The 72,089-nt window shown below is 28.9% G+C and overlaps 3 protein-coding genes and 1 pseudogene across 3 annotated transcripts; 3 read left to right on the forward strand and 1 right to left on the reverse strand.

Moving 5' to 3' along the window:
* Window positions 1-5,721: 5,721 nt before the first annotated feature.
* Window positions 5,722-6,822, forward strand: LOC124834049 (EG45-like domain containing protein). The gene is made up of 3 exons (XM_047308639.2): window positions 5,722-5,883; window positions 5,980-6,280; window positions 6,458-6,822. The coding sequence occupies exons 1-3, from the start codon at window positions 5,769-5,771 to the stop codon at window positions 6,462-6,464; spliced, it is 423 nt and encodes a 140-aa protein (XP_047164595.1). The 5' UTR covers window positions 5,722-5,768; the 3' UTR covers window positions 6,465-6,822.
* Window positions 6,823-15,442: 8,620 nt separating this feature from the next.
* LOC124834039 (RING/FYVE/PHD zinc finger superfamily protein) lies at window positions 15,443-28,037 on the forward strand. The gene is made up of 7 exons (XM_088105154.1): window positions 15,443-15,676; window positions 15,769-16,027; window positions 17,081-17,166; window positions 17,273-17,419; window positions 26,383-26,506; window positions 27,123-27,409; window positions 27,541-28,037. Exons 2-7 carry the CDS (start codon window positions 15,838-15,840, stop codon window positions 27,631-27,633), a joined length of 927 nt encoding a protein of 308 aa, XP_087961280.1. The 5' UTR covers window positions 15,443-15,676; window positions 15,769-15,837; the 3' UTR covers window positions 27,634-28,037.
* A 275-nt stretch (window positions 28,038-28,312) lies between these two features.
* Window positions 28,313-34,727, reverse strand: LOC124834038 (K+ transporter 1). Its single transcript, XM_088105153.1, has 11 exons — window positions 34,416-34,727; window positions 33,009-33,374; window positions 32,855-32,912; window positions 32,439-32,756; window positions 32,114-32,359; window positions 31,917-32,015; window positions 31,750-31,782; window positions 31,478-31,663; window positions 31,038-31,232; window positions 30,862-30,937; window positions 28,313-29,359 (listed from the first exon to the last, which is right to left on the reverse strand). The coding sequence occupies exons 1-11, from the start codon at window positions 34,565-34,567 to the stop codon at window positions 28,449-28,451; spliced, it is 2,640 nt and encodes an 879-aa protein (XP_087961279.1). The 5' UTR covers window positions 34,568-34,727; the 3' UTR covers window positions 28,313-28,448.
* Window positions 34,728-68,266: 33,539 nt separating this feature from the next.
* On the forward strand, window positions 68,267-70,394 carry LOC148206966 (uncharacterized; annotated as a pseudogene).
* The last annotated feature ends 1,695 nt before the right edge of the window (window positions 70,395-72,089 follow it).

Consider the following 72,089-nt stretch of genomic DNA (forward strand, 5'->3'; position numbering starts at 1 on the left):
TCGAGAATCGGTACAAATTTTCTTGTTTAAAACTATTTTGGAACTAGTTGGCTAAGAAAGGAATATCATTTTGATCAGTTGAATAAATATAAGCTCTTTTAAAAACACAAAATGCAAGTTATGATAGTTGTAGAATGTTGAGCGGTGGCAGGCTAGCATTAAGCACCAATTTATTATACAAGTTTGAGAGCATTTTAATTTTAGATCATTGGATGTTAGTTTTGTACGGTTAAGTGCCAATATTTGTGAATGGTTTGACACTAAACAATGCTAGAAGCGTCATCTTTGTACTACATGTTTGAAGTATTAGAGCATTGAATGTTAGAAAGTGTTGTTAAGTGTAATTGTTTGTGAAAAGAATGACATTAAGCACCATGGCTGGTGTTAAAAACCACCTTTTGCGAGAAGTTTGACACTGAGTGCCACCTTCTACAATAAGTTTGGGGTTGTGTGCCACCTTTGAGGGTCAGTGTATGTGTGGATGTATTTGCTTCTTTGACTGTTCAAGATAGATTTAAAATGAATTTTATGTATGTTTATCAATATTATGATGATTTATTAAGATGATAATGATATTTTATGGATATGTATGGTGACAGTGTTGAGAGAATTTAAAGGAGAAATTTTGTGGTTATGATCTTTAGTGTAATCCTTGACATTTGAGATTCCGTGAGAGGGTATCTTGATGTTTTAATAATCCTTCATACTCAAATAGAGCAAAATGGGTTATATTAGTATAGGAGATTCTAATTTATGATCAGAGTTTGGTCTTAGAGCGAAGGAGATTAACCTTATGGGTGATAACCCCTTGGCTAAGTTCTGCATAACCTAAAAACCACACAGGTACTTACCTCCAAATGAGTTTTGATATCAAGAACATGTATCTCGATAATTAAATCTAAAAGGAGTTTTTATGTGATATGGATGTTTTATGAATGAGTGATAGATGATATAGTATACATGTTTGTTTTATGAAAGTTTTTTTGCACATTAGCTTATGATGTTGTTTCTCTTGATGTTCTCTTGTTTTTTTTTTGCGATAATCACTTTATTGGTATGAACCAATGAGAGGTAAGTGTTGAAACATTTTTTGTGAATGATGGTGATGTTGCAGGATATTTTTTTCCCATTTGTTTTGTATATATTTTATTATTATTATTTTTTTAAACATATGTATTACTACCATATTTATATATATAAGTCAGTCGATTTTGTTTATATTAAATTGTGGGTATTACACGAATTTGATTAATCTAATAGTATATTTTTAAATTAAGTATATTTTTATAAAATATTTTTGAAAATTATAAAAATTAAAATAGCATGTATAAAACAGAGTTAAACACTATTAAGTTAGTATCTAATTAATGCGTTATTTATATAAATATATTAATATTTTTATAGAATAATTTTTATTTATTTATTACATATATACAATTAAAGAATTTATTAAACTTAACTTCTATGGATAATACTCACATTTCTTAAGAAAAAACCGAACACCTTATTTAACACGGAATTTAATATCTGTTTCTTCTTTTTTTGTTTTAGAATTTTAATTTTAGTTTCTAAATAAAAAAAGTTCCGTGTGTAAGACGTCGGATTATTTTATCGTATCACTCTTTTTCTAGAATTAAACAATGACATTAACTTATTTATAATATAATATATAATAATATTATTGGAGTAATTATTCAAATTTGTTGTCCTTATACTGATAGAATATTGATACAAAAAAATTGGAAATGAGCTTTTGAAAAATTTATTTGTTATTATGAATTAAAATGAAAAGAAGGTTCTGTTCACTTAATTATTAGATGTCAAATTCGTTAAGATAATAGTGTTAGAATAAATTACTGTATTTGTCTATTTTCAAATTTGAAATTTTATTATATAAATCTTTACTTCAGGTTTTCTTTATAATTATTTTTCCATTCTTCCAGTTAAGTGCTAATGAAATGAGAATTCAATTTTGAAAAAACTTTTTTCATTTTAATGAGAAATGTGGATTTGTCTTTTAAATCCTTCCAATTAAAGCTTACGATATATTCATTTTTTAAACTACTTTTCTATTCCCTTGATATATGTTTAGTTTTTGTTGGGGAATGAAAAATTGTTCTATGAATTCTCATTCCCTTTAAATATCGATTAAGAAGCTTGTTATAAATAATAGTTTGATATAGTTCAAAAATAAGGTCAATGCCATCTTAAATTTACCTTTTCGTTAACAAATTAATTTAAAATATAATTTTTTAAATTAACTTGTAAAATGAAAATTGCATATATTAATAATTGATTTCATCATAACGCGAGACTTTCAATACTTTCTCCTCAATTCCTCTAAACGAATTCTAAGCTAAAAAATCCTAATTTTAACCAACTTTAGATCGGAAAAATTGTCAATATAAAATATCATATAATGATATTTTAGAAGCACAGAGAATGTTATTCACTGGGTTTGATGATTTGTCTCGTCATTTAATATTAAAACTATGATAAGAAGTATACTTTGAATTGTATTTTAGTATTAGTCTAACGTGACCCACTGAAATAAAGACAGGAGACATGTGGGTGCCAATACATTAAATTGTTTTGGTCAAATTTCTGGTAAATGTGGGTCTTTTGATAATGATAATAACTTTAATTCACCAATAAACTTTTAAACTTTTGTAGATTGCACGTATGGACTTCCTTAAGTCACGTTACTTAGATGCATCCCACCAGGTTTCAAAACGCTTAGATTTTGGGTCAACATGATATTACACAAATTTCAAAAGATTAAACTACAAAATGAACCAAGAGGAATATTCGTATTTTTATTGGAAAAAAGTTATTATTGTGAGATATTTGAGTTGGGTTTCTCTAAATTTGGATTTTTTTTTGGAAGAGATTTATTCATCGTGGTAGTAAGTATACGAGCTTTGTAAAATAGAAAATATATTAGAATATTAAATAATAAGTCAATGCTTTTTCTGAAAATTAATGAGTTTTTATAGAGTATTTTGGTCTTTGATAGATAACCTAAATATGAAATAAGAAAAAAAAAAACACTGGGTTTCTTATCATCTTATAATATATTTTATTGGTGATAATTTATTAAAATATTTTAATTATATATGCTCAATTAATACTTAAGCAACCTATAATTGATATCAGAGTCGATAGTTCAAGTTTGGTAACTGACTTAAACGAGTATGTCTCTTTATGATAAAGTAAAGCTTAGTAGAATACAAACAAAAGTCTCACATAAAATAAAACAAAAAATCGACATGAATTTATATATATATATATATATATATATATATATATATATATATATATATATATATATATATATATATATATATAAAATACCTTTATTAATAAAAAACTTTTTAAAGTAAAATTAAAAACAAATTCGTTAGAACTTCACTCAAAACGACAATATCTTACTAGAAAATCCACATGTCTATTAATTCAAAGTTTTGAGAATAAATATTCTTCTTAATAAGCCAAACATATATATATATATAAAAGTTTTTTAAATTCAAAGTTTGAGGACAAATGAATAATTATTATTATTATTTTATTTTCCAGGACGAATGAGTTAAAAAGTCAGCTTAAACTGAATATTTTTATCCTATGTTTAATTATTTACTTGAATGAATTAGTTAAATGTGTCATGATATTTAATTGTTTGCTTTGAACATATTTAAATAAATATTATAATGTTTAGTTTCTTTAAACTATTTTAATTGAGTATACTGAATAACTTTAATTTGGTGTCTTAGTTGTCTAGTTTGAACCATTGATTTGATATGATGTTTTAGTACGACTATGTTATAAATACAGAACAACTTTTATTTAACGTTGTCGGATATCATTGATTCAATATGGTAACTTGAAGATATTTTTGAAAGAAATGTACCTTTTTTAAGTATATCCCCTATTAAAACCTTTTTAGGAAAGAAAAAAACACAAAGCTAAAAGAAGAGTACACCATTTCATTACAATCATTGGAATTAATTGTAGTAATTTTTGTATTCCATCTTATTGGTATAAAGGTCCGTTAATTCTTCAAGCTTGTATGTTTCATTTTGTAGAAGTTCATCCTAATTGGATGTAAATTCTTTTTCATATCTATGGCATCAAATTTCTACGAGCTTTCGCCATATTTCTTTTTTTGTTGAAGGTCTCTTTGACATGTGTATTATAGTGTGTCAGACATTCTACTTTTGAAAATATTTTTTTAATCCTAATTTCTTATATTATTTCATGAAATATGTCTAGTTCTATTCCAAGTTTTTATTATTACTATTTTCATCCAAATTTTATGTTTGTTAATATGTTTCTCAAGCTCAACTGGAATCATGGAGTTCGACCTATACGTAAGTCGGACAATAAGATTCCTTCACAGATGAGTAATGAGTATAATGAAAATATGTTGAATTTTTCTTCATGTAATTGATCTTTCACAAAATCACATTATAATATTTAAATCAGATAATTTAAATATATTTCTTCACGTAATTTTTAAGATGATTTTAAAAAACAAAACCATGACAAATTTATTAAGATTTGAATAAGATAATATTTCAAATGTAATAAATGACTCTAACAATATTTTATTTTAATAAAATTGAGGTAGAAATATTGACGTGTTTGTAAGGATAATAAATCTTTATTCTTCTTAACTCTTAAGGAGTTTGTTTTGATATATTTAGTACTATTTAATAACATTATTTTGATATATTTGAAGTTGAACCGTTAATATGTTTTTGTGAAAAAAATAAAAGAGGTTTCTAAAATGAAATCTCTTGGGAAACTTACGTGATAGCGTCACCTAATTCAATAACAATGTATAAAAAACAATATAAATATCTTCTTCTCTTAAACTTTTAGGTTTTGTTCTTAAATGAGTTCGAGGAAGAGTAACGAGAATTTAAAGGTAAATTTTTTTTTATTTGAGTGGATTTGGAGGTAGGTGAGAGTATATTTGGAAGTAAAATTTGTGAGAATTAATGTAAGATTTGATTGATCTGACAAATTAAAAAAATTTAGTTTCAAATTCACTTTTATTTACCTCCAAATCCACTCAAATAAACAATAAAAAACTTTATCTTTAAATTCTCTCAAATCCATTCAATCATTCTCCCTCCAAATTTATTTAAGTGAACAAAATATTAATCATTGTTTAAGGACAACCAAGATGAATTCACATAGCTTTACTTTCAATAGTCTCATGTCAAGTAATAGTAAAAAAACAAGAAACTCCAAAACAATATCTTAAAAGCATCAATTTACTCTAACAATATTACGAAGATTTGAGAGGATTTGAAGATAAATTTTTTTATCGTTTATTTGAGTGAATTTAGAGATAAATGAGAGTGAATTTAGAAATAAAATTTGTAAGAATTAGTATAGAATTGTATTGACGTGATAAATTAAAAAAATTATTTCCAAATTCACTTTCATTTATCTCTAAGTTCACTCAAATAAACGACAAAAAAATTTATCTTCAAATCCTTTTAAATCCCTTCAAATTCACTCAAAATAACAGGGCTAATGAAATTGTGATCATTTAAGTTAGGTTGGAGTTATTTGTCATTCCGGAAGTCTATCAACCATGTGCAGAAGGGTCCAGCAAATTAATAAATGAGTGTGAACGCGAGAAAACAAAGTTTTTATGCAGTTACTTTCTAAATAATATTAAGAAGTACCTTTAGCCATCTATTATATAATTCCGACGTCTTAATATCTTATCCTCGCGCACCTTCATCTCTCCGATCATGTCACCAACAACACTTCACTATTTTTCTTCTTTCTTCCTTCTTTTCATAATTCTCTCGCACCACTCCAACGCTGACGTTGGCACCTCTTCCCGTTACTCCCCTCCATATTTACGTAAGTACCTTCATCACCAAAAATATATATATGTAAATACCTCAAACTATAAACTAACCAATTAATTCTTAATTATATATCTATCATATTATATAGCCTCGGGGTGTTACGGCAACGAAGCCACGCAGTTTCCGTCGAGTAATCTTTTTGCGGCGGCCGGAGATGGAATCTGGGACAATGGAGCGGCGTGTGGGAGGCAGTACCTTGTGAGATGTATAAGTGCAGAGGAACCTATGACTTGCATTCCCGACCAGAGTGTTCAGATTAAGATTGTTGATTACGCCGCATCTGCGGTGTCGCCGCCCTCCACCGCCGGCACAACCATGGTTCTCTCCGATAAGGCTTTCGGGAGTATCGCCAATTCATCTGCCGCCTTGATCAATATAGAGTTCCAACAGTAAATTCCAAACTGCTCTTTCTTTTTCTGTGTAAAGAATTAATCAATTAACTAGTATGCTTCTAAGTCAGCACAACCAACAAACACGAAAGTTTAATTAATTGATTTCTATTTATTTACGTAGCGAAGTTTAATAAAAGGAAGCTTATTGGCACATCATTACATCTTTGCTTGCAGGGTATAACATGTATATGCAAATAATTGGTGGTACGTGCTTGATCGGGGGACTAAAGTTGCATCAGGAAGTTTGCCTTCAATATGATCGGTGAATGATTTGATTTTGTGTTTGGAGTTGGGATTCAATTGTTGTTACGACATTATCATTTTGGGAAATCGTGTTACCATATTTGGGTAATTTTGTGGTAGGCTCCAGTTTTTGGGTTTTTTTCTGTAATTGAATGAAGAGAGTGTTCTAGGAAATTTCGTTGACGCAGACTCGGTTTGAATGATTCCATGAGTGGGAGGCATTTATGTTGTGCAGTTTCAGAGTGATTGTAATTATTGGTTAGTCAAAGAAATAGCATTTTTCCTCCGCTTTGCTATCTCCGCTTTGCTATCTCCGCTTTTGAATTATGAAATATTATACTTCAACGTTACTTTGGAACCGTTGAAATGTCGCTTAAAACTATTGATGCTCAACAACTTTCATACACAAATAACTCATAATAAGTTTTAAAATAATAACTAACGCTAAACAATAAATAATATTATTTCTATCCCAAGTCCATCAATATTATTAAAATCAATTACCATATATAATTTATTTTAGAGTTTTATTCATTACGATTTTGTCTTTAAAAATATTTAAACAAAAAATTAAATTTTTAAACAAAAAATTAAATCGATTTAGACCCGATCCTTAATCGTATTAATCGTATTATGTTTGATAGAAACATATTTCTTCTCACAAATTTAAGACAAATGTTTTAATATATCTCTCGCAAGACAAATGGTATCTTTTATTCTGTATTTGAAAAATTAAAAATATGGTTTTTTAGAAAAAATATAATTAAAAATAAAATTGAAGTTATAAATGTAAGACTTTCTTTTAATGTTCAGTATAGATAATCTTAAAAGTGCTAAAGCTTAACATTTTAAATTATATTTAATATTTAATAATAATTTTAACTACTTAGTTTTATTTTATAAACATCTATATTTTTAAATATTTTTTTTCTCACGTTTTTTCCAAATTTTTGACTCTATTTTTTTAGCTTTTCCTCTGTCCAAAGATACTTTGAAGAAGACAACAAAATAAACAGAAAATATAATCTTATGAGATTTTCATTTAGAAAAAAAGTATTATTTTTTTCCTTTGATCTAAAAATTTATGTGTTTTCCTTTTGAGTCTGCATGCTGGGGTTTTAAGACTTACATGTGAGATCTGAGCTCCTTTCGATGAGTCTATATGTTAATCTAAGTTGATAGTGATTTTTTATGTTTATGAACCAAAACTTTTGAAAATATGTTAGTATTTTTATAGCTTGACTTGACTTTTATATTTCCTTAAGGAACTCATCATCGAAGGCAATAGAAGTTTAAATGCTTGTCTTTTCAGTAAAATTTTTTGAAGTTAAAATATCATAAGTTAATAGATATTATTTTATGAGTCATTAACTCAAAAACAGAAAAAATAGTATCATTTTACATATATATAATTTTGTAAAAATAATATTGAATAATATGCAGCCAGTATTATATTATAAATTTTAAGATAATAATGTATAAAGTCTTGTTATCCTATTAGTACAATTATAATTTTAGAAACATTACATTAAATGTTTGTTAATATAATTGTACTATATAAAATATACCGATTGACAATTATCAGGTATTAATAGGTCAGATTGCCTTACGCTTCACAAATGTACGATATTAATAATTGATTATTGGGTTTGATTGTCTAATAATATATATTGCACTAATGGTTAATGAATGGACTTAGCTGTCACAAGTCCTATAAATATACAATAGATGTAATCATCATTTTCTATCCTTTTCTTATAGACCTCTTTATGAAACATATATGACTTGAGCGTCGGAGTGTCTTTCTGCAGGTCAACAACTCATCAAAGTGGATTGCATTCTCGAAGAGGATTGAAGTTCAAAAGAGAGCAAGGAAGGACGACCGACCCTCGGACCAATTCAACCGAAACATTTTGGCGACCATCGTGGGGCCGAGCGAACCAGAAGTGACATGTAGATGTGCGCTCGGCCTCGACATTGAGGAAAGTTCAGTCCTACTTTCAACTTTGACAGATTCCACTTTTCATTATAATTTATAAATTATAATATATTTGTTTAACTCATATTTTTGTGAGTAAAAATATCCTGCAGAGTAAAAATATTCTGCACAAGAAGGTTCAGTCCTACGTTCAACCTTGACAGGTTCCACTTTTTATTATAATTTATAAATTATAATATATTTGTTTAACTCATATTTTTGTGAGTAAAAATATCCTGCAGAGTAAAAATATTATGCATGTTCAGTCCTACGTTCAACCTCCACTTTTGATTATAATTTATAAATTATAATATATTTGTTTAACTCATATTTTTGTGACTAAAAATATCCTGCACAGGATGGTTCAATCATACGTTCAACCTTGACAGATTCCACTTTTCATTATAATTTATAAATTATAATATATTTATTTAACTCATATCTTTGTGAGTAAAAGGAAAGTTCAGTTCTACGTTCAACCTTGACAGGTTCTACTTTTCATTATAATTTATAAATTATAATATTTTTTTTAAGTCATATTTTTACGAGTAAAAATATCTCGCAGATGAAGGTTCACTCCTACGTTCAACCTTATCAGGTTCTAATGTTATCTCATTATAAAATAAAATGTTGTATATTTTATTTAAGGCTTATTTTTGTGAGTAAAAATATCTCGCACACGAAGGTTCACACAAACGTTCAATCTTATCAGGTTCCGATGCCGTCTCGTTATAAGAATAAAATATTGAATATTTTTGCTTTAACGCGTGCTTTTTGTGAGTAAAAATATTTTGCACAAGAAGATTCAATCCTCTACAACACGTTCACTGTTTGGGGGAAGTCCGAAAAAGGGCTTCAGAAATCCCCGCTCAACGCAGGAAGTTCGAAAAAGAACTATCAGTCGACTACTCAAGAGGTTCAACTTTGTCAGGTTTCAATGCCTTTTCATTATAAACGCACCGCTCGAAACAGGGAGCAATGAAGACTTAAAGCGCATCGAAGATAGACTCTCTAAATACAACATGAACTACCTCTTTTAAAGCTCATAATAATCCCTATGCACCTTTTTCAACAAAGAGCTCGCTTGGGCTTTGGGGGCTTATGTACTATATAAAATATACTGATCGGAGTTAATGGTCATTATGGGCAATTATCAGGTATTAGTAGGTCAGATTGCCTTACGCTTTACAAATATACGATATTAATATGTACAATCATCATTTTCTATCCTTTTCTTATAGATTTCTTTATGAAACATATATGACTTGAGCGTCGGAGTGTCTTCTGCAAGTCAACAATTCATCAAAGTGGATTGCATTCTCGGAGAGGATTGAAGATCAAAAGAGAACAAGGAAGGACGACCGACCCTCGAACCAATTCAACCGAAACAATAATCATATTTGTGTTATATGAAGTGTACCGGTTGGAGTCATAGTGAATTGTCTCATGAATAAGAGTCGATCAATCAAGGTAACCTATCGACTATATCAAATATAGGTAGTTGACACGTATATTAACAGACATTAATTACTAATTAATAGATTTGATTGTCATATCAAATATGAATATACAGTATTAATGATTAATGAATGAGCTTGATTGCTATAAGACATCTTTTAGAAATCTATCTGACTGCGTCAAAGTGTCTTGAAACATATTTGACTTGAACGTCGGAGTGTCTTCTCCATATCAATAACTGTTTGGCGTGAATTTGTTCTTAAAGAGGATTGAACAATGATAGCATACTGCAAAGCTAGAAAAGATGACTTCAATCCCTTTCAACGAAAACAATAGTAAAGTTAAAAGACATAAAGATTGAATAGAAGTAGTTTAAAAATAAGTTTATCTTATAAAAGTTAAGTAAATTAGTTTCTACATTGAGATAATTATTTTTTAATCTTTCAAAAAATTTAGACAATGAGTATTTTTTTTATAAATTTAATAAAAAATCTGTATAAATTATTCCTCCCTAAAATTATTTTGTAATTATCATAACGCGTTAGTTGATGAAGCTTTTTCCGCATATGGCCAAACTTGGCAAAGGGGTCAAACTTTTCTCAACCAATTATCCCGTCCAATGGTCATCTTTCTAATTTTATATTATGCATGTAAAATATATATTTTTTTAAATTTAAGATGTAAAAGAATATAATTTTTTAAAATTATTTTTCTGAAAGATACTTAAAAATAAAATTTCAATTATGTTTTTCTAAATTAGGTTTTACAATTTTTTTATTCTAGAGTTTATTTGCTCCGTACCCATTTCTAATGAACTAAAGGCGAGAGAAAATATCTCATTTTGTCACTTAATTTATTTTTCACAAAAAACTGCAAAATACGTAATTTAGTATTGGTGCAAGTACAAGACAAGAAATCTTGAAAGTGACAGACGAGAGACTTTTTGTAGGTAGCCAATGGTACAAATGATTGAATCGGTTTTATTTTAAAGAAAGTATATTTTTTTTACTAAAAAGTAGTTAGTATTAGAATAATCACCATAATTTGTTTTTTTATTATAAAATGTGAGATAATTTTATGGGTTAAGTATATTTTAATTCCTGTATTTATACGCGAAATTTAAATTAATATTTTCTCAATTATATATTTTAGATATTTAGATTTTAAAAGTAAATAAATAAATAAAATTTAATTTAATAATTATAAATTTTTTGTTTGTTAATTTAAATTGTTATATTTATTATTTTTAAATTTTATTAAAGATAGAGTATATTAAAATTTGAGGCAAAAACAAATTTTAAATTCGTGGAGAGACTAAAGTTATATTTAATTATGTTTTTATCAATGCATCCAAATGCATACTCGTATCGTATTATTTCTATTAAATGCATAAATACACAATTTCAATCAGATTTAATAAATACATAATTTTAATCTCATTATAAATTTCATATATGACTTATTTAATGAATACATTTTTTAAATAAGATTGGAATATACGAAGATTATTTCAAAATCCTTAAAAACACAATTTAATTAGTTAAACCGTTAAATATTTAAATATGTTTTCAGTTTCCTAAATTTTGTAGGTTTTTATTGTTGTCCTTCAAACTTGTTACTTACGTAATTTTCCTCTAATTTTACAATCTCATTATCAGAAACCCTGTCACGTGTTTTTGTTTAAACTTTTCGTATCATTGCCTTTTAGACAAAGGATATCTGCCAAAGGTTCTAGATCATCCATCTTTCACATTAAATACTGAAAATACCAGTTTTAAATTTGAAATATTAAAAAATTCAAAATTTCAAATACTGTGATGAATTTTAAATCCTTTCCTTATCCGATCAGACAAAACATATTGTCTTGGTGATGCAAGAAGATTAAGTTAACAGTAAAATATTTAAACTGGGATTTAAAAACTAATTTAATAATTTGTTTTTTCAGCTAAAACTCAAGAAGAATCTATAAAGTTGAGTTTCATGCAAAAGTATGAGTCTTACAACCCCGATGTTTAAGTTTTACTGGTGCAGATTAATTTAAATCTGTTCAGAACAAAACAAACTTACAAAATGTTTGGTGTCAATTTAGTAAATGAAAGTTAATTATTAAAGTTTTAGTTGACTAAGAAATATGAATAAATATATTGTTTAATCGAGTAATTTTTTAAGAACGATTTCACTTTCACTTACTAAATATAAAAAAAAAAATCATTTATCAACCTTTTCACTCCTAAATCTAGCCTTAACCACAAACAACATCCATTCTCTGATAACAAGATTCTTTCGACGACAACAACGTTCTTTCGGCAAACCCAACCGATACAGTGAACTAATTTCTTTATAACTGAAAGGTGTAAGTATTCTGTTTTAAATAATAGGTTTTCTTAGGAAAGTGAAATAGTGGGTGGCCGGAGTACATGTAAAATATAAGTATTATATAAAATGGAATTGGAAAGGTATACTACACCATGGAATGCTTAGAGACATTGTAGGTTGAACATTGTCTATTTGCTTCTTTACTTACGCAAATGATATAGTTCCCCTTCAAAGTGTTTCTACACTTTTATCTCCATAAACCCTATGTGCACTTCATAAAAATATGGCTCAAAACAAAGTCTGAGAATGTAAAGGGAAAAAGATGTTTCGGTTAGACCGTCTTGTTTTAAGTGGATTTGAGGGGATTTGAAGATAAATTTTTTTTGTCGTTTATTTGAGTGAATTTGGAGGTAAATGAGAGTGAATTTGAAAATAAAATTTGTGAGAATTAGTATAGAATTGTATTGACAGTGATAAATTAAAAAATTTTATTTCCAAATTCACTCTCATTTACCTCCAAATACACTCAAATAAACGACAAAAAAATTTATCTTCAAATCCTCTCAAATCCACTCAAAAGAACAAGGCCTTAGTAATGGGCCAAGTCTAAATCTACTTAAATAGTTCATAAAGATCAAATTATAACTGAACGAAGCAAATCATGTGTAAAATGGTACATGGATTAAAATATATAAAATTAATCATAACAATAGTGGAAAAGAAAAATCGATACATTCCATTCTAAAAGAAAAAGAAAAAGCAGGATAAAGAAAAGAAAAACAATTAATTTATTATTAATTGTTATATGAGTAAAGTAAAAAATAGTTGAATTTAGTGCCTATAATTTTTCTTTAGATTTCTTAGTACTTTTGATAAGACAATTAGAAATATTGTAGTGTGCTATCGGTTATCCATGTACATACAACAAAAAGTTTAAGTTAGACTTTCTCTAGACTACAAATTTTAAGTTAGACATCTTATTGTTTATTTTGATTTTGGAACTCTTTATTGAACTATATTCTGTTATGAAAAAGTGGTTGTATTTCAAGTTTTGGTTTAGTGATTAAACAAATAAAATTTTTTAAAAATAAAAAATTTAAGTCTATTCACAATAAACTTAAATTCATTGTCATTTTTATTTATAATTGTAGGGAAATCTAAGTTTGTTGGTCAACAATAAATTTAAAATTTAAGTTTTCCGAATCTAAGTTTGTTGTAAAATAGACTCAAAAAACCCAAAATAACATATTTAAAAGCTTGTTTTGTGGTAATATTTTATTTTGAAGATTTACCAGATTTGATGTATTTTAATTTTTTTTCAAGTTGTATGTTCGAATATTTTGTTAAGACAAAATTATTTAAAAAACAAGATCCTTTAATGTTTCTTGTTTTGAAGTTTAGCAAATTTCGTTGAATGAAATAAATGTTTATCAATACAAAATGTCTATTAAACATCGTTTTGTGAAAAAAAACAATGTTTCCTAACATGTATCATCTAATAGATAATATTTAACAAATACCGTCTAACAAAAAGAAACATTTAAGTGTATGCTTAACAAAATTTTAAGTTTAAAATTTTATATCTAAACAATGTTAAACATTTAAGTGTTAAAAAAAAAGAATCACCTAAGAAAAACTCGCTAAATAATGTAATAAAACTTACAAATAGTTTTATAAAATAAGTGTTTAACGTTTATATCGTCTAAAGATCATACATTAAACACTTTGTTTCCTAAAGGATATTTCTATCAACGAGTTGACATGTGCCAAAATGTTTAAACATGCAATATGCCTAAACGTTTACCAATGTTTAAAACATTTATTTGATGTACGAAAAATACATCTTTGCTTGTATGCTCTGTTCTCTTTATGTATAAACAATGAAAGTATAATTACTCAAATCCTTGCACAAGATCGATAAAAACATTGAGATAGGAAGACATTTCAGGAATGTTTCTTTAAAGGTCCAAGCTCTGCAGAATCGTACAAGCTACATTTGTCAAAGTTTTGATAAAGCATGGTAGTTCTGCAACAAGTGAGTGTGACTACCTACTTAAAAAGACTATTAAGTTTATGTGAAAGTCAACTCTCAGTCTAACAGATCTTGCATATAAACAAGTTTGCTGTTATACTATCTCTCTTTCTCTACATCATTTAACACTTTCGTTTAAAGATAAAATCTTTACAAGTCTTTCAAATTTGCTTTATATTGAAAACTTATTCTCTCAATTAGAGTTGTCAAATTTGTATCTTCATTTGAAAAAAACTTTTTAGTTGTCTTTTAAATTCAAATGTGAATTAAAACAATTAGTATTTAGTTCAGTTGAGTTAAACAATCTAGTAAGTTAATTAGTTTTGAGTGATAATCATTATAAACTAGGAGTGGTGAAACTCGTGTAATCTTTATTAAAGATTAGTAAAACTCCTTAAGAGTTCTTAGGGAATAGTTAGATGTAACTCAAGTTCAAAGAAACTAATATACAAATGTGTATTGTTGTTTTGTTTTATAGACGTTTTTCTAACCTCTCTTTCAAATATACCAAGTCTAACAAGTATTGCAAAGAGTTTAACTCCTACAAAAAGTCATTAAATATTGTTTTACAAAAAAAAAAGTTTTAAAATATTATTTAAACTCTCAATTTTCAATGCTTTTCCGGTGGTGAGAGTATAGATTCAAGACTAACTTTCATATTTTATGAACTAAAACAAAATAATCAATAAAAATATTTTATGTATACACGTTTTAATTTTAATATTAAACATATAAAAGCTAACTTATCTTTTATTTTATTTTTTTGTGCAGGATAGTCTTATAAAGTTATACTACCCTTGCATGAAATTTGGTGAATACAAAGCTTTGTGAATTAGATGACGACAAAGTTGACGGTAATTTAAATGTAATGTTGTTTTTCGAACTGTGGTGGTTAAATTAGTGAAGCTTCTGGAAATATTCAATATATTTTTGAAATCTTAAAATTTAAGTTGGAAAAAAATGTATGTAATAAAACGTTAAAAAATGTTCAAAATATATTTTTTGTCAAAGAAAATTTTATAAAAGCAATTAATTGATGGGTCTTAAGGGCGTGTTTATTGAATACACTGTTCAAATCTATATAAATAAATTACACAGACTAATTTTATTGGGTCGTCACATTACAAAGTTTTTTTCCTTTAAAACAAAAAATCAAAGTCAAACGTGAAGACAAGAATTAGGTTTGTGATTAGAATGAGTCCTGTATTTTGCTGGTGAAATTGAAGAATCAACAGAAAAAGAAATAAAAAACAGTTCATTGAACCTGATTTTTTTATCATCACTGGGGATAGCATTACATTACGCCTGTATTTTTATCATCAACATTCTTAAGCAGTGATTCACCAAGGACCCCTCTGAATTTCAGGTACCTTGTTTGAAATTAATTCAATTCACTCTTTTTGTTTTCAATCTTTTTCCCCACCGTCAAGGAGCTGAATCTTATGATCGCCGTGATAGGTTCGGCGATATCGTGTTGCGTTAGGGTTTTCAATCCTCAAAACTTGCTTGATTGAACAGTAAGCATCAATGAAGGGGGAAGTACAGCTTCAGCCTCCACCGGTCATGCAAAACCCTAGTGATTCGGACCCTTTGCTCCTTAATCAGGAGGAGGAGGAGTCACCGGGAAGCTCCGGTGAGATCAAAGATGACGAAGAAGACGTTGAGGCAGGCTTACTCCCCTGTTGTCGAATTTGCCTCGAAAGCGATTCTGATCCAGGTGAAAATTCCTGCAAAAGCATTCAAATTTATGCCGAATTTTGTCATTTTCGGTTGGAATTGTTAATTTGTGAAATATGGGCATTTCCCTGTAAATAAAATAGAGTCTTCATAAGTGGCTTCGGAGAGTGCAGTCAAAGTCCTCAGAATAGGAACCAGTGTATCGTCGTCATTATCAAAATTGGTGACATTGTGATCAAATACGATATTTGTGGTCTTCAGTTTTTCCCGTTCCATTGTGAATTGTATTTGTAGAATTGTAGTGTCTGAAATTGGTCCTTGTTGAAACTTTTGTTCTTTCTAAACATGCTATGATTTTGTTTTTACTGTACAATCGAAAACTAATGTCATGTTATTTCACCTTCAACTTAATTTTTCGTACCGTCAAACTAGAAGTTTGTATTTTGACATTTCTTGTTCTACACGCCTTGGCAGTGGAGGCTGACATTAGAAAATTTAGGTGTTCTAGTTCTGTATGATGATACTTGGAATTATTTTCACTTTAATGCTTGAAATAATCTTCTTTTTAATTTATTTTGGTTGATGAAATGGGATTCGATAAAATAAACTTGGCTATGGAAATCTGAAAACTATTGTCATTTATTTAAAATGTTTGCTGTTGAATTCATGCACGAACTTGTGCCCCATTCCCAAATGCTATACGCAGTGCTTAAATTTAATAAACAACAGCAAAAAAACTCTGTGCTGCACTTTCTCATTTTTTGTCAATGTTGTTAAATGGCTGTGCCATGGCCACCTTGGCAGAATGATGTGGTGGTTGTTTGCCATCTGCCATTGATAATGATTTCTGCACTGAATAATGTGATTAAAAGTTACAAGAAGACCAATGATCTTATTTGTCAAGCAAAGATTTGGTAGATAAAATGATGATTGGGCTTTTTATTATTGAAACTTGGGCATTTCCTGTACCTTGACTCCAAACCTGCGCAACTCATCAGATTAGTGCTACATGATGTTAGCAAACAACAATATGAATGTTATTGTTTGGGTGGTTGTATTCTGCACAAAGCTAATTCTGGGTTTGATTTTGTAGAGGATGAATTAATATCTCCATGCATGTGCAAAGGTACTCAACAGTTTGTTCATCGCTCGTGTCTTGATCATTGGCGCTCTGTAAAGGTGTATAATTTGATGCTTGTCTTCACGTGTAATTTAAACTGCTAGTATTAACTTGTTGAGAGATCATATAATAATTTGGAAAACTTTTATTTTTGTTGCCTTGTAGGAAGGATTTGCCTTCTCACACTGCACCACCTGCAAAGCCCAATTTCATCTTAGAGTTGAATTGTTTGAGGACAACTCTTGGCGTAAAATAAAGTTCAGACTTTTTGTAGCAAGGGATGTTTTCCTTGTTTTTCTGGCTGTACAGACTGTGAGCATTCTTAGCTCTTCCTTATCTTTCATATTTATGATTATGTTTTCCTTGTTTTTATTAAGCTATCTCAAGGCAGATGTTCTTTGTTTAGAATATCTCATTTTCAAGTCACTCTTACATATGTTACCATGATGAAATTTTATTAGGTATATCTTGTAAAGACTCGTTTTTTAGAAAGAAGATTGTGCCTATACCGTAGGATAGTTAAACTGGACTTTCGTATTGTTAGTTACTACACATAAATTTTTATTTGCATTGGCGTAGCAACAATAGATATGTAACGAATACTAGTGGAAAGACAGGCTTTTGGTCTACATTTTTTAATGTTTTGAATTGGTATAGTTTACAGAGAGAAAAGTAACTGAAGTGGGAGGTTGGAATATAACAGTGAGGTGGTTTCTCTGGTATCAGTTGAATGTGCAAAGAAGTCCAAAAAAACGTGGAATCCAAAAGAGGATATCACGGATTATAATTGTTTTGTATAATTGTGGTAATGAGCAAGTCTACATAACCTTGTGAAACTTTCATATACTTGACTTTTAGATTTAACTCATAAATTTGTAAGAGTTTACCTAATATAAAAAAATATTAATGATGTATAACATAGTACTCATAGTACAACAATAGTTCAATATTTCCACTTCATAAGGAAGAAAAGTAGCAAATCCCAACAATAAAGTATGATAGTACAATAGTGCTAAATAAGATTAAAATACATAGATGATTAAATCGTATATAAATTCATAAAAGCATAAGTTCTTAATGTGAAAATAATTCAAAAAAGGAGTTATTTTCTTCAAAAAATTTGAGTTATAATGAAACATTGTCATTATGGCTTAAAAGCCAAGCCAAAAACATTTGATTTTAAACTCTTTGATTCACTTCTTGACTCGAGAGTTTATGCGAGTTCAAAGAGTTTAGTTAAAAAAGGGTTTGATAATGAATTAGTTCATTTTTTTCTAAGATCTTAATCTTCTAAAAGTTTAAATGTTAATTCACGATTTTGACAACCTTGAAGAGCCCAGTTTATATGAGATGACAGTATTTTAGTTTCAAGAGTCTTTTATTTACTAGGAATTTTTGTAGAGATGAATTTTTGTAGTTCATAGTTATTGTTGTCAAATGCTCAAGTTAAGTTGTATACTCTTGTAAACCTGCATACACTCCCAAGTTAAGAACAGTGTTATCATATGGTGGTTGTGGCGGTGCCTGTCAAGGAATGGCATGGCGGTTTTGCTAGTCACCACCATTTGCTATTCTGAAGGATATGGCATCTTTCGCCATTTCCATTGTGGTAACTGCTACAGACATGGTGACTATGGCGGATTATCTGCTTTTTCGTTTTATGTTTGTTTATTAAAGACAAGATTTTGGGCTTGGCCCATTCTAAAATAACCCCTTGTTTTAACATGGGAGAGAATGAGCCCTCTTTCAAAATACCCTTCTCCGTCCTTGAGTCTCCATCGAGAAGTCTATGGCAATAACTTACTTTGGTGACTTGAACTGCAGCGAACACTAAGCTCTGATGACCTAAACCTTGAAACTAAGTTTTTCTTTTCTATTTTTTCACGTACCCTCCATTTGTTTTATTTTTCTTTTCCTTCTCATTTATTTCTGTTAGGGTATAGGATGATAGGATAGATTGGGTTTAGAAGTTAAGGAACACTAATAGTAGGTAGACACAGTAATGGAATAATGGGTTTCTCTATTATTCACTGCAAAAGAATCTTCTTTACAAAGAATGGGTTGGGAGCATAACCTCCCTGGTTGAGAGCATAACCTCTCTCTACAGGCTAAAGACCTGACTTTACACAAAATATACTTGATACCCTCTACAGAGTTACAAGAGCTCTATTTATAGCAGCTCTGACCCGCTCCCCCTTTTACAACCGACACCCCCATACCCTTAACTTCTAAACCCAATCTACCCTGTCATCCTATATCCTAACATTACATCCCGCTGCAGAATAACCTTTTCCTCATGGTTGGAACCGAAAAGCTTGATCTCTTGGCTCCTCTTCATCATCTTGTTATCATATGAAGGGAACCCATTGCCTACTGCCCACCAATTTAGGTCTGGAGGCTTGGGTGGTGGTCAAAATAAGAGACAATTTATGGGACCATCTTCGCGTCTTCAATATTTCCTTGAAGGTGAGGAGCTTCCTATTCTTCCCTGTAAAATAACTTCTTTTACCGCTCGGCTCACATTTCCATGCCTTTCTACCGTTCGGTTCCTTCCCCCTGCCTTCAACCGTTCGGTTCGTGTTGGTTTTCTTCCTCTGCTCATCCCCCAAGCTCACTTGGTACGGTTGGGTATCCTCCATGGGTAAACCCAGTTCCTCTACCAGTCCCTTGCCTATGAAATTGTGGCTCCATGGGTAAACCCAGTCCCTTGCCTATCAAGATCAAACCCGTGCGGCCCCCTATCAAACCGTGCGGCTTCATCGTTTGTGGTTGAGTGATCCCTCCAGCTGAGAAAGTGGACATCTCCATCTGCTTCCGGTTTAATTCTGTCTCAGCTCCCGCAGTCTCCACCTCTTCATCCTCCTCGGCCTTCATTCTAATTGTAAGCCCGTTCGGCCAATTACTGAGAGATTGTTTGGACTGTAAGACCGTTCGGCCTTTGATTGTAACTGTAAGACCGTTCGACAAATGACTAGGAGACCGTTTGAGTGTAAAACCGTTCGGCCTTTGACTGTAAGTGTAAGACCGTTTGGTTCCTGTCGTCCTCTTGCGTTCGAGTCTGGCAGTCCTCTACCGTACGGTTCTAGCAGTCCTCTACTGTATGGTTTAGGCAGTCCTCTCACGTTCACTTCCGGACGTCCTCTCCCGTTCGGTTCCTTCAGTACTCTCGGGTTCGCAGCTTGTAGTGCTAGCTTGTTCGGTTCCGGCCGTCCTGTCACGTTCGGCTTCGTCAGTCGTCTCCCGTTGGGTTCTGGCAGTTCTCTACCGTACTGTTTGGACAATTCTCTCACGTTCGCTTCCGGACGTCCTCTCCCGTTCGATTCTGGCTAAAGACCTGACTTTACACAAAATATACTTGATACCCTCTACAGAGTTACAAGAGCTCTATATATAGCAGCTCTGACCCGCTCCCCCTTCTACAACTGACAACCCCATACCCTTAACTTCTAAACCCAATCTATCCTATCATCCTATATCCTAACAATTTCTCTCTTCTTTTCTCTTCTTCTCGTCTTTTCACATGTTTGTCTTCATCTAGATGTTGTCTGTTTTATAGTTTTCTTTTCTTTTTTCAAAATTTCAGAACCAGTTATTTACTTGTGGCCATTATGCTTGCTTGTAAAACATTGTTCCCAATTATTCTCCATTTATAGGATAATGTCAAGCGGTGTGTTTTTGTTATTTGGGCTTAGTCTATTCTGTATTAGGGCATTGGCCCATATCTTACAATATAAATAAACTACCCTATGTGTATGCTAAACACACAAGGGATATTTTCTCCCAATCTTCTCTATTTCTCATATGGTATCTAGAGCACAGGAATAGTTCCAGTCAACTCCACGGTCTCCGGCACCTATCACTGTCGCCGTCGTCACCGCCGCCGCCGTCGCAGCCGCCGTCGCCGCCGTCGCCGCCGCCGCCGCCGCCGCCGTCGCCGCCGCCGGAGTTCCAGAATCGACCGGCGACCACACCATCGGGATCGTCTCGGCCGGGCGACCACCGTCGCACGAAGATCGCGGCGATCGGAGAACCCACGCGCCGCCACGCGCCGCCGCAAGATTCGCCGCTGCCGCCGCTGCCGCCGCGCGTGCCGGCGCGTCGCCGGAGCTTTCCGCCGCCGATCAGCACCGCCGTGATCGCCTCCTCGCCCTCTTTCCGGATCTGTGGTCGTTGCGTCAATCGGAGCACTTTGAATTTTTAGGGTTTCTCCCTCTCTATGGCGTCTTCCTCGTCTACAAACACCTCTGTTGGTGGCTCATCTTCTGATCCCTCAATATATACCAATTATGTGAATGTACACTTGTCCATTGACAAGTTAGATGGCACAAATTATGCAACATGGGCGTCCGACATCAAACTTTGGTTGAAGAGTCAGGGGTACTTAGATCATCTTACTCAAAATGTGACTATTGCTCCCATAGATGACACTTCCCGCTGGATGAAAATTGATGCTCAGTTATGTATTGTTATAAAGTCCACCATTCACTCCTCACTGAAACAAATGTTTCGATCCTATGAAACATGTTCAGAAGTATGGGCACAAGCGAAGTTGTTATACACCAATGACACTCAGCGTCTTTATGGTGTTTGTCAGGACCTATTAACTGTTATTGGTCCGCGCAATCCTGGTCCCATGGCAGATTATTTGGGTAAAATTCATGCCCTTCTTCATGACTTTAATGATATATTACCTCCTGCTTCCACTCCTGCTGAAGAATTGGAACAACGATCAAAGTTCTTCATGTTGTTGGCATTATACGGACTCTCTGATGATGTTTCTCATGTCCGTGATCAGATTTTGGGTTCTCCTGTCATACCCAACTTTACTTCTACTTGTTCTGCTCTTTTGCGTATACCGAGCAAACCCGTCACTGAGACATCCTCCCATACTGATGATTCCTCTGTTATGGCTGCTCAACGTGATGATCGAAGTCGGTCTCGCAAGCCAAGTAAAGGACGTCCAAAATGTGACCATTGTGGCAAGTTAGGCCACAAGATTGATAATGTTATGCTCTCCATGGACGTCCTCCTCGACTGTAGCAATGGCAAATTCTGATCCACCTCCCCGATCACCGTCTGCAGACCATCCTACTTCATCTAATACCATAGACAAACCTGCACTCTTCAACGAATTTCTCAGATGGTATGAGGATCATCAGCACTCTGGTTCCACTACATCTGCATCTGTTGCACGTACAGGTACACCTTTTGTTGGTCTAACTCACTCTCTGGACCTTGGGTCCTTGACTCAGGCGCCACTGATCACATCACCGGTAACAAGTCTTTGTTTTCTTCCTTGTCATGTCCGATAATTTACCCTTGTAACAATGGCTGATGGGTCTAGAGTCTCATCTCATGGTATTGGTACTGTTAATATTTTTCCATCCATATCCATTGATCATGTACTTTATGTCCCTGGGTCTCCCTTCAACTTACTGTCCATTAGTCGTTTAACTCGCACTCTTAATTGTGTTATTTCATTTACTAAAGATTCTGTTTGGTTGCAGGACCGGAGTTCGAAACACATGATTGGCACAGGATGTGAGTCTCATGGCCTTTATCATCTCGTCCTTCTCCACATGTTGGCGTAGTCATGGAGTCACCATCCCTTCTTCATGCTCAGTTCGGTCATCCTAGTCTTGCCAAACTACAACAACTTGTCCCGAGGTTGTCCACATTATCAAGTTTGTCGTGTGAGTCTTGTCAGTTAGGGAAGCATACTCGTAGTTCCTTTCCTCGTAGTGTCTCACAACGGGCGTCGTCTCCCTTTTCATTGGTTCATTCTGACATTTGGGGACCTAGTCGTGTTAAGTCCATTTTAGGTTTTCAGTATTTTGTTACTTTATTGATGACTATTCCAGATGTACTTGGTTGTTTTTAATGAAGAATCGTTCTGAGTTGTTTTCTATTTTCCAATCTTTTTTCAATGAAATAAAAACACAGTTTGGGGTTTCTATTCGACATTTACGTAGTGATAATGGCCGTGAATACCTTTCTCAACAGTTTAAACAGTTTATGGCTTCTCATGGCATTCTTCACCAAACCTCATGTGCTTATACCCCTCAACAAAATGGGGTGGCTGAGCGCAAGAATAGACACCTTATTGAAACAACTCGTACACTTCTGATACACGGTCAAGTACCCTCACGCTTTTGGGGTGATGCAGTTCTCACAGCATGTTATCTTATCAACCGCATGCCATCTTCCGTCCTAGATAACAAAATCCCTCATTCTATCTTATTTCCTCAAGACCCTCTGCATCCATTACCTCTTCGAGTTTTTGGGTCTACATGTTTTGTTCATGATTTTAGTCCTGGTCTTGATAAGTTGTCTCCTAGATCTCACAAATGTGTCTTCTTAGGATTTCCCGGTCACAAAAGGGCTATAAGTGTTTTTCCCCATCTCTCAATCGTCATTTTATCTCTGCTGATGTCACTTTTGATGAGTCTTCTTTTTACTTTTCACATCTATCTTCTAGTTCTGTACCTCTCCCTGTTACTGTTGATATTCCTCTTGTCTGTGATCCTCCTGGTGATACTCCACCCCTTTTGTCTTCTCCTTCTTTAGACTCTCATTCACCACAGGCTCATCCTTCACCTCCACCACTTCAGGTTTATAGTCGCCGTAATTGCCTACCTCATGACTCACTTCCGGTGCCGCCTCATGTGTCTCCTCCGGCTCCAGCAACTGAGTCTGACTTGCCTATTGCCCTCCGTAAAGGTATACGCTCTACCCGTAACCCTTCCCCCCATTATACTGTTCTTAATTACCACAGATTATCTCCATCTTTTATACTTGTCTCTCATCCATTTCTTCTGTGTCAATTCCCAAATCTGTGGGTGATGCCTTAACTCATCCTGGTTGGCGTCAAGCTATGATGGATGAATTAAGTGCTTACAGGAAAGTGGAACTTGGGAGCTTGTCCAATTACCATCTGGAAAGTCTGTTGTTGGTTGCAGGTGGGTGTATGCTATCAAGGTTGGTCCTGATGGTACAATTGATCGTCTGAAAGCTCGACTGGTTGCCAAAGGCTACACACAGATTTTTGGTTTGGATTATGGTGATACTTTTTCTCCAGTGGCAAAGATGACCTCTGTTCGCCTATTCATTGCCATGGCCGCTCTTCGACAATGGCCTCTTTACCAACTTGATGTCAAAAATGCTTTCTCAATGGTGATTTGCATGAAGAAATTTATATGGAGCAACCGCCTGGCTTTGTTGCTCAGGGGGAGTCATCTGGATTGGTATGTCGTCTTCGCAAATCCTTATATGGCCTAAAACAGTCTCCTCGGGCCTGGTTTGGTAAATTCAGTTGTGTTGTTCAACAATTTGGTATGTCTCGCAGTGAAGCGGATCATTCAGTGTTCTATCGCCACTCGAGTGCTGGATGTATCTACTTAATAGTGTATGTCGATGATATTGTTCTCACAGGAAGCGACTATCTTGGCATCTCTCAGATGAAACAACACCTTTGTCATCATTTTCAAACCAAAGATCTTGGCAAACTTCGGTATTTTTGGGTATTGAAGTAGCACAATCCAGTGATGGTATTGTCATATCTCAGAGGAAGTATGCGTTAGACATCTTGGAGGAAACAGGGTTAATGAACTGTAAATCTGTTGAGACACCTATGGACCCTAACATCAAACTCCTACCAAATCAGGGGGAGCCTTTCTCAGATCCTGAACGGTACAGAAGACTAGTTGGTAAATTAAACTATCTTACTGTTACGCGTCCTGACATTTCCTTCGCAGTTAGTGTGGTGAGTCAATTTCTAAACTCCCCATGTGAAGACCATTGGGATGCAGTTGTTCGCATACTGAAGTATATTAAAAGATCACCTGGAAAGGTTTGCTATATGGCCCTAACAACGATACAAAAATCGTTTGTTATTCAGATGCTGATTGGGCTGGTTCCCCTTCTGATAGGAGGTCTACTTCTGGATATTGTGTCTCTATTGGTGCAACCTGATATCTTGGAAAAGTAAGAAGCAAAGTGTTGTGGCAAGGTCCAGTGCAGAAGCAGAATATAGAGCTATGGCATCAGCTACTTGCGAGCTTGTGTGGCTTAAACAATTGTTGAGTGAATTGAAATTTGGAGATGTCACTCACATGATACTTATATGTGATAATCAAGCTGCTCTCCATATTAGCTCTAATCCTGTCTTCCATGAGAGAACCAAACACATTGAAGTTGATTGCCATTTCATTCGAGAAAAAATCATATCCGGAGATATCAAGACTGAGTTTGTTAATTCAAGCAACCAGTTGGCAGACATATTCACTAAGTCCTTACGAGGACCTAGAATTGATTATCTTTGTAACAAGCTTGGAACATATGATTTATATGCTCCAGCTTGAGGGGGAGTGTTAGATATTAAGATGTGTGTTTTTGTTATTTGGGCTTAGTCTATTCTGTATTAGGGCATTGGCCCATATCTTACAATATAAATAAACTACCCTATGTGTATGCTAAACACACAAGGGATATTTTCTCCCAATCTTCTCTATTTCTCATATAAAACATTGTTCCCAATTATTCTCCATTTATAGGATAATGTCAAGCTCCCAAAACCTAAGCAATGCATCCTAAATATTAAGTGTTTTTTTTAGTTATGGTTAGGACTTTATGTGATGACAATCATGAGAATTTTGTAAATGTTATGAAATTAGTTTGTCATTATGATTTTCTTAACATATTCGTCATTTATATTCAGTGTGTGTGTAACACATTCGTCATTTATATTTATACTTAAGCAACTTGTGTTTTTATGAATTTGTGCATGATTTGGTCATTATTTAGTTTGATCTTGTTTAGTACTACTAATGTACTATCTTACTTTATTACTGTTGTTACTACTTTCCTATATAATGGAGTTGAAATGTTGAGTTATTGTTGTGTTAAAGTATCATGTTATGCATCATTGCTAGGTATTTCGATATTATCTTTTTATATTGGGTAAACTCTTTCCAAGTTTGCAAGTCAAGTCTATGGATGCTTAACAAGTTTATTGTGAAAACTTTCTAGTTTAACAATCTTGTCATAGCTGATAAACGAACTGGCTGTCACTGTCAATGTCGATATTCTTACAATTTTTTCCCATGGTGGTGTCAATATTGATAGATAATTAAGGGCTTGTAAATTAACTTTTTTTATACTTTTAGTTTTGTTTTGAAAATTGGTTGATGTACCTTTATTTGTATGGAACATATTGTCATATTTTGTAATGCTTACTTGCATGTTTTGTCTTAAGCTATGTTCTATTTATTTGCTAGGTGATTGCAGCTATTGGTGGCTTTGCGTACATCATGGACAAAGATGGTTCCTTCAGGAACTCATTTGATGATGGCTGGGATAGGATACTGTCAAAGCATCCTATTCCATTTTATTATTGTATTGGTAAGGTTTTTTGGTCATCTAAGTTATTTGTTGTTAACCAATGGACAAAATTCCTCTATATGTCTTTTTTATGCTGTCAGCTTTTGTGAAATTAAGTAATCATATTTCTCCATATCGTCATGTAATCCGCTTTGATATTTGCCTCATCCTTAATGTTTAATGTTAATCTCAAAAGAGTTGCTACGAGATTATTGTTCATACTGTATTTGAGTGGAATTTGGATCCATTCATGTTACACTGTAGTCATGTCCGAGAGACAGACACATAACCAGACCAGTTAAGTTTGATTTGAATTAAACTACATGTCAAATAACACGGGAGGATCCAAGCCTATCAAAGTCATTAAATAGTATACTCCATCCCTGTTTAATGGCTTTCTGGAGGGGGAAAAGGAGGAACACCATGATAGAAAGTTAGTTTTAACGTGTATAACATTTTAACTGGGCTATTTTGTTTGCATGTTCCTTAAACAGTTCAAATAGTAATACCTAAACAAATTTCATTCAGTGGACCTATTTTCACATTTAGTTAATTAACCGTTGGTAGTAATAATTGTTTGGAAGCTCTAGCTTTTGCTTCCTGTTCATCTCTCTGATGGTTAATGTTTGTATGTCAGGAGTGCTGGCCTTTTTTGTACTGATTGGGTTTTTTGGTCTCATACTGCATTGCTCCTCCCTCAACACCAATGACCCCAGAATGGCTGGTTGTCAGAACTGTTGTTATGGATGGGGCATCCTGGATTGCTTTCCCGCTTCAATGGAGGCATGCTTTGCCCTTGTGGTTGTTTTCGTTGTCATCTTTGCAATTCTTGGTATAGCGTATGGTTTTCTTGCTGCCACCATGGCCATTCAAAGAATTTGGCAGAGGCACTACCATATCCTCACCAAGAGGGAACTTACAAAGGTAGTAATACCCTACTGATATATTGAATGTCCATGTTGTATCTTTTAAATAAAATCAGCTGCCCAAAATTATTTTGACATTTATTCCATTTGATACTTTTTTCTTACATTTATTGTTGTAAATATTTACAGGAATACATAGTAGAGGATCTTCGTGGCTGTTATTTCCCACCAAAGTTGGACCCAGAACATGAAGGCCGCTTGAAAATGCTCAAGCTTTTGTGATTATAAAGTACTTATCTGTAAAAATGTTTTTGAATGATTACAGTATCAAGTTGTTGCTTTCCCTGACATTTACAGTCTCATCGTTCTCATATCTTTCAAAAAAAGAATCTAGATCTTGCCAGATTCTGTATACTTCAAATCTGACTTGAAAAATGATAAAAGTATATGCAGATATTTGTCCATGCCTAGGATGAAGCTAAGTAATGATTAGTGGACCTCTCCAAATACCTTATTCATTCATATCGCTCTGTCTACATTTCTTTGTATCACATCAGATATGCCCTCCTTTTCAATCGAAAGGCTTCTTGGTATCAACAGATGATTTTTGTTGTTATGTAAGGATGGAGGGCCAAGGCAATTTTACATGCTTACCCAGAATAAATATAGTGTGTTGTTGTGATGAATCGCTTTATCCGTTTTTATGTTGAGGTGGGGGAGAACATGGCTAGTTGCTGCAAGAATGCTCTGATAACTGATGTACATCTCTAACCCAATTCATAATAGTGCACTGAAAGTTTTTAACGCAATTGATAACGGCGCCGTATGTTTTGTTTCCTGATGTTTTTGTCTACACCATTTAGAAACCCGCCTTATGACAAGGTCCCTCTTCACAGTAATCGCAACTTCCAAAAATGTAAAGCTTTGTATAAAGTAATTCGAAGACCATTTCCAGCGGAAAGAAACCGAAGGGGAAAATATTTTATTTCACATTAGTAAAATTGATATGGCTAAAAGATTTACAGTTGAGATCGGGAAAAAATTACAATGATAGTAAAGACGTTCCTTGTAGGCATACTCTACATATGCATGGCATCCTAAAGTGGTGCTGGAGTTGGACACTTGGATTCTACAACCCCACCAGCACAGACAAAGACCAGATGGTCACCATCTCTAATAACCTCTAAATCTTCAATTTGACCTCCATCTTTGCATAAAACCTTGGCAGGATAGACACCAAATTTTTTGGCTCCAATCTCAAGCAGCTCTTGAAAGCTTCCAGGTAGTAAAACAAGCTTCCCCACAACCTCACCCTTTTCAGGGCAACTAATAATCACTCTAGCTGGACTACCTGCATTACTACTCTTCATGACATTGCTTGCCTTGTTATTCATGTCAAGAGTCAAAAGCAGGTCCTTTTCCCCATTATGTGCTGCTGCCATCATCCCTAAGAGTGAATTATGATAATTGCTGCTCCTACGCCTTGGACGGTTCTGGCTCTGGCTCCAAGAGGCATCCGTTCCATGAAATGAGCCGTCAAGGGGTGAAGGCATGGTTGGCTCACTAGTAAACCTTCCAAGGAACCTGAACCCACTCTGCTTCTCGGGAATGGTAACGAAAGACTGAACCTGGTCCCCAATGGAGTCAAAAATGGCTTTTATTTCTGTATGAGATTGCTGATCTGCCAGACCTCTAGCGGTCCAGCCGTGCTTGTCCGGCTTGTCAATGCTTGCCCCGTGATCCAAAAGGTATTTCACAATTTCAACGTTCCCCTCCGACACTGCAACGTGCAAGGCTGTGGTCCCACTGTTGATGCTTGGAAGGGTGATATCTCCTCCGTAGCGCCTTATTTCCTTCAGCAACTTCAAACTGTTCTGCTCAACAGCGGTACATGCAAACTGGCCCACATCCCCACCTTGCAAGTTAGCTCCATTTTCTGCCAACACCTTCCTCACTGACTCATGTCCTCCCACCATAGCCTCCCATAGTGCCACATTACCGTCCAAATCTGCACGTACAATAACCTTGAGTTTTTTTTTCTTATAAGTAGAATCACTAAAAGAAAGAAACCGAGGAAAAATGTTTTAAATGATTTAGAGCAACTTGTTGGTCTAATTCTTTTTTCACACAGCACTCCATGCACATGCATGTGATTGATAATGACTTCTTGATAAGTTTAGATATTATTGTGTCATGAGGGGAGTGGGTGTTACAAGGTCCACCTACAGCTTGTTTGATTTACATCGATAATTAATTACTTTAATAATGACGTTCTATATTCTAGTACGAAATTCGTGATAGAATTTTAATTACTAAAATCCATAATAAATAGAGATACAATCGACGAATGGGCTCTGAATTTTGTGCGACTTGGGAATAAGATAACAATGAAAATGCCATCTCTCTATTTTTAATTTAAGGAAGACTTCTGCATACTTCTATTTTCAACGAAAAAAGAAAAAAAAAATTCAAGTACAGACGAACACCACGAAATAACAAAAGTTTTATTATTTTTTGGAAGCCAAAAGAGGCGTCGATCATTCCGCTTTGGTGACCGTACGGCTCTTCGATTTCTCATAATAGTATGTTGATTTATAATTAGTTGGTTACCGACCATGAGAGACTTCAGTTTTCTAATAGGAGACATGCATAATGGACTCTCTTTCCTATTATTAACAAATTAATAAGATAGATAATTTTCTATTATTAGTTATTACATTGCAAGGACCTATTTCCCACTTCAACCTCACATTGTTTTCTGAGGACCACTAGAGTGTTGACAAAGATTAAATATCACAAAATGAGGACACAGAATATGCAAGGATGGATAATTTAAGTATATTAATCCTACACGAAATATGAGATGCAAATTAATAAATACCTTTCTTGAAAGCAAATCAAGAGGCACATGGATGTAGAAAATTCAAAGATATTAAAATTTATGAGTATGGTGACCTCATCGGGCACAACTTGATTGGTTTAGTTGTAATTGTTAAATAAGTTGCAAAATCCAAATACAGGAAATCTGTGCTACGTTTACAAGAAAAGAAATAATCACACACTGATGACTAACAAAGATAGGCATGTGAGCCATAGGTTATTTATTTAAATGGTGTAACATCATGCTGATGCTAGAGACATGAAAGTTTTGGAAAATAAAAGAAATTATAAACCAAGTGTTTGTTTTTAATTTAGTAAATGTTTCATTATTCGATGAAAACCTTCTATTTTTATACATATAATAGTTTAAAAAAATCTTCATTTAAATAATCACTCATTCCGAGTCCTGGGCAGTGGGACAAACGTCTAATGTGGCAGACTTAAAATAATACGCAAGAATACAAATGCTTATTAATTAACTTTGAAATCCTGACTTTGTAGATATTGTCATGCATAGAAGTCTTCATTTTCCACAGTTCTTCAAAATCTTAGCACGTATTCGTATCAAAGTAATTTTCTATCGTAAGCGTGTAAGCAATAGAATTTAAGGAAGTTGTAAGAAATATCGACCTGTAATGTTGGGATCCGCCCCATAATCTAACAGAAGCAGAACACAGTTTTCTTTCCCTTGAGATGCTGCTATATGCTGATTTAGCAAGCACAAATAAGCACTATAGATTAGAAGAAATAGAAAATAAAAACCATGTAAAGAAGGTAACAAAAAAATTATAAAACTATTCACCCACCAAAGCTGTCCTTCGATTGTTGTCGGATTCGTTTGGATCCATTCCTCGTTTCAGCAACTGATGTAACAACAAGTCATCACCTCTTGCTGCCGCAAAGCACACACTCACTGGTAGGTCCATTCTACCACGAGCTAGCATGTTCTCAATCTCCACCAAAACTCCCTCCATGATTGGATCGTTGAGCTCTTTCAAATGCTGCTTACCATAATAAGTCCACATTCATAAAATTACTCATTGCTCTGTTGAATATGATACTTAATATCTCTTTAAGAAAAACAAGTTTTTTACATTCGATTATCATATTTGAACAAACCTATGTACAATATATATATATATATATATATATATATAGCAGGGCCTAGTTTTGCATTAACTAAATCATAAAAATGTGCAACTTCTCATTGTCAATATGCAGTGAATGCTCATGATGTTATGCATACCTGAAGCAGATTATTCATGATAATGGTTCCGTCCCCCACGTTGGCCTGAACAATATTCAGGAAAGTAGTACGATTTAGCCTCAGCAACTGGCTTAGTCGCTTCGTTCGAACAGTGAAAAGCTGTGGCTTGTAACAGAGCACACCTATCTCACCACAAAGATCACCAGTTTTGGCCTCTCCAACAACCTGAAATCAGTTACTCACATTAAGATTTAGTGTCATACTATATATTCCATCACTCTTTCTCATCATGTATTAGTAAGTGAACTTGCCTGTTCAACCCCATTTTTAAGAACTACCAGTTCCTGTCAAACAATTAAGGCATTAGAAACCCTTTTTTGTAAGATTGCTTCAGAGGAAGAAAAATCTCATATTATGTTACAATAAATAAATTTTGAAATGTGGATACACTATTCAAATAAATAAGTTGGACAATTACCACGGCACCAGTGACCAGTATATAAAAGTCAGTGGGGGCTTCGTTTTGCAAGATAACATCTTCTTTGGGTGGAAAATATTCAGCTTTCATCTCTGACACCTTTTATAGTGAGTCAAAAATAGGGCCCTCAGTACTAATTGAAGATTAAAATTAATATTTGTATCAATTGTGAGCAGGGACAAAAAAATTGCATTTACCAATTGAAAGAGCAAGTCATTCGAAACCTCCTTAAACAAGTAGACCTTATCAATCAGAGAATTGAAAAGATAATGTGAAATGCTGGATCTGATGGCCTTAGGAAGAGAATCAAGTGTCTCTTGCTGCTGCAACCCTTCCGAGTCTGTTCTATACTTCAAACATAAGTGGGCAAGCATTTGGTCTTGCAACCGATGAGGCAATTGATTCCTTTGGGCAAAATTTGAGGCAGCTTGGATGGTATCTCTCTGATAATTGAGAAAAGTGATATCATTTTTACATTTTCGTGATCTTAAAATCACTAAGGGACTATATCTGTATACTTACAAATTTTCTGGTTCGACTTGTGCCGTGGACAACCAAGTTGGTCATATTACCAATCAAATACGCTGTTAACCCCAGATTAAAGAGCATATAGAAAATGTCAAAGGTCATCTCCCTTGAATTCACTGGATGCAAATCTCCATAACCGACAGTTGTTAAGGTAGTAATAGACCAGTAAATAGACATCACGTATCTTGACCACAAACTATGTTCAAGGAAATTATCCATCGTTGAACCAATCCACGTCTTTTTTGGATCATGATAACGTGCAGCAATAAGATAATAGAAACACCCAGCACAATGAACAGCGAAGAGAGTAACCTATAAAAATCACTCAGACAATCAGTGCACTGTTGAACATGTCAAATTCATCTTCCTTTTTAATAAAGATTATAAATATAATAAGTTTCGAAACTTACAGAAATAAGCTTGGCACACCGAACCCAAAAATAGTTATAGTTTCTGTCCTTCTCAAGCCTACTCAAAAATGTATTATTCACATTCACAGTTACAAGCCAAATAAATGAGAAAAAAAATAAAAACGTTGCTTCATCGGAAAACAGTCAATATTACCGAGAAAACAAAGCACTGACTCTCCGAAGACGCCATAGGCGAAGCATATTGAATAAACCGTAAGATTGAAGAGGAGAAGGTGATAACTTTTGTATAAGCTCTGAAGGAATGATGGAGACAACATCGAAGGCCAGCCAAGTCCTTGCATATTTCCAAGCAATCTGTTTCCGATCATCCACGATCAAATAGGTGGTTTTGTCAATGTAAGCCACAAAGAAGGTCAGAACTATATCCACGAAAAAAAATCCATTCACAATATTGTCCGAAATGGAAAGCGGTGGTTCTGGCTTCTTCAAGAATCCGAATTCGAAGGGAGAAACCCAGGCAGTATAAAATACCAGAATAATAAGGAAAGTTTCCCATATCCTGCAAAATCCAACAAATTTTATTTACCTAATAGTAGTGTTACTCATCTGCGTTGGAAAACACAGAAAAGAAAAATATTTTTATACACGAAATTCCAGTTTTAGTTACAGAGTCAACAACAAAACATATTTATAAGAAATTTTAAATTATTCCTTGACACTTGTTTTCGGTGGAATCCAATGCGGACTCTTCCATTGCATGCACAACAACCACCATACTCTAGTTGTTTCAAATCCAGGGAAACAAAGTCAAACTTCCCAGTTTGACTACTGCCAGATGGAAGCTCGTGCCTCTGCCTTTGAAAACTCAAGTTCAACAAAGTAAACCAAAACCGAAAACATAGTTTTTTTTATATAGATTGATAACGTTAGTCAGAATGTGATTTATGTAGCCGACCTCAATGGGATAAGGCAGTTGCAATTGGTATATGGTTTTTAATTAATTCAATAATAGATCTCAATGGAACTATTATTAAAAAAAGATGAAACGTAAAAGAAAATGGAAAGAGCGAAATTGCTCTTTCGGTAATCAGCAGGGATCACAAGGAAGAGATCTAGTGCCGTCAATTCAGGTTATGAACAACACGGAAAACGACACAGTAATAAAGACACAGAAACCCGTAAAAGAAAACAGACAGATATTACCATTCAGCAATTAGCAAAATTATAGAATCAAGAAGAGGCCACAAAATTGAAAAAAAGAAAAGAAAAAGAACGTGAATACTCGACATTGGCAAGGAAGGAACGGCCAGAATGCTATCAAAAGGAAGGATTTAAGAATGGAATAGAACAAAAAGTTAGCATCTAACGAAAAACAATTTAAAAGTGCAACAAAACCACTCAACAAGCTTCGTTCCGGGAAAAACAAAGAAACAGAAGCAATAAGCATGAACGCCATGAGTCCTTGTTTTGTTTCCCCTTCTCTCTCGAAAAGAAAAAGAAAATATAAAATACATCGAAACGAAGCAGAAATAAAATCTGTTAATACAGCATTCAAACAAAGAAAGCGCAATAAACATTGAAAAAAAAATTAAATAAAAACCTGTAACGGCGGCCGTAGGGCGATAGAATAAAGCGGCGCAGCTTGATTCTACGGTTGCTTTTGGCCCCGAGAGACGGAAGTATTCCGGTGGAGAGACTGTAGTGGCTGCCATCCCGTGACAGTTCAATCTCTTCTTGGCCGCAGCCCAACATTTTTGTTTATTTCTGTTTAGTTGAGTTTGGTGGTGACCGTGTTGAGACCGTGTGTGACTTTTTACTGAAATGTTAGTGCAAGAGAGTATTATTGGTCGGCATGCTGTTGTGGAAGCGGTTATGAACGTGCTTTTGTTCGGAAGCGATTCTCGGTTGGAGAATGGTGGCAAATGGCAATGAACCACAGCGTCTCGTGTCCTTTATATATACACACCAACCCAACACAAATACGCAGCTCCTTCGTGGATATTTTTTTTAACAATATTTATTCAAATTAAATATATTTGTAGTAATTATTTTAAACAATTAGAGGGCACGTTTTATTTCGAAAGATAAATTTATTACATTTTTACACTTTTATGTAATAAATACTTTATTTTTATATGAAAAAAGTTATTAATATGAATGCTAAGTATAAATTTTAGTTAAGAGTTTAATTAAAGAGATTGTATCTATCATTTCCACCAAATGAAGTATGGTAATTGATCTTGTAAACGGTTTTGGTAGGATCAAGAAACACACATTTACATGTTCACTTCTTTATGTTTGTCTTATGCATCCCTAGTTCAAAACCGATTGTCTTATTCGTCCCTAGTTTAAAATCAATTGTTTTATTCGTCTCTAATTCAAAACCGAGCGATGGATACATGCTAAAAGTAATTAAGTATGTCAATTCAATCAATCTCATTTTACCTTTTTAATTTACCTCCGTATTTATATGTTTTTGTTATAAACTTTTAGTTAGAATTGATTCAACTGCGATCCAATTATAGCCCAATATTATTTAAGTCCATTTTTATCAATTTAATCCTTAAATTAGAAAAATACACCGAATGGTTTCCAAATTATCTCAGTCAACATAATACACTCTTCCTTAGAATTACTCTATCAAATAACATACCGATCGGATCATACCGTACATATACCTTTTTTTCTTATTTTATTGAATACACATTGTTATTCAGACTTTCTTCATAAGATTATGCCTTTTAGGATTATTTTTCTAAAATTCTACTTTATTAATTATTATTTTAGAAACTTTTATTAGAATGGAAAAGGATGAATAAATGAATTATTATTATCATATTTATTTATTTATTATTATTATTATGAATAATTATTTTAATTTGATTCTTAAATTAATAAAGCATGGTAAATTTACTTTCCAATGAGAAAAAAATCTATAATTATGTCATTATATTAAATTTTACGGAACTATTTTATTATTCAAATATAACTTAAAAATTTAACAATAAATTAGTACTATTTTATCATTAAACTATACCAATTTGACTTTTTTACACATTCAAAATTATATCATTTTTTCCGTTAAATTGATAGAGTCTCACGTATGTAATGACTAAATTGATTATTTATCTTTAATAAAATCATTATATTCATGTAAATATCGTGAAAGGTGACTGTCTCGGATTATATGACTCTGATTATTATTTTTTATAAAATTGGAAAATTATCTGTGTGTATGGAAGTCATTTATAAGTATTTAATATTTGATATGTAAATACATTTTCCTACAAAATGGCTTATATGTAAACAGATGAATTTTCAAGAACTCCTTTATATAATATTAATCAAACACTTACCGGTTAACACGTTTATCTTTCCTATACCAATTTAAATTTTATATTTTGTAAACATTAACTTAATGGGAAACAACTAAAAAAAGAAAATATGACAAATTATAAATTAGCTAGTTAAAGAAGAAACATATATACAATAACTTATAATAGATAGCTTAAAAAGCAATTACAAATTTGGATTATTTAATAAATATTTTTAGTTTGAGTTTAGGAGGAAAATATGTATATTCTAAAAGAATTTTTACCAAAACTTTTATGTTGATTGAATGGGGATATTTAAGGTTTGTGTTTTTTTAATATGTTAGAGAAAAATAAACTGAAAGTAATAATTAAAATTATTTTATATTAAGTTTTAATTTAATTAATTAGGTATTCAAATGTTTATGTGAAAAATGGTAACTATGAGAAAATGTGAAGGAAGTATTAAAATATTCTCTTAGTTTATATTGATTGGTTGATCTGTGAATTAATCTGTCTCACTTCTTGTTAAGTAAAAAAATTTATAATTCAGCTCGATTATCATGAGTTGGCAACTTAGTTGAATTGATCCATTTAAGTATGTTTTGTTCTATATATTTATTTTATATATTTATTTCATTATAGGACAATTAAAGTGAATTAATTTGATTTGTATACTTATATCATTACAATCAAACCAATAAATAAAAATCAAAGTGACAACCAGTATAATTAGATAAATAAATAATTTAAACCTTCAAACCATTTAAATATTATTGAACAACATTATGATATTTAAAACGATCAAAGTGTGAACCTACATAATTAGAATCAGTAGTAATTATAATAAAAAAATAATGAAACATTGACAAAAAAAAATCATAAAAGATTATTGTTAATGATTTAAATTCAAACCACCGTCACATTTATCCAAACTTATTTGACTTGTAAATTAAATTAATCAAGTTTAGTTTGATCAACATCTAAAAAAATTAATTTTTTTCAACTTAATCCAACTCATGATGACCCATTTAAAAATCTTTAGGTATGAACTTTAATTTTAGGTTGAAACAAATATAAACACATAAGGAGAAAATTTAATAAGAGTAATTGTACAAATATAAATTGGAAAAAAAATTCCTTCCTTTTACTTGTTAATTTAAACTCTTTTTCTTTTTCAATCTTGCTCGTTTTTTTGCACTAATACAAAAAACAACTTTTCATGTCATTAATTTTTTGTTAAAGTTTTGACTCATGTATGATTAATGGGTTAAATATTGAGATTGTGAAATCAAATGAAACTATAAAGATAAGAAAATTTAGTAAGTTCAACTTAAATGCAAAGAATTTTATAAATATTGAGAAATTCTTGTAAATTTTTCTTTTTATCTTTAGATTGTTAAATGGAATTCTACTTTGGTTAATGTTAATTTGCATAATGATTATTTTATTCAATACTTAGGTATTTATATAGTCTTGGGTTGAATTATAGTAAGGTGACATGAAGTTTATTTATTATTAGTTTTGTTGAATTTTGAAGTTCAAGATTTTTTAGATTTGAATATGTGACTTATATAATAAGGTTAATGTGACTCATTACAATCAAATAATATTAGGGAGACTCTTACTAAAAATTCCAATCAAGTAATATTTTTTCGATTAAACTATATTTTGATAGAGATAAAGGAAGTTTATATTTTAAAAAAATCTAAGTAAGGAAGTATAGTTAAATGATATTCCTTTATTCTAAAGGAAGTGCTTTATTTATTTTTCATACGCTAATTTTAAGAGTTTTAAAATCTGTGTTATACATTTTGTTACACTATTTAACATTGATAAGTACAATTTTGGAAAGATACAACTGCATAATGTTGATGAACTGATGTTTATAATTGCATGTAGTTAAATTATGTATGTTGTTAAATTATAATGCAATCATGTTAGAAGTGATGGTTGTTAAGAAGTTGACTTTTAAGTCTAACTTAATCCTACAAAATCAGTATGTAAGGTGAGGTTTCCATCCACATATATACTATAAATTGACCTTATCTCTAATCAATATGACACTTTCAACATAAGGCCAATTTATAGTATGTAAGTGGATGCAAACCTCACCTTACATGCCGATTTTGTGAAGTTGAGTTAGGCTTAAAAGTTTACTTTTTAACATAGTATCAGGGCCAAGTTAAAGCCTATCTTAATGATGTTTGTTGGACATATTGTTTCACCCGCTATCGGATCAGCTATTATTGTCTATTCTCACGCTCGAGACGTATATACCTTGGCGTGAGGGTGGTGTGTTGGAAGTCTCACGTTGATTAGAGATAAGGTCAATTTATAGTATATAAGTGGGTGCAAACCTCACTTTACATGCATGTTTTGTAGGGTTGAGTTAGGATTAAAAATTTACTTCTTAATAATGGTTAGTTAGGAGAATAATATGATATCAAATTAATGCAATATATGAAATGAAACATTGAAGGTGAAGAATCATCAAGACTTGATTATTGTGTAATAAGCTACTTTAAGGTTGGTTGCCACAAATGTTGAATTGGCACTAGATGATAAATGAATTTTCATATGAATAATTTAATAATCACATGGTTAAAAATACGAAACATAATGAATGTTGAGTCTTATAAATATTTTTAAAAATCACATATTTGGTTAAAAATACGATACATATTTTTAAATTCTCAAATATTCAAACTCAATAGAGCATTTTGAATGTTGAGTCTTATAAATATTTTTATGATTCTTTCATTCCTTTGGTCGAAGATGCTTTTGTACGAGTTTTGTTGTTAAACAAATTGTTTTTTTTAATATTCAATGTATTGTAAATTATTTTATTTGCTTCTTTTATTGTTTATTGTTACTTATGTTCTAATACAGGAACATATGATTGACAATTACTTGTTATAAGTAATATTTATGGATAAATATATCAGTGTATCTTTTATTATAGCTTTTGAAAGAAGGGAGTGAGAGTGTCATATCTATTAGAAGTTTTTTTTTTTTATTATTTTCTCTTTTTAATTTTTTTATATGATGATAAATAATTGATAAATTTTAAAATATTAATTCAATGTCAAATTTCATAATAATATCTAATATTATCTTATTTAGAAAGTTATAAAATGTACATATTTTATCATAATTACATATAATGTACATAAAAAAACACTAACTAATTAAATAACGTGTAACATGTTCATTTACGAATTTAGTTATCATACCTTCTAATAGATATTCTTGCAAGTTTAATATATTTTTTAACAATCACTTGTCAACAAATATTACAAATATTTATAAATATTGATTCCTCATATATTTAATAAATATTCCTCCATCATGCTAAGAAATTAATCCATTAAGATATATTTCTACGATCTCATTATATATTTTAAATTTAATCATATTCTATCCTAACAATCATTTTCTATATTTCTTGATAAGATTTAAAGTTATAATTACTTTATTATATTATAATCCAAACATTAAAAATAGAACAAATGAATATATTTAAACACATTTCTACTAGTTCGATATACTGAAATAATTTTATCATAAAAAGTTAATACTTAAATTTATATATATATATATATATATATATATATATATATATATATATATATATATTTCAAATTTACTTAAAATTAACATTAATAAGGAGTGCTAAAAGATAAAGGAGAACTACAAAGGTATTCTTTCTACATGAATAAATGTTCATAATAGATTATTAAAAACTTAATATGAAGGAAGTATAAAATTGCATTGTCATGTAATATCTTAGTTATCATTATAATTAATTTTAGAAACAATATATATTTGATTTGTGTTCTGTTTTTCAAATTTGTCTTTTATTCTTTTGTACTTTGAAATTGACGAATTCCGTACATCAACCTTTTCAAATTTGATTTTAATATTTTTTAATACCTCAGTTTAACATTTAATAATAATTTTTTATTGTTACAAAGTTAACAGATGATTGAACTCACATCATATGTGATTTTTTATTGTTACAAAGTTCCTTCTACATCAAAGTATAGATAAAAGGACTAAATTCAACTATTTTTTAAATTCGAGGATTAGTTGACGAAAAGTTCAAATTACTGGGACCAGAATCAAATTTGTCGAAAAAGTACAAGTGCCAAAATATATGATCCTTAATTTGTTTTAAAAATTATTTTGAAAATTAAACTATTATATTCAATAATTTTATCTGTGACAATGATTTAATATAATTTTATGGGTTACTTTAACTATAGATTTCAGAATATATTATTGAGAGTATATTTAGAAAAATTAAGTATTAAGTAATTCATTTTTGTAAAAGATATCGTTATAATAAAATGTAAAAATGATTTAGAGCACTAAATTTAACTTGATTATAAATCTTTTTATTATATGATATAAAATTTTGATTATTTATAAATTTGATTGAGATTTTAGGTCGAGTCCTATGAACTATTATTTGATTTAAGATTTTGGATTGGACGTGGTATAAATCTCTTATATGAGTTCAACTTAGGTTTCATTTTTTATGTTGTATCTTTGGTGAATATCCTCTTTAGCATACTCATTCATGATATCAAAGAGATAATTATGTTTGATAATGCTTCCATTCGAGAGGAAGTGTACCAATGTGAAAGGATCAACCCTTGTGAGGGAGATGGTTAAAAGTGGAAGTGTAAGTTTAAGTTTCATATTAGATAAAAATGGATAAGTTGAGCATCATATATAAGGATAAAAACTTATAACTTTATTGTCATAAGGTTTTGAATTGAAGATAGTGTTAATTCTCGTATAGGTTTGACTAAGGTCTCATTTGTGGTGTTATCTTCATAGCAAATCTCTTCCCTTAATAGACCCATCATAATTTTATAGTAAATTTTCATTGAATAAATCTTGAAATAGATGTAAGTGAGAAAATGATAAAAATTAAGCTAAGTACTGATTGCATCTTAAATATAAGTTGGAATTTTTTTTATGTGATCATATTTTTTTTAATATTTTAAGTTTCCTCGTTTTAAATGTATTAACTTATCCTTACATTCGTTTCTTATGTATTTGTTTTGTTTTTTCCTTATAGAATGATTATATATTAATATGTGAGAAAAAAAAAAACATAAATGATTGTAGTAATATAGGAGTTATAGAAGGTTACTGAAGACTTAGGAGTTATGGAAAGTCAATGAAAACTTAGGAGTAATTAAATCCAGTAATGAAATATATCATATTTTGGAAAATGTATAAATTTTGTTTTTCTTTTTAAAATACTCTCTATTACACTTAAATGGTATTTTGAATAATTGTAATGGACAACAATAACTATACATACATACACATATATATATATTAACTTGTCATAATTCATTTCTATATTTTTTTCATGTCATTTTTTACAGTGATTCAACTTTATGCATGGAGTAACATATGTAACTGGAGATTCAGAAGACAATAACTTTTCTGATATAGTTTTGTATGTGTATATTATTATGTAGACTTTTTAAGACATTTTGAGCATTATTTTCTTTTGTTATAAGTAATAAACACTCACGCATGTTTTGATATATAATAAATAATAGGAACGAAGGGTGTTGTCATATATTCGGAATCACAGTCAACACTTTATGCACATTTAGTTTTAAAATTATTTTCTAAGTTTTAGGTGTGTTGTTCTTTATTTTTTTACTCCTTATCAAAGTCATTCGCATAAATATTTATTAAAAGTATTTTGATGTTAAGTTAATAATATAATAAAATCTTAAATTTAAAATAATATAATCACTAAGTGTTTTGACGTGTGTATAGCAGAATATAATCATCTGAGTAAACGCTCAGCGTATCATATACCTCCAAATTCAATCCACGATGTGAATTCAGTATCACCACTTGATGCTTTTTATACTTTTTTATTAAAATTAAATAGTAAAAAACTGATGCACATTTAATACCTTATCGACTCTTGTCAGAATAGTTTACTTTTTCTTTTTTATTTAAATTAAACCTCCGTGGTTGACTTTAAATTTTTTTCGTTTATTGTGAGGCACTGATATCTTGCGTCCCAACTTTCGAAACATTCAAGATAGTAGATAGAATCATAGAAATTAGCGCAATTTACTACTGCCTTCCCATTCTTTTAAATATAACTGCATTGTTTTCAGGTTGAAGAAAATCATATATTATTTATATATTTATTATTTGTCTGACTTTTATTTCTGTTTTATTTTAAATATCAGTCAAGGTGGTGTACAACAAATCAAAATACAATTATTTTTAATTAAATATTTATAAAATTTTATATTTAATTTTCCGTTCTTTATAATTATCAGTTTTTTTTAGTGCAAAACGTTTTTATTCATATTTTATTTATTAAATTTCAACATAATATATATATATATATATATATATATATAATACGTTTAATTTAATTAATATAAAAGATAAAAATAGTTATAATAGAAAAGAATAAAATGTAATATGACATAAATATATATTCAATTAAAAAAACTGAAACAGATATAATAACTAATTAATTTAAATTTGTAAAATATTTAAAGTATTCTCTTTATTTAGGTGGGAAAAAAAATCTTAAAGGACTAATATAAAAGAATGGAATGAATACCATTTTCATTTCACCATCATAATAAATATATACATCAAAATAATAGGCGTGAACTGATAATGAGTTAATTGTAAAACTAATAAAAAGCTAATTGTAAAGGTATATATAATATAAAATTAATTCACGTTATTCTAAATTATGAAAAAAAAACGATTAAATTAAAAATACATTTCAAAGATAATACACACGAAAAATAATAATTGAGGAACTAATGAATTTATTATATATATATAATGGATTCAAAGTTTTAATGTTAATGATATTTTAATAATTTTTATTATCAAAACTAAAAAGAACCTCCATACCTTGCTTATCTGTCTCGTTTCTCTCAATCCCAATTGGAAAAGAATAAAAAACACTCGTATAACCCTAATTTACCTTTCTCACTTATCCAATTTGTTTATGTGATTTGTAAAGCTAAAGGTTTTATTTAGCATTATATTCTTCTGACTTAATTTTTAATTAGCTAAACTTAGTTTGATTTTGATCGTGGTTTATTGATGATGGTGTGTCTGTAAAGAGGGTGTTGGTAACACAACAAAATTCTAAAATTTAAAAACGAAATTTAATAATAACCAGAAGGGAAAATATATAACACAACTCTCCAATTAAAAATCAACACCATCAATTATTTTGTTATTAAACTGATAAACAAATGAACGAACAGAGTAAAAGCAACAAATTGCGGTGTGACAGATTATTGTGTATGGGTGAGGAAAGGAAAGGTATGGAGATGAGAGAGAAACAAATTTGATAAGTGAGGAAGGTAGATTAGGGTTAGGAGAGTGTTTCTGATTTTTTCAATTGGAACTAGCGTATGGATGACAAAGAAAATGTTAGATGATAAAGATGAAAGAGAAAAGGTTGAGAGGAACCAGGGAGGTCAGCAAGAGTTTGGGGTTTTTTTTTAGTTTTGATAATGAAAATTATTAAAATACCATTGACCTTAAAACTTAGAATTCATCATATATTATGGTATTTTTGTCTACTAAAACTCGATACACATTGCTAAAATGTACCAACTAAAAAACAGGCATACCGTGTACACAAGTTAGCAAACTCATATATATATATATATATATATATATATATATATATATATATATATATATATATATATATATATATATATATATATATATATTTCATTATGATACAAAATGAAAAGAGCAAAATATTAAATCTTAGAAATAAAAGGAAGTGGAGAAAATAAGTAATAGATATTTTTTACTAAATTAAGTTGACATATGATAAAAATTATAATAACAATATATTAACAACAACCTATTTAGTTAGTAAGAAGCGTATTGAATAAATAATTAAAAATAAAAAATAATAAAACTTTTGTTAATAAAATCAGATGGAATTTCAATAATACTATACCCCTGTTTTAATTATAAGTTTATATAATTAATTTATTAGATAAGTTCAATACTAAAGAATAGTTTAATTTTAAATATAATCAAATTTAAAATATCTCATAGATTTAAATATTTTAATTAAAATTTATTAAAAATTATTTTTTATTTAAAATATATTTTATTTTTGTTTAAATAGTTTAATAAAGAATAATTTAACTGTTACATTATTTTTATTTTTATTTTTATTTTACTTTTTTCTTACATAGTCAAAGTTTAATAAAATAATAAAATAATATATTAATAGTATAAAGTGATAAGAATAAGAAAAAAAGAGATAAAAACATCATCCAATCTTTCCTTTCTCGTCATAGTTCTCTTTTTTTGTTATCTTAATTTATTCTTCTAATCACATTTATTTCATAAATTAATAATACTATAATGAATAGATGAAGTAAAAATAAATATTTTGAATAGATCAAATTTAAAAATAAAGTAAGTTTTTATTTACTCTATTAAATTTTCTTTCTTGGACTTTTATAGTATTTTAGTTATTAATCTCAATAATAATTGAGAAGAATGATCCTCTCAATTAAATTTATTATATATATTAAATTTTGGTTTTATTTACACATTTAGGTATACGTTATTATTGAAGATAACTCCATTTCTTAAACTTAGCAAATTGTTTAAGAATAAGTTGTTTTGAAATAAGAGAAACTAGCAAAAATATTTTAAAATATAATTGTTTTAAGATTTTGATAACATTGAAATGTATCTTATAAATACCTTTGAAGTTTGTTTGATTGGTTAGTTTTTTTATTTTAGATGTTGTTTTTTATTTATTCATACTAGAATAAATTATTTGATTTCTTGTATTTATGGTGAAGATGATAAGATTGTGGTAGCTATCTATGATGACATGATTTGATTTCTTGTATTTATCGTATGACCGAAGTTTGATGACATGATTTTTTAATTATTTTATTGAGATGTTTTTTCTTGTATTGAATTGAGTAATTGGGATGCAATTTTTATAAGGAAATGAGACCACGAAAAATATATGGTTTATGTTTGACATGTTTCAAATTTGAGCATTGGTGTATTTAACATATTTTTTAAGACAAGTGAGCCTATATGATTTAATAAAGGCTTGAAATAACTTAAATATACCCAATGAACTAACGAACGGTACCATAGGGAGTTCTAGTGGTCCAAAGTCCCAAACACCACTTTGTGCAACATTTTGGATGTTCGACACTACCTTGATTTTTTTATTGAGTTATCATGATAAAACCAAGTATTTTGCTTCGTTAATTGTTGGATCAAGATGGAATTTTGACAACCAATTCAAGAGACGTGATTTTTCGATTTGATCGTGGAGATCTTTGATGGAAGGTTTGTGGTTAGAGAAATGATTTTCTCAATTTTTAGATAATTAATGGAAATATTGTAATTGAATGTTATGTTAATGCAAAAGAAAATAAATGATGAATTATTAATATGTAATTTAAAATAAATAGTGGGTGATATGTGTCTATTATTCTCTAATAAAATATACACCTATTAAATAAAATATATTCTCTAATAATTTTATTATTGTCCATTATTATGTTATGTTTCATCATCTGGTCATGTATATCACATAATTATAACTTGTGGGTAGATCACATATTAACAACAAAAAAGAATAAAGTAGTGTAATTATAATAATTCATATTACTTAAGGTAAAACAAATATACTTAAATTCTTTTCTTTCAAATTAATAATCAAATATTATATCAGTTATAAATCAAATGTCCACATAACATGCTTACAATGACTTACACAACACTAACATATCATTATATTTTCGAAAAATACATATACTAAGTAGACTCAGAAATTATACATTTGTCATCTTCTCGTCTATATCATAGAAAACTATATATCAAGATAGGATAACCTATACAACATAACAAAGTTAATTCAATATTCACAAATTTGATCAACCACCAAAACTTTAAAATAAATTTCATTCAATTCTCAACAAAACATTCAACCAAACATAATATTTCTTTATATAAGTAAAATTATATCAAGGTTAGAATAATCCTTCACAAAGTCATCATTCATGACCAATATAACATTTCTTACTTCAACATCTCTACATTATCCCATCCATCACAATCAAGCATAATACAATTCATATTAAAGTCATCCAATATAATACATCTTCGCCCTTTTATGCAACGAGATGAAAGTCAAATTTTCTTTTTCTAAATTTTTAACTTTTACTTATAAACCAATAATCAATTAAAATTATATGGATTATAATAAAATATTTATTCTTTTATTCTATCATAACAAATAATAAAAATAAAAATAAAAATAATAATTAAATATATATAAATATATTTTATTATTATAATAAAAAAAATAGTTAAAATAAAAATACTAAAATAATAAATAAAATAAAATTAATCAATTTAAATTTTGATATTTTTAATATATTTTTATTCTAAAATATAATTTTGTCTATTAAAATTTATAATAATTTTGTATTTAAATTTAAATTTGGTTTTGATTTTAATATATATATTTTTAAAAATTATATTAATTTTTTAAGAAAAATATTTTATAAATCTATCAATATAGAATTAAATTTATTTTAATGCATTAATAAAGTATATTACAAATTTTTATTTTACTTTCTCTTTTTTTCTCCATCCAAAAAATATCACATTTCATTCTCTCTTTTTTTCATTTATTTTTCATGTCCTCAATTTCATTCTTTAATCCAAATATAAAAAAAGTGAGATAAACGAATTTTGAAAAACAAATTGAGATACAAATAATAGAATTGCAACAATCCCAATCAGCATCTACTTTATCATTAAATTCATAAATTATATAACTAGTAACATATTTTATCAGTTAAATCCCATTATACATTTAATATATTTTTCTATATGAAAGTTCTTCAGAAGATAATTAGAAAATCCAAAAAGTTCTATTTCATATAAAAATAGCTAAGATAACTTATCTTAGAAAATCCAAAAAGTTCTACTTCATACAAAAATAGTTAAGTTAAAATCTTCTCATTAAATATACATTTCCATAATATAAAACAAACATCAACTCTATAATTTCATTGTTATTTCACTTTATTATCTGGATGATCATTTGTTCTCGTATATGAATATACGATCATAACATGTGAAAAATCACCACACTCAAGTAAAAATTTAGCAATACTATATAAATCAACAATATAATTAAATAATAACTAATAATTTAATCATCGCATCATATCTTATTTTATATATATATATATATATATATATATATATATATATATATATATATATATATATATATATATATATATATATATATATATATATATATATATGTTAAAATCTCACTCGTTCTATCACATCTCCTTATTTCTCTTGTAAATATGATTTCAACAACAACAAAAGTTATAACCCATGACTATGTTTTATCCTTAGCTTTAAAGCAATTGTTAATGTCTAAAACCAAATGTCTATAATGTAATTTCGTACTCATGACTCAACCCAAAACATAGACATTTGTCTCCACTTTCGAAAGACCAGTGTATTAATCTAATTCCGAGACTTGACACTTGTCATAACTCACTCCTATCTTTCAGGAGTTATAGCTAGAGGTTTACATAGGGACATAAATCCCTTTAAACATGATCATGGTAAATTCCTTATATCTGCGAGATTCGAACCTTTCAATATCAAAGCTTTAGATTGTAGGAACTTCCTTTAACTCTGACAACTAGATATCTTCCTCCACATGAGTAAGATATTAGCACAATCTAGATAATCTCTACAGAATCTCTCTAATACATTACCTAGGGATGGCAAAAAAACCTACGGGTATGAATATTCGCGGATAAAATTCATGGCGGGTAGTTACTACCCGTAGATATTTATTACATGCGGGTAACAGGTATTTTAATACCCACTTCTAAACGGATCGGGTGCGAGTGTTAAACTATCCGCCCCGCAGGTACCCGGTACCCGCAAAAAATTATAAACAAATATTAGTTTTTATTTTTTAAATTAAATTTAATTAAAAATAAAACTAATTTATATTTTATTAGGTTAAATTTAATTTAATTAAAATTTAATTTAATTTTATATTTAATTTACTTTATATTATATATTTTTTGTAATTTTATTTAAAAAATGTATAAAATATTTTTTTAAAATTTTTTATGGGTATTCATGGATACCCGTGAGTTTTACAATACCCACAAGTATTTTCTAACAAATCAGATTTTTTTTTTCGAGTCGAGTTGCGGATAGACACTATTCGTACCCGATACATTGTCATTCTAATATTACCTAACACCATATCACATCATATACCTATTTAACTTTTATCAACTACTTGAAAGATTTTTAAGACAAAATATGTATATATTTTATTTGATTATGTATGTATATCTTAAATTATGAGACTTATATTTTTTGTTTTTGGTATGCTAATAATGCAGGGTGTTACATTAACAATAAGAGTTAAACAAACTTAAATAAAAAAATAATAATAAATATAAATTTTTTATTAAAATCATTTAAACATACTCAAGATAGTTAAAATTTAATTAAATCATAATGTTAAATCTAATAATTTTTTATATTAATTTTCTCATTTATGAATTATTATATTATAAACTGCAATGCACCCATTGAAAAGGTGATGGTGATCTTATTTACATTTCATTACTTTCTCGAGTTTAAGTTCTCGATATTTTTTTTTTAATTCTTTCCACGTTACTTGTGCACACTACTCTTGTAATTCACAAAATTCAAATTCGTTTCCTCAACTATATTTACTGCTTATCATTTCATTATAATATTTTTTATGCGCATCTATAAATTAAATTTTAATATTTTATAAGAAAAATGTCTGTAAGTACAAAAAGTCCTATATCACAATTTGAATTATTATTTACAAATCCAAAATATAATTAATATATTAAAAGGCGTTTATTTATTTGCTAAAGTATAGTTTTTTTTAAGTCTATTAATACATAAATTCTCACAAAAATTTAAAATTTGTTAGCCAATCTCAAATATGGACCTCTGCTTACCGTGTTCCAGACGAAGATCCTTTTACATTTGTCATGCATATAAACGTTTGGTCCTTCCTCAAAAAATTCATTGGATAATTTTGCTTCATGAAATAAATACTTGTTTTATTTAAGTTTATATTTGTTTTGTAAAAGTGTACATAAAAATTGTGGCATCCCAAATATATAATAATCACAATCATATAACTTAGGCGTCCACTTTCCAATAAAGAGCACAGTCACAGTAGAATAGTAGTTCAGTAGCTGATATTACAGTCATCCAAAAAGGACAGAACTTAAAACTTAAACAGTTTAGATTACTTCAAAATAACACCAACTTAAATTTAGAAATCCTAAAAATACTATACTGCATCATCAGCATCCTCCAACTCTTGTTCCAAAGTAACCTCCTCAACAACATCTGCTCACATCCAAGTGGATGATCATCGCAAAGGAAAACATACACAAGCAGCACACAACAAAGAAAGCAAGGGTGAGCTAGATAACCAAACAATAATCATATAGTTCAATCAATAAATATCATCGTGCTTAGCTACATATAAAGAACAATCAAGACATATCACTTTAAACCATGACTCAAACACTCACACAACTCATCCGAATTGGTATAACTGTCGAACTATTGGTCGTCTTTGCACTTGCGTAGTTGAGCTGGCACTCCCCAACACTATGCAAGGTAAATCCCCCATTTGTCTATGTCTAAACTCTAAGACTATAGACGAGAACCTCCCTCTACTTTCACCACTTATACTGCTCTCCTCTATTTGAGCATGAATAATGCTTCGAGTGTAGGATAGACATACCAGTTCAAAGCTCCATACAGTTATACAGAACAACAACAACACCCACACATCACTTTCAATCATCTCACCCTGAGATGTCCACTTCATACTCAATTACATCATTGTAGTTCACATTCATATGCTTTACAACCACTCAACAACATCATACATACATCTGGCAGTCAAACAACATCAATCAATCCAAACAGAAGAAAAAAAATGAGTAAGATCCCCTCCATGCACCAATTTATGTTCATATATATATATATATATGTATATATATGTATGTATATGTATATATATGTATGTATATGTATATATGTATGTATATGTATATATGTATGTATATGTATATATGTATGTATGTGTATGTATGTGTGTGTATGTATGTGTGTGTATGTATGTGTGTGTATGTATGTGTGTGTATGTATGTGTATATGTATGTATATATATATATGTATGCATATATATATATATATATATATATATATATGTATATATATATATATATGTATATACATATATATATATATATGTATATACATATACATATATATATATATATATATATATATATATATATATATATATATGTATCATGGTTCTTATTTGGTAAACTACTTGTCTAATTTTCATCATAGTAGAGATGTTACTTTCTCCCAAATTGGTCATCGGAGAGGGTTCAGATGTCTGAACGCATCAGACTCACCTTCGGCGCTAGCACATATGACTAGTCACAACGTACTGGAAGGGCTGATCAGGGATGTGTCAACTCAGGTTTTTAAGTCCTTTCTATCCTACCAACAAAGAAAGGCTTTTAACAAGTTATGATTTAATTATCTAAGTTATTAAAACTGTCCTACAGTGTTCTAGACATTAAATACCCAATTATATATATCACCCTTTCCCTCATAGTAACCTTAAACAGTACCTGCCCATATACATGCTATCACAGAGCTCTTACTCCAAACCCTCCAACCAGAACAATTTCAAACAAAACAGATTAATTTCAACAGAAACACTTACAAACATAATTGCCACATGTACCAGTTCAACACCAAAGCATAAATTATTTAAGCACAATTCCACAGTCTCAATTATAATTATCCAATAAAAATTAACTCTATAAAAACAACTTTATAAGATGAAGTTCGAATTTATTATATTTTAAATTGATTTTATCGAATATAATATTATATATACATGACATTATAACATAAAAAAATTGATAAAATAATATATTGAATATTTAAAAATAAAATCTCTAATAAAAAGTACTACTATCCACAATATGTCATACTACATATCGTCCACAAACATAGTTATTATCACATAATATCATCTCTTACTGTATCAGTACATTTATAACATTTTCTCAAATATATATATATACATATATACCAATTTCAACACATTATTGTTAACAAGTCGTATATCATAAATTATGATTGAAACATTGGCATCAAGATGTAAAAATTGTCAACCATATCCGTTGATGAAGATTATTTTATCAATTGACAACTTAAAATAAAAACTTGTATTGCCGTATTTTATCAAACACTATAACCAAATTCATAAATGGCATTGTTTGATCGTCACTTGAGTGATGAGTCCCACATGAATGATTGTATTCGATATCATAATTTCTTAATTAACAAATAATTAAACACAAATTCATCATCTAAATCATAATCAAATCTATAAAAAAAATTACAACTATTTTAATAATAAACTCCAAATGAATTACTATTGTTATATACACTTCACCTACTCTAAAATAAAAAAACAAAGATATATACATATATCAATTTCTATATCGATAATAATTCAACTACCTTCATTTATTAAATGCTAATACTAATTCCCTTTACATTGGGTAACATACCCATTAGCAAAGACTTCTTATATACAAAGTTAAGGTAAATCCATAAATATTAAACACCGACAAAATCTCCTAACATACAAAAAGAAAAGGAGAGAATAAGTATAGTCATTAATGAAATTCAATTTTTTTAAACTTAAAAATAGTTAAAAAAATAAATCTTAATATGTAAAATTCTTAATTAAACAGAGAATGAATATCTATACTTTCTTTCTCTAAATATTTATTTTTTATTTTTTATTAATTTCAATTTTATATTTAAATAAAATAAAACACTTGTAAGATTTTTAATAATATAATTTTAGTTTCAATTTTTATGATTATAAATATTCAATACAAAGAAATATAAAAATCCATGTAATAATAAAAATATTTACTTTCATTAAACGAACAAAAAGGAGCGGCATAAATATTTAAAAATTATATTCATTATTTTTGTTAGATCTTTCATCTCTAATATTTCTTTAGAATTATAGATAAATTTAAATTATTGATAGATTTTATTAATGAATTTTAAAATTTTAATTATTAATAGATTTATTTATCAATAAATTTGTTGGTAATTGCATATTTTAAATTTCATCTATAAAATCAATTATTTAAATTTCTCATAATTAATTTATTTATTTAGTGATAAAAGAGCGATAAATTTCTTATCAAAATCTGACATTGATAATTTAATATTTTGTTTAAAAGAGTAAATTTGATAAAAAGAGACAATTTTTTCATCAAATCTAACAAGAAATTTATTATAAATGAGTGGATCAAAGATAAAAAAAAATGTAGAAAGAGAAGGAGGAGGAGGAAGATATCAAGGAGTAGGAGATATGAGAAACATGAGGCTAATGTAGCAATAGTAAAGTAGGAGAAAAAGAAAAGGAAGAAGAGTAAGAGAATGAGGTATAGATTTAGGTTTAATGTCTCAATAGGTCCCTATTTTTTTTCAGAATTTGAAATAGGTCCCTTTATTTTTTGGCGTCTCAATTGGGTCCTTATTTTTGTTAATTTGATGCAAATAAATCCTTTCCGTCAATTTCATCAAACGGCGTTAATGAATGTGTGACGTGGCCTTACACGTGTCAATACTGTCCTCAGGCCACGTCACACATTCATTAACGCCGTTTGATGAAATTGACGGAAAGTATTTATTTGCATCAAACTAACAAAAATAAGGATCCAATTGAGACGCCAAAAAATAAAGGGACCTATTTCAAATTCTGAACAAAAATAGGGACCTATGGAGACATTAAACCAAAAAGAAAAGAAAAAGGAAGAGTGAGAGAAAGAAAAGGAGAAAGAGGAATTAACGGCAATAACAAGGAGAAACGACAGTGATAGCAGTATGAAAGAAGAGAAAAACTGGAAAAATATTAAGAAACTGAAAAATATGTAAAGATAAAAAGAAGAAAAAAATGTAAAAAATAATCAGATTATAATATTTATTGATATATTTTTATTAGTAATTATCGACGAATATTTTAATCGATAATTATAAACGAAATTCTTGTTTATTAATAAAAGTAACCATGAAAATTTTATCGATGTAACTGTTATCATCAATATGTGATTGATAGTTTTTATTTTCCAACGATTTTTAAGTGTTACCAACCATTTTTATAGTTTTTATCATCAACTTATTTATTTATTTTTCTTTAATAAACTTTTGCAAATTAAAACTTAGTGCCAAATTGTTTATTTATTTTCTTTAATGAACTTTTTTTTATATCTTTTTACAATCTAATGGTGTCTTTTATGACGCAAGTATGAAATCACTTCAAATATTTAAGTAAGTATATTTCATTTTTATTTATTTTTCCCATTGTTTCTTCTCCCGAACAGAACAATTTACCAATGTCAACACAGCACCTAATTATGGTAATAAGTTGAGTAAGTTGGTGGGTAGGTAGGAAGCGTGCACATTATTTGTTTAATTTAAACTTAGATATTCTCAAAGTCAATTTTACAATAAAGTCTGACATATTTAATGACTAAGCATGCCTTAATCCCTGTCATAAATAAAGTCATTATTTCAGTAAAACAAATTAAATCATTTTATTTTAGTGGTACAAAGCAGTACTGATTGATTTTAATAGAAAGAAACTTCACTCAATATTAACTTAAAGAACTAAAAACACATTTATTTTCATAAATTATAGTGTTTAATTTTAAATACGTTGTATACTTTTAATTAGTGCTTAAGAATATTTGATAATATTCATTATGTTTTATTTATTTCATTTGGTAATATTTATATTTGATATAAATAAAAATAAAAACATATACAGCCTCTTGACAAGAGCGTGTGGAGCTTCGATCAAGTTAGAGGTAGGTTATATTACTTATATTTACTAATAATTAAGGTCACAACTTTTCAAAAAATAATTATTTAAGTTTGAATTTATTTTTGGCCTTATAGCTTCAATTGGTTGTCCTATAATTTATGAATGTGCAATTTTAATCCCTATAAAATGTTTCAATTTCATTTAATTACAAACTAAAATATGATATGTATGTTGAACTTTGTAATAACCGTTGTTATCCAAAAATCATATTATAAATGTTTTTTATTGTTTCGCACAGTAAAAATTTTATGCCGAAAGTAAATTGTTATTTAACTTTAATAGTATAGAAAAATGTAAAACAATTTTATTTCTTTTATTCCATGACACATAATGATACTTTGCTTAATTTTCATGGTAGTTACATGAAATGTAATATTAGTGATGACTTTTATTGATTCGCAATTTCAAACTTTTTAAACTACAAGTTCATTGTCATTGACTTATAAAAATGTTTGCATGTAGAGTTTAGGGTATTCATGAATTAGATTAGACCATTTTAATTTTTTATTTTACTATCCTTTTGGTTTGATTTAAAATTTAAGCCTCATTTAATTTGGTTTTAAAAAATCCAAGATGAAATTATTTATCCTTTAATATTATAATTTATAAAAAAAATACCAACTATATACAAATTTAGTTGAAATTGATTCAGGAACATATGGACTTAGAGAGTAAAAAACAATTAAAACATAAGTTAAACATATCCTTATTCAGGAAAGCAATTTCATATTTAAATTTGTCTCTACATCAAGTTTTGGTTTTGTCTGTCAATCTGTTTATTCAGATAAAGAAAAATAAATGAATATATTTCATAGTTTTCATGTAATAAAATTTGAGCTTAAGACTTTATTAAAAGAAAATCAAATTTCATTCCACCCAAAGAACTTGTTGGTTTAAAATTTAAAGAAAGTCTACAAATTGTAACTACAAAAATAATTTTATTAGAATATTTTATGTTTTTAAGATATATTACCTCATTTGTTCTTCTTTCGTTGTTTTATTGTTACGATGATTATAGAAAAATCTTTTTCAGGATTTGTAATTTTTTTATTTGATTGTTTAATTTCTGAAATTTCTTTATAATTATTTGTTTAAAGTGATTATTATTACATTAGTTATTTAGAGGAAAGTCATTATAAATTTCAGGATCTAATTGTGTTTCCTTCTGCTATTTTTTAAATTAAAAAATTGATGTGTATGACTCAGAATAAATTTAAGAAGTGTATGAGTAATATTGTATCTAATTTTTTTGTTAGTGAAATTTTTCAATATTCAAAATATGGATGGTAGGTAGTTTCATTTGTTTTTATATGCTAATAGAATTAAGGTGAATTCTGATAGTGCAATTAGGAGTTGTCTTGGTTTAACTTCATGTACTAATATTTTTAGAAGAAGTGTAATATTGTATTTGATTTTTTTTTTGTTGAAAATTTTTCAATATTGAAACCATGGATGATAGGGTAGTTTCATTTATAGGATATGATATGACAAGTTTTATATACTAATAAGATTAAAGTGAATATTGCAACTAGAAGTTGTCTTGGGTTGATTTCATGAGCTAATATTTTTAGAAGTTGTGGTGAGTTTTTCAACTTTTTAAAAGGTATAAATTTTTCTTTATGTTAAGTTTATGGGAAGTCATTTATGTCATAGAGATGCATGGGGAAAAGACATTCAAAAACTTTGGTTGAAAAGTAGTTTTTCTCTGGTTTGCATAATTTTTTGGGTCAATGAATGATTCTTTAAAATTTTAGAAAAAACGACGTAAGTGATTGCATTTTTTATATATATACAATTTAGATTTTTTTATATTTTATTTATGAAAAAAAATATCGTGTTAATAAATTAGTTAATTTAGTTTTCATATAAGTAGATTAATATTTGCCTTCATTTACTTATTTATATTTTTTCATAATAACAATAATTTGTATATGTCTCAAAAAAAATATATAAATTTTATCATATGGTCTACATATACTTTATATTTTTTATTATATTTTTTATCTTTAATAAATTTTATATGATGATAAAACATCGATGAACTTTGAAAATCATTGTCATTTATGTAAAAGTTTATAATGAGTTATAATATAATTTTATTTGGATAATATATTGACGTGTCGTATTTCTAGTACAGTTTGTATTTCTTAAATAATGTTTTTATATATAAAACTAAATAGGTACTAAAAATTTGAAAACCAAATATAAATCATTAAAATTTAGAGAAAGTGAAACACGCGAAATATAAAGATAAAGTGTAATTGAGGAGAAGAAGAAAAAACTGAATTTGATAAATCTCCGTAGAATCTGTTTCCACTTTGCTTGCCACAAAAAAATATATCAACTTTAGCATCATCAATACCTTGAACGATTGCATACACATGTCATTCTTCTGTGCATCCCAACATAATAATAATAATAATAATCAGTACTTTAACCCGCGATAAAAAAAGTTTATATGATCAAACTTTATTATCTTTAAACCTCAAAGTTCTATCAATCCAATCGAGCAACAACTCCTATGACTCTTGTTTTTTTGTTTTTTTAATGGTTGTTTGTTTTATTCCTCGATATCAATGTTGCGGTTTGTGACATTTTGTTCTTAACTTTTCTTTCTTGTTTTGCCCTCTTTTTATTTGTTTGTAGATAGAGACGATTTTATAAACGTTGTTTTCGAACACTTAATGGACGGAAATCTAAAAGTTTAGATTGAAGTATTATTACCCATATGTGTTGGTTTGTAATATTAGATTAGCGATAAATGAGTATATTTACAAATGCGTGTACTTATGCCTTTTAAAAAATAATAATAATACTTTGACCTCAACATTCTTTTATAATATTTTCACATTATCTATGTGTCATTTTGTGATTGGTCTATGTTAGTGTTGACGATTATTGTTATTAATTGTAGAGTAATTTTGGATCAATCACAGAATAATACATAGATAATATTAAAATGTTATCAAAAATATATTGTCAAAGTATCTTTATCCTTAAAAAAAATCCTTAGGACTTAACTTGTTTAATACAAATATAACATAGCAGAAAATTTGCAGGCTTACTTATTGCAGGCTTATTTATGCTGTGTTCACATGCATGGATAGTCCTGTTCAAACATAGTTGTGAAGATGGAATTAGGAGATATTGCCATGTTCGTTTTCATCGATTTAGAAGGATTGAAGAGTGATGATTTGTGGGATCATTAAAAATTCCAACCTTCCCATTTTGTGCAGATTTGAAACGATTTGCAATGAAATTTCTATTTTACCCTTATACAATAATTATATAGAAGAGAGAACTGAACACATTGTCTTCCATGTATAAAAATGTATTAGCTTCCAAATATAAAATCTAATAAAATTGTTATAGATAAAAAAGTTATCTTTTTTGAAATCTTAATTTAGTTAACCATTTAGGTATTCATCTATGCGCAACTTTTTTCTTTCAAAAAGTCAGTTTAATTTTTTTTTCCGTGATAATTCTTGTCGTATTATTCTAAATGTTTTTGAATTTGAAGCTTTACTAGATAATGTAGTAAATTTTATAAAATTAACATGATTAAATAATACAAAATTGTATATTATATAATGATGGTTTATGTGGGTGAATTTTATTTGTTATTATTTTTTGTGTTGGTGAAGTTTAAAAAAAATAATTTCACTTTACTTAATTTTTTTTTATTTTTTTTTGTTTTTAATATTTAAAATTCATTTTATCAATAAATATATTATTAATAAATATAATTTTATATTACTTTAATAACTAGGGATATTTTGATAATATTTAATTTCTATCAATTAAGTAATTTTTTTTATTTGTCACATCAATTAAATCCTACACTAATTCTCAGAAACTTTACTCTCAAATCAATTATCAGTTACCTCCAAATTCACTCAAATAAACAACAAAAAATTTATCCTTAAATTCCTTCTAATCCATCCACTCACTCTTCTGGATTATCTTCTACCAAAAGTCTTAAGGCTTTGTTCATTTGAATGGATTTGGGGGAAAGTGATTGATGGAATTTGAGAGGATTTGAAGGTACATTTTTTGTTGTTTATTTAAGTAGATTTGGAGGTAAGTGAAAGTGAATTTGAAAGTAAATTTTTTTAATTTGTCACATCAATCAAATCTTATACTAATTCTTACAAACTTTACTTCCAAATTTATTTTTACTTAACTCTAAATCTACTCAAATAAATAACAAAAAAAAATTTACTTTTAAATCTTCTCAAATCTCGTCTATGACTCTCTCTCTCGATGAAAACCTAAAAGACGAGGTAATTTTCTTTCACTTGCTTTGTTTGAAGGAACGGGGAAGATATTTTGGCGATGATATTTGTGAAAAGGTGATGGGTTTACTGAGGTTGACTGCAACATCATAATTGGTCCTCCTTTTGAGGAAGTGAAAGTGGTCCATGATCCTTCTTTCTCTCTCTAACTTAACATGCATCCACTCACTACGTAGTGCCAGGAAAGTCCATCCACCATCATGTGTCAGCATGATAACTTCTCTGAATCTTAACATTTCTCATCCCAAAGTTTCTCAATGTTTTAACAATGCACTTCTCAATGAGAGAGAGAGAGAGTCTATGGAGGAGGAAAGAAAAAGAGTATTGACAAAGAAATTTAACCTACCATTATCTTAGAAATCATAATTTTAACTCCCTTGCATTAAAGTGTAGTGTAGGGTAACTCACCAAATCTAGTTAAGATAGATTTTCTGATAAATAAAATTGCTTAAACGGTGATTTTGGAAAACAATCAAGTTAGATCCAATAATGAATGGAATGAAAGGGGTCAAAAGGGAAGGGTAAAGAAGTATGGGCCCCAATTTGATTTCATGGCCCATGCACATTCAAATGTTTCACACAACCATTATCTAGATCTTTCATTTCCTTCAAAATTCCTATTATTTTGTTTTACTAGTGAGACAAAGCTCCATAATTCATGAATACTCCATGATCAAGTTAAGAATAAATAAAATACAAAAGCTTAGATCGTTTTTCCAGCTTTTTAAAAATAAAAGTCAAATTAAGTTGAATTGAAAACTAAAAAATAGGTTAAAGTATAGAGTAAGGGCCACTGAGTTTGGACCAGTTGATTCTGGTTCTTTCGTTAGTGCAGTGGTGTTATCTTCTTTCTGTTTTCCTTGATCCCCTGGAATAAACTATAAAGTATACATGTTTTTTAAGCCCCGGAAAACGAAGGCCGTCGCGGAAAATTTCTAGGAACCACTTGAGAAAAGTTAAGAACATTGAGACATGACACTACCTAGGGCAGGTTGCATTATGAAGATAAAAGTCAGTATCATAGCCTGGAAGGCTATGAACACGACAGAATTGAGTATCAAGTAACGAATAGATAAATTATTTGGTTGTTTTTACGACAATTTATCTAACAATTTAATATTAACCCCAAGGGTTTAGTGGTAGAGTAAACCCTGATGAATGATACACAAGAAAAATTTTGAAACACCCTAATGATTCCGTGTTTAATTTTTATTTGTGTGTGAAAACTCATTTAATAAGCTACCGTCATGATATTTTAAGTGAAATTAATAAACTGTAAAAAAATAAAGAAGGTGAGTGGGCGTTGGCAGCAAAAGAAGGTGGTAGTGGTGCATTATTGAAAGAAATGTTTGGAGAAAGTGTTTCTTAGAAATTAAGAGAGCTAAATGTAACTAACAAGACCACGTGAATTAAACTCACTGATAAACAAACTTCCTGTAAAACACTTAACTTTGTTCACTTGAATAAATTTGGAAAGAGGGATTGAGTGGATTTGAGAAGATTTAAAGGTAAATTTTTTGTTGTTTATTTGATGTTTATTTGAGTAAATTTAGAGGTAAGTAAGAGTAAATTTAGAAACAACGCTTATGAATTAGTGTAGGATTTGATTGATGTGAATTAGTTATTTACTTACAAATCTACTCTCACCTACCTTCAAATTCATTCAAACAAACAACAAAAGAATTTATCTTCAAATCTACTTAATGACTCTCTTCCAAATCTATTCAACTCAACAAAGTCTAATAGTGTTAATGTAACTTACAAGACCATGTAAAATGCACTGATTAGTTAAAAGGTCCATGTGAGGCGGTCCATGTGAGGCGGACTAGCCACCGTTTTTGGCCAATCTTGGACCGCAATTAGGTGGGAAAGACAAAAAACCTAGGGACAATTGCAGCCACTAGAGAACAAAACCTGTGTTTTTTTTATGCATTTTTCATTATTTTTTAATTCAAATTAAAGGAATATATAAAATGAACCTTTCACACTTACGATGTAGATGTTTTCCGGGGAGTACTACCGAAAGAAAAGTAGCCCATTTATATTCGGTGCTTTGTAAAATAAAATAAAGTGTTTATTTGTGGGAAATGGAGAAAACCTAGGTGTAATTTAAGTGTTTTACATTATTTTTAATATGAAGATTTAGACACTAACGATGTGGTTGTTTTGGGGAGTAATATTCCTAAAAAAAAAAGACTAGCAGTTCTCGACTTGTATTCGATGTTTTGTGAAGGAAAACACAACAGTGATTTACAAAGAAATGGATCTGAAGAAATGGGGTAAAAGCTAGCTATTGGGAAAAGATTATTCATTCACCATTATTTGTTTAGGATTGACTCTGTTGATAAATGTAGAATATTAAAATTTGTGTATATTAATTTATTTTTTTTATTATTTATATTAAGTTAGCTAAAATATTGTATTAATTTAATTAAAGTGTTGTAGTTTTAAGAAAATTGAAAATATCATTTTTTTTATCGTAATCAATCGATAATTAATTTTTCGCGTTAGATAATTATGAAATTTAAAAGACCCTTTAATAGTTATGCATGTTATAATTATATATTAATTATTAATTATATCAATTTAATAAAAATATTACACTTGTTTAATGACCCTTGTGTATATTTATTATTTTTCTATTTTCTTGGCATTGCTGCAATACTCACGTGGTATGATTCCGCGGTAGCTGAATTTAGTGTGCAAGGTATGATTCCTTGGCCATCACCACAATCGTATTACTCTTCCTCCGAAACATTTCTTCCTCGTGTTTTGATATAATTGGTCAATTGTATTATAAGTTCTTCATTTACTCATATTCTATTCATAAAGCTTTAGTTTTGGATAAAGCCTTCATGACTATTTTGTCTCGTTACTCCAATGTTGTTATGTTTGTTTGTTAGGACTTAGACCTGATGATCGATTATTCACTGAATATAATAAATTATGTTATAATATAATCGATTATAATTGTCTTATATAATATAATAAAATAATATTTTAAATATAAATAAGTTTATATATTAATAATATTAATAGTAAACTAAAAGAGTTAGTAATAATAATAATAATAGATAAAAGTTAATATTATAATAACCACAATAAAATAATAATAATAACACAAATCCAAACATAAAATAATAATATTATTAATAAAATTAAAATTGAAATTAATATTTAAAATAAAGACAATAAAGTTATTTTTCAAAATTTTCAATTAAAAAATAATTTTAATATGTTGCATCAATTAAATCATACTTAAATATTTCCTTCAATCTGTAATCTCTATTTCTTAATTCAAACAATATCCCCTTCTTCATCTTCTTTTCCTTGTCAATCTCTCATTCTTTTTATACTGCCTCAAATCACTTCGCAATCCAAAAAAGTATTAACTTTACATCAAAGCATAAGATTTCATATTTTATTTTCATTTAATCAATTAAGTTGATTTGGATATGTGAATAAAATTGATGTTTTTTAGTTAATTAGCTTGTTTTTACTCTTTATATCTTTCTTTTTGCAATTTCATTGGCTTGCTTTTCATCAAATACCTTGTTCACATTTATTTTCTTCTCTGTTTTTCAGTGTCACAATTTTCACAAGGCATGAGAGGCTGTGCATTGCAATAACTGCCTTCCAGACTATGACTTCTAAACTGGACTTGTATAATCTCCATGGCCACCTTGAGAGGAGGTGACAAAGATATCGCAAGATTTATCCTTTGAGTTCTGTTAACTAGTTAGTTCCAGTTATAGTTATCTTGTTTTTACTCTTTATATTCAAGCTTTCTCCGTATTTGTAAGATAACATTACTTTAATAAAAAGTTCTCATTGACTTGTTTTTTATCAAACACCTTTTACACGCTTTTCTTCTTTTTAGTTTCTCTTGACGCTACAATTCTCACCAAATATATGTAATGAATTGATCTTATGTATTGTTTTAGATTAATTTATCCTTTTTTATATTGGATTTAATTTATTTTCTGCTGTTTATATATATACATTTATGTTTTTCTGTTCATATTTTCATGTTTTATCTTTATAAAGTCAATTCATAGCTTATAAATAAATATAAACTTTTTTTACAAATTAGATTATGTGAAATTCACTCTAACCTATGTGTGTATATAATAAAGTGGATCTCCGACAATAATATAACTACAGAAGAAAATGCCGACATTAGGTAGGTAATAAGAAAAAAATGATATCAAAAGAAAGTCATAAACAAAAAGCTTAAAATGCGCCTCCTGTCACAAAATATTGATTTTGTTCTTCGATTAATTTGAGAATATCTTAAGTAGTTAGTGTGTAAAATTTTATTTTATTAATTAAATTCATAGAATTAAATTTAAATTTTTCTTTTTTATATGATATTATAATTTATTACAAATTTATCTATTATCGAGTTCTCAAATTTAATTTCTTTCACGTGGACAAGAAAATAAAAAAAAATGAATAAAAGAAGATTTGTCCATGTTGAAGCTGGTCAAATTTTCTTGACCGACATACCGTGTTACTAATTGCAACACAATTCAACTCTTACTAAACTACCAATAAGTGGGTTGGTTGCTCCAAACTACCTCCATCCACTGATTTCTTCTATAATAATAATATTTAATTATCTGTTTACAAATTATTATTTAACTTGTTTAATTACTCGTTCTAATTAAAACTAATTAAAATCATAACAACAATAAAATTATTAAATTTTTTTCATTTTTATATTTATTTATCATATGTTTTATCACTCTCTAATTTTATATCAATAGAGGGAAACTGTTTCTTATTTTTTAAAGACTAGTAGCTAACTTTTTTTTTCTAACTTCTCTATAGTTATCACTTTATATATATATCATTATCTTTTTAACTAAAATATTATAGTAAATGTAATAGAAAGATTAAAAGAAACAAAAAATGATAAAAAAAGAAGAAAAAGTTTCAAAGTGTAAACAATTAACTGCAATATTGATGGTGCAAATTTTGTTGAACAAAACTTCATGAATGTTGGTGTCTGTCTTGGGAGTGGAAGTGGTCAATGCTTTCAAGCAAAAATATTATTGCATTAAGGATTGGTGGAAACACAAGATGAAAAAGTTTGAATCTTTTTGGAGCTTTAAAATGGTTGATAGAACTCAACATCTATAATGCCATTAATAGATGTTGATTGTGTGGTGGAAGATCTACACATCAACAACAATGGTGATTCAGAGTTTCTATATTTACTTACAAAACGTAGTTATTTTTAGTGATATTTCAAATTCACCAAGTAAGTTTTTGTGGGAGACAAACTAATCCACTCACACTTTAACTAAAGTGTTTAGATCGTAACCACACTTTTATCACCTTCCATATTTTTTTCTTTCTTTGGATCATAAATAATTACATAAATATTTTTGTAAAAAGTTATATCAATCAAACAATTAAAAAGAGCTTTCATGCAAACAAGTTTGATTATGTTGGAAAAAATAAATCAAAACTGAGTTAATTGAATTAGAATTTAAAGCAAAAAAATAATAATTTAAATCGGGTTATTATTATTAGTATGCATTTAAACCGGCCAACAATTTTTAATATTCACTAATTTAGAAAGAGTTTAATATCTGCTGACATGGTTTTTAAGACAAAGAATAGAATTTTTCTTTTTTTATTATTTTTAATACAGATAAAATATGTTATAATGAATTTAAGTTATTTTATTTAAATATAGAATTTTTTATACCATAATCGATCAAAAGCTTGTAAACGAGCCGAACATATTTCACTTCATTTTTTTCTTTACCAACTCAAATATAACAACTCTCGCTTACTTGAAGTGTGAGTTTTCACAAATAAGAGTGCAAGTTAATCCATACTTAAATAAAAAAGTCAACGTGGAAGTTAATCCACACTAAATAAAATAAAAGTCAACGTTAGTTTATTAATTTTAAATAAAATACATAGACTTTTTAAACTGAAAAGTCAATTGATAGTGATGTAATTTTTAACTCAAAATTATTTATATTTAAATCATTTTCACATTTTCATCATTTTAGTGTATGTGTTTAAAATATTTTCAAGTTTGTTTGACGTCATTTTACAATTAACTGAGATGAGTATGACTTATATTTACTTAACTGTGTGACTTTTACTTAATTAAAATAATCATAATTATATATATATAATATATATATATATATATATATATAATATATATATATATATATATATATATATATATGTCAAACACCCAATTTCGTTCGGGTAAGTAAATTAATAAAAATAAAAGAATAAGAGAATAATAATTAATGGTGTGTAAAAAAGGGGTAAAATAATAACTTTAATACCAAACATAATATTTTTGAAATGTTAGTTTAATATAGTAATAATTTGAATTAATATTATGCTAATAATTATAAACAATGATTAAAATAGTATATTAATATAATTTGTTGCATCAATTGCTTTTAAAGGGGAAAATATGATTTTTTGACATAATCAATGTTTATGATTTTCTGACAATAATGATAATCAATGTTTTGGCAAACATGCAGAAATAATAGAAAGAGAGTATAAAAAAAATAGGTTCTCGTAAGGGTTCTGTCAACGGCAATCATCAAAAAAGAAAGAGGAGAATACTAAAAGCTAAAAAATGTATGTCACCTCTACACCATTCTAAAGGTATGGTTTTTTTTCTACACACAAATAATTTTTATAAGTATGTGTCGGCCTATGGCCGGTTTCTTTTTTTCCCACCATTCTTAAATAAATAAAAAATACAAAATATTCAAAACCAAAAAAGATGTCAACCTTATTAAACCAAATCTTTTTCGAATTCATAAAGAACTACGTGATCCTGATTGTCCATTATAAATGGATGTACGTAGAACCAAGGTCAATTATTGTCGGGTTCATAAAACAATTTTTTTTTGTTTCTTAATAGCTTTATTTATTTATTTATTTTTTTTTTAGGAAAATTTAAACATTTTGAAAAACCACATCAACTTTATACATTTAATTAAAGGTACTGTTTTTGGGCAGGCGCGACAGGGTGATAATACCTTCCTTATGCATAACCGATTTTGGAACCCTAAAATCTACTTACGCGTAACCGATTCCCAAACCCTAAAATCTACTTTTCGCAGAGACCATGTCTTATTTTTTTGGTTTTCCATAATAAATTATGGCGGCGACTCCCAAAACCTTTTTCTCAAACCCGTTTGTTTTTCGACTAAAGAATTAAAATATATCACTAATATTATTAAATAAATTAATTAAAGTCATTATATGTTTGATCCATATCAACTAAATAAAGTTTATAAACACAGTATAAATAACACAATTTATGAAATAATTATTATATTTATTATTATCTTATCTAACTATTGATTAAGCGTTAAAGTATATTTTCGAAACGATAGTTAATTTAAAAGAGTCTCGACTTCAAAATTAAGTAACTTCTTGTAAAATCTTTGCAATAAGTCATCCAAGAACATTAATATTCATCAATTTGTTTTGACTAAAGTATAAATAAATATAATCCATAATGTTATTTTAAATTAAAAGATTTTCCTTTTATAATTAGTGAGTATTTTCAAATGTAAACTGAATATAATATTTATATATTGGTTTTATTAGAAAAACACTTTAAAGAAAAGAAAGGAACTGGAATGAAATTGAAAATAAAAAATCGAAGAGATACATAAAGTAATTATGCTGTTTTGTTATTTGTTTTTGGGTATTATAGAGATTATTTATATTACAATTGTATATTATTGGGTTTTATTAATTCATCTATGAAATTATATTTATAGAGTTATATTGTAGTACTTAATACTTTTTAACTTTCACTCTGTTTGTGCTAATTTTGTTTTAGTTGTTATTTACATTTAACATGTTCCTTGTCTTTTGACAACCTCCATATAACTGTTTCTTGAAATATTATACATATAACATTTTTTTCATTTTCTTTTGGTAGCGAAACCAATTTTCAAGTACATTTAGTTGAAAATCACTTATTATAAAGTTTTGAGACTGATCTTCATTATTAAGACGTGCTGCACTATGAATATGTATTATTATTATAACTATAAAATTAAGCTAAATAAATTTTATAATTTAATTATAATTTTTCTTTATTTTGTAAGTCTTTTTATAATTAAAAAATATTAAGTTTAAAACAACATTTAAATTAAAAAAGAAGTTCACGTAAAATTAATAAAATAAACATTTTAATTTTAAGAAAAATTATGCAAAGGAAAGTTTTTATTTACGTAGTTTTATAATTAAAATGGTTAAGTTTAAAAAGACAGTAAAATAAAAAAATGATTAAATTTTAAGAAACAATTATTTAAATGATAAAATTAATAAAATAATTAATTTAATTAAAAAAATATTTAAATGGAATTTTTTATTTTCTTTATAAGTAGTTCTATAATTAAAAAATATTAAGTTTGAAGAAAATATCAAATTAAAAGAAAAAGGTAAATTTGAAAAAAGTCACTTAAAGGTTAAAGTTAAAAAAATAATTATTTTTATTTTAAGAAACTTTTATTTAGAAAGTAATTTTTAAAAACAAAATGTGAATACAAAAAAGAAGAAGAGGTAATTTAGGTATACATAATTTAAAGTTGTGAAAAAAAAAACTTCTCAAATCATAAATAATATTGTGACATATCTCGAGTTATATAAAACGTCTCGAAACCAATATATTCACAAATTTGACTATAATTTTTTTGTATATTTTAATATTACTAAAATAAGTTATCTTTAATATCATCAATATTTTCTCCTCCAATAATAATATATAAGTTTAAAAGTTTATCTATACATAGCAAATAATAAAAACTTATATCTAAAACACCCGTAATGTATCGACTTAAAAATAATTATTGAGTTAATTATTCCAAATAAATATTTTAAAATATTTATTTTGTCTTCTTTATAAGAAAAGTAATGACAAAATTGCGAAAACAATTTATATTTAACAAGGTTAAATCCACTCTCATCTTAAACTAGAAACTCAAAATTACGTAATTTTTAAAAAGTAATTACGTGTTAGTTTATGTTACTTATTAATCGGATTTGATTTATCGTTACTATTTTAAATTGTTATTGAAGAAGATAAAAGTCTAGTCTATTTAAAGTTTAGGCTTTGTTCTGCACGTGATTTTAGAAGTTTATTTATTTTATCTATTATCAAACCACATTCAAATAAAACGAAAAAGGATAAATTTAATTTTTCATGATTTTTCCCAAAGAATGCTGTTTTAGAAAAAGTAGACAATTCATAGTCAAAGATTGAAGTTGTAAATAGCAACCCGTATTAAAATATTTAGTTATTTCTTTATGAGTTTCTCAAGGTCCTTCTATTCCAACCCAAAACTTCTCAAAGTCTTATAATACTTTTCTCTCTTTCAACTACTACTTATTTTTTAAAATTATTTATATAATTTTTCTAAACCACTTAAAATGTTGGTGTTCATAATTCAAAGTTGCCGTTTCTTTATTTGTTTCGTTAGGAAAGCGTATAATTTTCTTGGAAAAAGCTGTGAGACTGGTTGGTGAAATGAAAAAGCACTTTCATTGCTTCAGAAAAATTCATTTAATCTCGTGAGATAAAAAAGAAAAAAAGAGTCTTTTTAAGAAAATTGGATAATGAGTGCAGAAATTAAAGCTGAACACTACCTAAAAAACTTGACTTTGTACTTAGATGAGGCCTTATTGAGTCAAACTTTATTTCTTTCTAGAAAAATACTACTTAACAATGAATGGGCTGAAAATCCAAAAGCTTAATCAGCGGGTTGAATATTTTTTTTTTTGCACAAAGAAGACATTTTTAATTTTATTCAACAATTTTCATCAGTTACATCACTAAGTTTTTTTACAAGTTAAAGCTTGGAAAGAGTTTGAAAAGAGATATCTGAAGATAATTTAACGGTAATGTAAAAACATAGGAATGTTACTATAACTCTTGTAAGTGGACTCAATTAATTCTTATTTATACATTTGATGCATTTTTTTATAATTTTATGACTTTTAGATGGCACTATGTTTGATGGAAAAGTGTCCGCACAAAGCTTAAGAACATGAATTTTGGTAATGTCTTAAAATTAAGTCTCAAATGCTTAGGAAAATTTTTACAATGATTTGTTTTTATATTAAAATTTTTGTAATTCAGTAAACTGATGTATAGGATGTGATTTATTTTTGATTGTATGTATTATTTGTCATAGATTGCGTTAAAATTTGTAAAGCAATTTTTTTTTATCGTTGTGCATTCATTAAATGCATAATTAATAATTACCATAAGTGGAGGATTGATTATCATACATTAATTATCAGATTTTTGGATGTATCATTGATTGAGTGACATCTTTATAAATTAGACTGAGACTCTTCCTTATAAAATATGATGACAATATGAAACATACAAAAAGCGTATTTTCAAAATTCTTATCTGCAGGTTGCGGTGATAAGTGTTCTAGGATTTGTTGAACCCTTGTGCGGTGGCTTTGAGAACTTGGCATGTTGACATAGAGTGAGAACTTTCACAAGAAGTGTGATTGAGTGCTATTGTTGTTGCCGAGTTGAAAGTCTATCATCGTTTGTGAAGATTCAAAGGAGGTGGTCATCCTTCGTGAAATATTCGGAGGAGGTGTTCATCGCTTGTGAGTTACAGGGAAAGTGACTTTCATCTCTTGCGGTAACAAGAGAGGTGTTCTAACCTTCAACTTGTTTATTTTCTTTGTAATTGTAATAGTTTGTTGGTTTGTGGTAGGTGCTAGTGAAACGTTAATTCTCGATTGAGATTAACAACTGGACGTAGGATTTGTTTGATCCAAATCAGGATACAAATTATCTTGTGCAATTTTCTCTTTTCATTACTCTTTAAATCTGCTTAAATTGTTTAAAGAAATTTTATTTAAGAGATATTTTATTATAAAAACGATTTGAGATAAAAAAAACTAATTCATTCCTCTTGATTTATTTAACATGTTAATCATTACCCTGCGCAGCATACAATGAAATAGTTGCATAAACTATATAGAATAAACATCATCATTTATATCTAATAACATACATCGAAAGCAAAGGTAGACTAAATGATGTACACTCTCATGATTGGAATGGGTTAATAAATAACGAGGGAAATGATTCTAAGTTTAAGGTAGAGTTCCTTTCTTTATATATCTATATCTCAAATTGGAATTTTATGTACTTTTATATTATAATATTAAATTATTTCTAGGTTTATAGGAAAGGAACTTGAAAAATAAAGTTGGTCAAAATAAGCAAGATATTAAAAGAGATTAAATCAGTTATTGACACAAAATCAATTGTCCAAACGGCATTTGAGATGGCAATGCTACTTTTATGTTTTATATATACAAATTTCTGTAGGTTTTATATGATCTTTTTATGTTTCACATATTCAAGTTTTTTTTTTCTATTTAATCTAACATCTTATTATCTTTTTTTTATTATTAAAAAGTGATGAATTATCAAGTACAGTAAGAGTATGGAAGATTACACGTTTATAATCTGATGGAACTTTGCGTATTCTAAGAAGAATAAATTATGGTAAGATCAAATATGAGCTGAATATAAATACTTGAATTATGGATAACAAAGAATATTTGAATATTAATATCGTGCAATATCATTTGAAAAATGTGGGTGAAATGTATGGAGAAGAAATTTCAAAAGCACATGTACTAGGAACAAAACCAAAACGGTATAGAAAATGAATAAATAACAAATAAAATATAGAGAGATAATTTATTTAAAAGCAAGTGGAGAATACAAGCAAAATGACAAATGATTTAGAGTTAAAAGTGCAAAAGTTGAATAACACTATTCAAAAGCAAAAAGAAACTAACATTCAACTGTGAATTGCAATATGAACATCAATTAATTGAAATTGAAGAACTTGCTATGAAAATTCAACGTGATAAAGTGAAACAAGATATCGAAAGAGCGATAAAACGTTAAATGACTATTTTATTAGGACTTCTATCATGGTTCAAATATTCCTTCAAATGGAAATGGAGTAAGTTGTATTATTAATATTTAGTTTTATTAATTAATATGTATATGATTACATCTTTATATTTTAAAAATATTATTAACTAATTCTTTTATTAATATTAATGATTTACTCTCTTTTTTTCAAAGATCAAAATCTGTGAAGATACTATATCTATCGTTACTTTTTAATATACATGTTTAGATTTATTGTTTAATATTTTAGTTTGTCATCTTAAATGTAATGGATATTTTATATTTACATGTTATGTTGATTAATTTTAATTGATATTTATTTTTAACTTTTAAATGTGTTTTATTTATTTATTATAGTGCTATCAAAATGGGTCATCCGGCTCAACTCGGTCCGGCTCACCATGAGTTGACCACTTAGTGAGCTAATCCAACCCGACTCATTTATTAGCGAGTCAAAAATATTTGAACCCGGCACGTTGGTTAAACGGGTTAACTCATCAGCTCACTTAATTACAAGTTTTTTTTTAAATTAAAAAAATTACAATTTTTTTGTAATTCAAATTTAAATAATTTCACTTTAAAATGATGTTAACTTCCAAAGACAATTCAAAATAAAAAAAATTAACATATAACTCAAATGTAGTCCAAAAGCAAACTCAATGTAATCCAAAATTAACATACATGCTCTCAATGTAATCCAAAATTAACATACATGCTTGTGGAGTAAGTATCTTTCTTTCTAGCTTAGCAAATAGGTTATGGCTGATCGAAGGATCATAGCAACAAACTCAAATCTTCTTTAAATTTTCATTTTCACACAAAAGATCAAATAAATTTAACTTGAACTAAATAGAAAAATATCATATCTCTTCGTAAGGAAAACACGTAAACACAAATAAATACAAATTTAATGTTAGAAATAATAAGTATTAATTACACTTATCAATGATGCAGTTGCATAGATTAAGTTGATGACTGGTTGTAATTAATCGTTTTAAAAAACTCTGTTAATTTAATTATGTGACTATCTATACATATTTAATGAATGATTGTAATATAATAATTATATGCTAAATTATTACTTTTATATTATTAAATGTGATGTTACCTATAAACTTAACTATTCTCACAACATATAGTTTTTAAAAGTGAATATTTACATAGCTATATTTTTTTTTACTTTTTAACATGAGAACTTCCCTAGTTTATACAATAATCTAATAACCATATTATTGAGCCCCCACTATGGCACATGAGGATAAATTATCATTTGAAATTGATAGTCCTGATTAATTTTATATGTATATTAGTAATTTTTTAAAAGTAAAAATATATGGTTATTTTTTTTATGCAGGAATTGAGCATATAACATAGAAGTGTATAATAATTTATGGAATCTCACTTGCATACAATGGAAATTGGAAGGTTGGGACATGTTCCCTGCAAGATGGGTGGAGCTTGAGGGAGAGAGAAGGCTTTTTCATAAGAACATGATGAGATATTTTCATTAATGGGATGTATGAACAGAAATGGTGATGAATAAAAAAAAAAATCTAAGGAGCAAGGATGATTTAGAGTGTTTGATG

This window comes from Vigna umbellata, chromosome 1 (genome assembly GCF_029865625.1).
Source record: "Vigna umbellata cultivar VRB3 chromosome 1, Vumbellata_1.0, whole genome shotgun sequence".
NCBI classification, from domain to species: domain Eukaryota; kingdom Viridiplantae; phylum Streptophyta; class Magnoliopsida; order Fabales; family Fabaceae; genus Vigna; species Vigna umbellata.

Excerpts from the sequence above, each read along its gene's own strand:
- LOC124834049 (XM_047308639.2), top strand. The coding sequence starts at position 5,769 with ATGTCACCAACAACACTTCACTATTTTTCTTCTTTCTTCCTTCTTTTC. Across the intron at positions 5,884-5,979 it reads TTACTCCCCTCCATATTTAC|CCTCGGGGTGTTACGGCAAC; the intron begins GTAAGTACCTTC and ends CATATTATATAG.
- LOC124834039 (XM_088105154.1), top strand. The coding sequence starts at position 15,838 with ATGAAGGGGGAAGTACAGCTTCAGCCTCCACCGGTCATGCAAAACCCT. Across the intron at positions 16,028-17,080 it reads CGAAAGCGATTCTGATCCAG|AGGATGAATTAATATCTCCA; the intron begins GTGAAAATTCCT and ends TTGATTTTGTAG. Across the intron at positions 17,167-17,272 it reads ATCATTGGCGCTCTGTAAAG|GAAGGATTTGCCTTCTCACA; the intron begins GTGTATAATTTG and ends GTTGCCTTGTAG.
- LOC124834038 (XM_088105153.1), bottom strand. The coding sequence starts at position 34,567 with ATGTTGGGCTGCGGCCAAGAAGAGATTGAACTGTCACGGGATGGCAGC. Across the intron at positions 32,913-33,008 it reads GTCAGTGCTTTGTTTTCTCG|GCTTGAGAAGGACAGAAACT; the intron begins GTAATATTGACT and ends ATTTTTGAGTAG. Across the intron at positions 31,783-31,916 it reads TACTGGTCACTGGTGCCGTG|GAACTGGTAGTTCTTAAAAA; the intron begins GTAATTGTCCAA and ends ATTGTTTGACAG.